Source organism: Arachis ipaensis, chromosome B9, assembly GCF_059453495.1.
Source record: "Arachis ipaensis isolate K30076 ecotype BB chromosome B9, ASM5945349v1, whole genome shotgun sequence".
In the NCBI taxonomy this organism is placed as follows: Eukaryota; Viridiplantae; Streptophyta; class Magnoliopsida; order Fabales; family Fabaceae; genus Arachis; species Arachis ipaensis.
The window spans coordinates 135,626,236-135,698,324 of NC_142444.1; the positions used below are offsets into that span (position 1 = coordinate 135,626,236).

General features: G+C 39.3%; 2 protein-coding genes and 2 non-coding genes across 4 annotated transcripts; 3 read left to right on the forward strand and 1 right to left on the reverse strand.

The window, feature by feature from the left end:
• Positions 1 to 8,508: 8,508 nt before the first annotated feature.
• LOC148546451 (small nucleolar RNA R71) lies at positions 8,509 to 8,616 on the forward strand. Its single transcript, XR_015902068.1, has one exon. It is a non-coding gene; the product is annotated as a small nucleolar RNA R71 (small nucleolar RNA).
• A 23,973-nt stretch (positions 8,617 to 32,589) lies between these two features.
• On the reverse strand, positions 32,590 to 32,697 carry LOC148546452 (small nucleolar RNA R71). Its single transcript, XR_015902138.1, has one exon. It is a non-coding gene; the product is annotated as a small nucleolar RNA R71 (small nucleolar RNA).
• A 6,463-nt stretch (positions 32,698 to 39,160) lies between these two features.
• Positions 39,161 to 42,536, forward strand: LOC107618249 (nuclear transcription factor Y subunit B-1). Its single transcript, XM_088499561.1, has 6 exons — positions 39,161 to 39,367; positions 39,507 to 39,766; positions 40,056 to 40,185; positions 40,787 to 40,867; positions 40,999 to 41,037; positions 42,268 to 42,536. The coding sequence occupies exons 2-6, from the start codon at positions 39,522 to 39,524 to the stop codon at positions 42,313 to 42,315; spliced, it is 543 nt and encodes a 180-aa protein (XP_088355687.1). The 5' UTR covers positions 39,161 to 39,367; positions 39,507 to 39,521; the 3' UTR covers positions 42,316 to 42,536.
• A 2,967-nt stretch (positions 42,537 to 45,503) lies between these two features.
• BIO2 (Radical SAM superfamily protein) lies at positions 45,504 to 48,698 on the forward strand. Its single transcript, XM_016320259.3, has 6 exons — positions 45,504 to 45,905; positions 46,338 to 46,517; positions 46,737 to 46,843; positions 47,075 to 47,280; positions 47,641 to 47,780; positions 48,132 to 48,698. The coding sequence occupies exons 1-6, from the start codon at positions 45,699 to 45,701 to the stop codon at positions 48,432 to 48,434; spliced, it is 1,143 nt and encodes a 380-aa protein (XP_016175745.1). The 5' UTR covers positions 45,504 to 45,698; the 3' UTR covers positions 48,435 to 48,698.
• Positions 48,699 to 72,089: the final 23,391 nt, after the last annotated feature.

Consider the following 72,089-nt stretch of genomic DNA (forward strand, 5'->3'; position numbering starts at 1 on the left):
ACTTTGAACCTTGGGGCATTTTGTCCCCTTTTTATTGTTTTTCTTTTTTTTCTTCCTTTTTCTTTTCTTTCTTTTTTTTTTCAAATTAAAATATACACAAGAACATCAATGCATATGGTTTACACATGATTAATAAATGAGTATGTACCCAATTCCCAAGATTTTCAACACAAATATAAAAACACACTTTTACCTCTACCCAATGTACTCAACTTTCCCAATATCAAGTAATGAACACTCTCACTAGCCTAAGCTAATCAAAGATTCAAACAAGGGACATTTATTGTTTTTCACTTAGGCTTGTAATGTGCTGACATTAAGAACAAATGGGTTAAGTATAGGCTCAAAATTGGCTAACAATGGAAGATAAAAGGTAGGCTATTTCGGTAAGTGAGCTATTTGAAACAATGGCCTCAATCATATAAATGCATGTATACACAAAGTAATGGACATAAAGAATCAAACAAATCAAAGATTACAATCATAGGAAGGGAATGATGCACACAAGAATGAAAGTAAGTGGTTATGTATGATGTAACCACACAATTAGGCTCAAATCTCACATGCTTGTGTTCTTAGCTCAAAACATGATCCACAATTGTATATAATTCAAGCAAGTTCTAAAAAAAAAATTTTTCTTCAATCAATTGGGGTGCCCTATAGATAAAATCCTTGGAAAATATCATGATTTTGACTAAACTTAATATATACATATGCAATGCAACCAAAAATCCTAAAAGACCTAAAAATGAAATGCAAAAGTGTTGGGATTAGAAACTTGTCACCCAAAAATGCCGAGCGGTCGGACGACCTCCCCACACTTAAAAGTTTGCACCGTCCTCGGTGCATCTAAAGATGAGCAAAGGGTGTACGCGCGACTTTTCTAGTTGCTACCTTCAGCTGGTAGGTCAACCGATGCTGCGTGTTCTTCTCCCGCTTCCGTTTTTGCTTATGATGATTCATCCTGAACATAGAAAACAGGAGATAATAAGACAAGTAAATGCACAAGCAAGGAAGCATGGATTGTTGGAATGAAGTAAATCACTAGAATTGAGTGAGTGAATTAGTGTGATATTAATGAAAAATAAGTGTGTGGGTCCTAACTTGCATGCGGTTTAGAACTCACACTCTAGTATTTAGAAACCATGTCACAATTATACAAAAGAAGACACACATTTCACTTATTCTAGTGTGCTTGAAATACTTCAAAGGACTTGTAGTTTAAGTCAACCACACTAGTAGTGAAGAGGCATGAAAGCATTCAAGCAATTAATCAAGCAATGGTGAAATTGGATAATGCATGGACATTGATTGATGTGTAGGTAGACTTAGTGAACAAAATGATATATGAAACTCACACAACAATCAATGACACAAATTGAAGTTGTTGCAACACCTAAGTGACATAGAGGTGAAACACATGGATGCTATGAAACTTAGAAAAAAGAAGACAGAAGTGGAAATCAATCACATAGCAAGCATGGCCCACAAAGCTTTACAAAGCTAAAAAATATATCATTAGGTAAGCTTTCAATCCAATTTCACAATTCTACAATCTCAATGCATGAAATAAGTGATATTAATAAGGGTAAACCATAAACAAGCATCACCTAAAAAATGCAATGATAATATATAATTTCCTAACAATAGATGATGAATGCATGGTGGCCAAAACATGCAATTCAAAGAGTTAGGAAGCTTAAAGGCAATGTGACATTCACTTGGTATTCACAAATGTTCAACATGAAAATTCAAAACCAAGTAATAAATTGCAACCTCAACAAAGGAATCCAACAATGACAATAACAACAATGATGTTAAACTAACATCCTATTAGTAATAAGCAGCAGTAAACAGTAAACAAGATTAGTAATTGCTGCACGAAATTGTGATCTCAGGCAACGGCGCCAGAAACTCTGTGCGCACGTCTTAATAAATTGTTTTTCATTCACAACTTCGATACAACTAACCAGCAAGTGCACTGGGTCGTCCAAGTAATAAACCTTACGTGAGTAAGGGTCGATCCCACGGAGATTGTTGGTATGAAGCAAGCTATGGTCACCTTGTAGATCTCAGTCAGGCGGATATAAAATAGTTATGGAGTTTTCGAAATTTAATAATAAAATAAGGATAGAAATACTTATGTAAATCATTGGTGAGAATTTCAGATAAGCGCATAGAGATGCTTTCGTTCCTCTGAACCTCTGCTTTCCTACTGTCTTCATCCAATCAATCTTACTCCTTTCCATGGCTGGCTTTATGTAAGGACATCACCATTGTCAATGGCTACTTTTTATCCTCTCTGGAAAATGGTCTGATGCGCTGTCACTGCATGGCTAATCGTTTGGAGGCATCACCCTTGTCAATGGCTGCATCCCATCCTCTTGTGAAAATGGTCCAAATGCTCTGTCACAGCATGGCTAATCATCTGAGGTTCTCGATCATACTGGAATAGGATTCACCCTCCTTTTGCGTCTGTCACTACACCCAGCACTCGCGAGTTTGAAGTTCGTCATAGTCATTCAATCCCAGAGTCCTACTCAGAATACCACAGACAAGGTTTAGACTTTTCGGACTCTCATGAATGCCGCCATCAATCTAGCTTATACCACGAAGATTCTGATTAAGAGATCTAAGAGATACTCATTCAATCTAAAGTAGAACGGAAGTGGTTGTCAGGCACGCGTTCATATGGAATGATGATGATTGTCACGTTCATCACATTCAGGTTGAAGTGCGAATGAACATCTTAGAAGCGGAACAAGTTGAATTGAATAGAAAAACAGTAGTACTTTGCATTAATCTTTGAGGAACAGCAGAGCTCCACACCTTAATCTATGGAGTGCAGAAACTCTACCGTTAAAAATACATAAGTGAATATAGGGTAAGCATGGCCGAGTGCCAGCCTCCCATGGAGGTCTAGGAACGAAACGTCCCAAGATGTCTAATACAATAGTAAACAGTCCTATTTATACTAAACTAGTTATTAGGGTTTACAGAAGTAAGTAATTGATGCATAAATCCACTTTCGGGGCCCACTTGGTGTGTGCTTGGGCTGAGCTTGAATGTTACACGTGCAGAGGCTCTTTCTGGAGTTGAACGCCAGGTTGTAACGTATTTCTAGCGTTCAACTCTGGTTTGTGACGTGTTTCTGGCGTTTAATTCCAGACGGCAGCGTAGAAATGGCGTTCAATGCCCTTTTACGTCCTCTAAACTCGGCCAAAGTATGGACTACTATATATTTCTGGAAAGCCCTGGATGTCTACTTTCCAACGCAATTAGAAGCGCGCCATTTTGAGTTTTGTAGCTCCAGAAAATCTACTTTGAGTGCAGGGAGGTCAAAATCCAACAGCATCAGCAGTCCTTCTTCAACCTCTGAATCTGATTTTTGCTCAAGTCCCTCAATTTCAGCCAGAAAATACCTGAAATCACAGAAAAACACACAAAGTCATAGTAAAGTCCAGAAATATGAATTTAACATAAAAACTAATGAAAACATCCCTAAAAGTAACCAGATTCTACTAAAAACAGTGCCAAAAAGCGTATAAATTATCCGCTCATCACAACACCAAACTTAAATTGTTACTTGTCCCCAAGCAACTGAAAATCAAATAGGATAAAAAGAAGAGAATATACTATAAATTCCAAACTATTAATGAAACATGTCTCCAATTAAATGAGTGGGACTTGTAGCTTTTTGCCTCTTGAATAGTTTTGGCATCTCACTTTATCCATTGAATTTCAGAATGATTGGCATCTATAGGAACTCAGAGTTCAGATAGTGTTATTGATTCTCCTAGTTCAGTATGATGATTATTGAACACATCTATTTTATGAGTCTTGGTCGTGGCCCTAAGCACTTTGTTTTCCAGTATTACCACCGGATACATAAATGCCACAGACACATAATTGGGTGAACCTTTTCAGATTGTGACTCAGCTTTACTAAAGTCCCCAATTAGAGGTGTCCAGGGTTCTTAAGCACACTCTTCTTTTACTTTGGACCTTGACTTTAACCGCTCAGTCTCAAGTTTTCACTTGACACCTTCACGCCACAAGCACATGGTTAGGGACAGCTTGGTTTAGCCGCTTAGGCCAGGATTTTATTCCTTTAGGCCCTCCTATCCACTGATGCTCAAAGCCTTGGGATCCTTTTTATTTACCCTTGCCTTTTGGTTTTAAGGGTTATTGGCTTTTTGCTCTTGCCTCTTGGTTTTAAGAGCTTTTGGCTTTTTCTGCTTGCTTTTTCTCTCTTTTTTTTCTATAATTTTTTTTTCGCCTATATTTTTTTTCTTTTTTTTTTCTGCAAGCTTTGTTCTTTGCTGCTTTTTCTTGCTTCAAGAATCATTTTTATAATTTTTCAGATTATCAAATAACATGTCTCCTTATCATCATTCTTTCAAGAGCCAACATATTTAACATTCTTAAACAACAACTTCAAAAGACATATGTACTGTTCAAGCATTCATTCAGAAAACAAGAAGCATTGTCACCACATCAATATAATTAAACTAAGTTCAAGGATAAATTCAAAACTCATGTACTTCTTGTTCTTTTGAATTAAAACATTTTTCATTTAAGAGATGTGATGGATTCATAGGACATTCATAACTTTAAGACAAAGTTACTAACTACTAATGATCATGTAATAAGACACAAACATGGATAATCACTTAACATAGAGAAAACGAAAAACAGAGAATGTAAGAACAAGGAATGAGTCCACCTTAGTGATGGTGGCGTTTCCTTCTTGAGGAACCAATGATGTCCTTGAACTCTTCTATGTCTCTTCCTTGTCTTTGTTGCTCCTCCCTCATTGCTTTTTGATCTTCTCTTATTTCATGAAGGATGATGGAGTGCTCTTGATGTTCCACCCTTAATTGTCCCATGTTGGAACTTAATTCTCCTAGGGAGGTGTTGATTTGCTCCCAATAGTTTTGTGGAGGAAAATGCATTTGAGGCATCTCCGGGATCTCATGGTGATGAGCTTCATGCGTCTCTTGAGATCCATGAATGGGCTCTCTTGCTTGCTCCATCCTTTTCTTAGTGATGGGCTTCTCTTCCTCAATGGGAATGTCTCCTTCTATGAAAGCTCCAGCTGAGTAACATAGATGGCAAATAAGATGAGGAAAAGCTAGCCTTGCCCCAGGAGAGGGCTTTTCGGCTATTTTGTAGAATTCAAGGGAGATGACTTCATGAACTTCTACTTCCTCTCCAATCATGATGCTATGAATCATGATGGCCCGATCCACAGTAACTTCAGATTGGTTGCTAGTGGGGATGATGGAGCGTTGGATGAACTCCAACCATCCTCTAGCCACAGGCTTGAGGTCCAGTCTTCTTAGTTGAACCGGCTTGTCTTTGGAGTCAATCTTCCATTGAGCTCCTTCCACACATATGTCCATGAGGACTTGGTCCAACTTTTGATTAAAGTTGACCCTTCTAGTGTAGGTGCGTGCATCTCCTTGCATCATAGGCAAGTTAAACGCCAACCTCACATTTTCCGGACTAAAATCTAAGTATTTCCCCCGAACCATTGTAATATAATTCTTTGGATTTGGGTTCTTACTTTGATCATGGTTCCTAGTGATCAATGCATTGGCATAGAACTCTTGAACCATTAGGATGCCGACTTGTTGGATGGGGTTTGTTAGAACTTCCCAACCTCTTCTTTGGATTTCATGTCAGATCTCCGGATACTCATTCTTCTTGAGCTTGAAAGGGACCTCGGAGATCACATTCTTCTTGGCCACAACATCATAGAATTGGTCTTGATGAGCTTTGGAGATGAATCTTTCCATCTCCCATGACTCGGAGGTGGAAGCTTTTGTCTTCCCTTTCCCTTTTCTAGAGGATTCTCTGGTCTTGGGTGCCATCAATGGTAATGGAAAAACAAAAAGCTTATGTTTTTACCACACCAAACTTAGAATATTACTCACCCTCAAGCAAGAGAAGAAAGAATAGATGAAGAAGAAGAAGAAAATATGGAGGAGAGGGGGAGGGGTGTATTCGGCCAAGAAGGGGAAGAGAGGGTTGTGTTGTGTGAAAATGAAGAAGAATGGAGGGCTTTATATAAGGAAGGGAGGGGGTTAAGGTTCGGCCATAAGGGTGGGTTTTGGGCGGGAAATTGATTTTGAATTTTGAAGGTAGGTGGGGTTTATGAGGTAGGTTTATAGGGAAGAGTGTTTGGATGTAAGTGGTGAAGTGGTTATAGGGAAGAGAGATTGAGGTGATTGGTGAAGAGTTTTAGGGAAGAGTGTTTATGGGATTGTGTGAAAGAGGGGTGAGAAGAAGTGAGTGGAGGTAGGTGGGGATCCTGTGGGGTCCACAGATCCTGAGGTGTTCAAGGATTTAAAACCTTGTACCAAATTAGGCATGCAAAATGCCCTTGCACACAACTCTGGGCGTTCAGCGCCAGATTGGTGCTTGTTCTGGGCGTTAAACGCCCATTTGTTGCCCATTTCTGGCGTTGAACGCCAGAACCATGCTTGTTCTGGGCGTTCAGCGCCAGCTCTTCTCCAGGGTGCAATTCTGGCGTTCAAATGCCTAGATGCTGCCCATTTTGGGCGTTCAGCGCCAGAACCATGCTCTGTTCTGGCGTTGAACGCCAGCCAGATGCTTCTTACTGGCGTTTAAACGCCAGTAAGGTCTTCCTCCAGGGTGTGATTTTTCTTCTGCTGTTTTTGATTCCGTTTTCAATTTTTATATTTATTTTGTGACTCCACATGATCATGAACCTAATAAAACATGAAAAAACAGAAAAAATAAAATTAGATAAATAAAAATTGGGTTGCCTCCCAACAAGCGCTTCTTTAATGTCAATAGCTTGACAGTGGGCTCTCATGGAGCCTCACAGATGTTTAGAGCATTGTTGAGACTTCCCAACACCAAACTTAGAGTTTGGTTGTGGCCTCCCAACACCAAACTTAGAGTTTGACTGTGGGGGCTCTGGTTGACTCTACAGAGGGAGAAGCTTACTGTGCCTCTTTTCCATGTTTACAGAAGGATAACCTTGAATTGTAAACACAAGGGAGTCCCTATTCAATTGAAGGACTAATTCACCTCTGTCAACATCAATCACAGCTCTTGCTGTGGCTAGGAAGGGTCTTCCAAGGATGATGAACTCATCCTCATCCTTCCCAGTATCTAGTACTATGAAATCAGCAGGGATGTAAAGGCCTTCGACCTTTACTAATACGTCCTCTACTTGTCCATAAGCCTGTTTTCTTGAATTGTCTGCCATCTCTAATGAGATTTTAGCAGCTTGCACCCTATAGATTCTCAGTTTCTCTATTACAGAGAGGGGCATGAGGTTTATCCCTGACCCAAGGTCACATAGAGCCTTCTCAAAGGTCATGGTGCCTATGGTACAAGGTATTAAGAACTTTCCAGGATCCTGTTTCTTCTGAGGCAATGTCAGTTGATCAAGATCACTTAGTTCATTGGTGAACAAGGGAGGTTCATCTTCCCAAGTCTCAATACCAAATAATTTGGCATTCAACTTCATGATTGCACCAAGGTACTTGGTAACTTGCTCTTCAATAACATCCTCATTCTCTTCAGAAGATGAATACTCGTCAAAGCTCATGAAGGGCATAAGGAGGTTCAATGGAATCTCTATGGTCTCTAGATGAGTCTCAGATTCCTTTGGTTCCTCAAAGGGAAACTCCTTATTGATCACTGGACGTCCCAGGAGGTCTTCCTCACTGGGATTTACGTCCTCCCCTTCCTCTCCAGGTTCGGCCGTGTTGACTATGTCAATGGCCTTGCACTCTCCTTTTGGATTTTCTTCTGTATTGCTTGGGAGAGTACTAGGAGGGATTTCAGTGATCCTTTTACTCAACTGGCTCACTTGTGCCTCCAAATTTCTAATGGAGGACCTTGTTTCATTCATGAAACTTACAGTGGCCTTAGATAGATCAGAGACTAAGTTTGCTAAATTAGAGGTATTTTGTTCAGAGTTCTCTGTCTGTTGCTGAGTGGATGATGGAAAAGGTTTACTATTGTTAAACCTATTTCTTCCACCATTATTAAAGCCTTGTTGAGGCTTTTGTTGATCCTTCCATGAGAGATTTGGGTGATTTCTCCATGAGGGGTTATAGGTGTTTCCATAAGGTTCACCCATGTAATTCACCTCTTCTATTGCAGGATTTTCAGGATCATAAGCTTCTTCTTCAGAAGATGCCTCTTGAGTACTATTGGATGCAGCTTGCATTCCATTCAGACTCTGAGAAATCATATTGACTTGCTGAGTCAATATTTTATTCTGAGCCAATGTGGCATTCAGAATATCAATTTCAAGAACTCCCTTCTTCATAGGCGTCCCATTACTCACAGGATTCCTCTCAGAAGTGTACATGAACTGGTTATTAGCAACCATGTCAATGAGTTCTTGAGCTTCTGCAGGCGTTTTCTTTAGGTGTATGGATCCACCTGCAGAAGTATCCAATGACATTTTAGCCAATTCAGATAGACCATCATAGAATATATCCAGGATGGTCCATTCTGAAAGCATGTCAGAAGGACACTTTTTGGTCAGTCCTTTGTATCTCTCCCAAGCTTCATAGAGGGATTCACCTTCTTTCTGTCTGAAGGTCTGAACATCCACTCTAAGCTTACTCAGCTTTTGAGGAGGAAAGAACTTGGCTAAGAAAGCCTTGACCAGCTTATCCCAAGAGTTCAGGCTATCCTTAGGTTGAGAGTCCAACCATATTCTAGCTCTGTCTCTCACAGCAAAAGGGAAAAGCATGAGCCTGTAGACTTCAGGATCTACTCCATTAGTCTTAATAGTATCACAGATCTGCAAGAATTCAGTTAAGAACTGAAAAGGATCTTCAGATGGAAGTCCATGAAACTTGCAGTTCTGCTGCATCAGAGAAACTAATTAAGGTTTCAGCTCAAAATTGTTTGCTCCAATGGCAGGAATGGAGATATTTCTTCCATGTAAATTGGAATTAGGTGCAGTAAAGTCACCGAGCATCCTCCTTGCATTATTATTATTTTCGGCTGCCATCTCCTCTTCTTGTTCGGAAATTTCTGAAAGGTGCTTGCTAGATTGTTGTAATTTAGCTTCTCTTAGTTTCCTCTTCAGAGTCCTTTCAGGTTCTGGATCTGCTTCAACAAGAATGTTCTTGTCCTTGCTCCTGCTCATATGAAAAAGAGGGACAGAAAAATAATAATAATAGGGGTCCTTTTTACCACAGTATAGAGGTCCCTGTGTGAGTAGAAGAAAAGAAGAAGAAAAAATTCGAACACAGATGGAAGAGGGGGTTCGAATTTGGGTGAGATGAAGTGTTAGTAGATGAATAAATAAAATAGAAGGAGATAAGAGAGAGAGAGAATTTTCGAAAATAATTTTTGAAAAAGAGTTAGTGATTTTCGAAAATAGTTTTTGAAAAAGGTTAGTAATTTTCGAGAATTAAAATCAAAAATTAAAATAATTAGTTAATTAAAAAGAAATTTTGAAAAAGAGGGAAGATATTTTCGAAAATTAGAGAGAGAGAGTTAGTTAGGTAGTTTTGAAAAGGATAAGAAACAAACAAAAAGTTAGTTAGTTAGTTGAAACAAATTTGAAAATCAATTTTGAAAAGATAAGAAGATAAGAAGTTAGAAAGGATATTTTAAAATCAAATTTTGAAAAAGATAAGATAAAGAGATATTTTTGAAAAGATATGATTGAAATTAGTTTTGAAAAAGATTTGATTTTTAAAATCACAATTAATGACTTGATTCACAAGAAATCACAAGATATGATTCTAGAGCTCAAAGTTTGAATCTTTCTTAACAAGCAAGTAACAAACTTGAAATTTTTGAATCAAAACATTAATTGATGATGTTATTTTCGAAAATTAGGAGATAAAGATAAGAAAAAGATTTTTGAAAAATATTTTTAAAATTTTCGAAAATAAATAAGAAAAATGAGAAAGATTTGATTTTTGAAAAAGATTTTGAAAAAGATAAGATTTTTAAATTGAAAATTTGATTTGACTCATAAAAACAACTAGATTTTAAAAAATTTTGAAAAAGTCAACTCAAATTTTCGAAATTTATGAGTGAAAAAGGGAAAGATATTTTTTTTTATTTTTGAATTTTTAATGATGAGAGGGAAAAACATGAAAAAGACTCAATGCATGAAAATTTTGGATCAAAATGCATGCAAGAATGCTATGAATGTCAAGATGAACACCAAGAACACTTTGAATGTCAAGATGAACATCAAGAACTTATTTTTGAAAAATTTTTAATGCAAAGAAAACATGCAAGACACCAAACTTAAAAATTTTTCATGTATAGACATTATGAATGCAAGAATGCATATGAAAAACAAGAAAAGACACAAAACATGAAAACATCAAGATCAAATAAGAAGACTTACCAAGAACAACTTGAAGATCATGAAGAACACTATGAATGCATGAATTTTTCGAAAAATGCAAGATGAGTATCCAATTGACACCAAACTTTCAACTTGACTCAAGACTCAAACAAGAAACATGAAATATTTTTTATTTTTATGATTTTATGATTTTTTTGGATTTTTTCGAAAATTATTTGAAAAATAAAAATAAGGATTCCAAAATTTTTAATATGAATTCCAGGAATCTTGTAATCTTAGTCTAAAGCTCCAATCTGAGGGTTAGACATGGTTTAATAGCCAGTCAAGCTTTAGAAGATATTTATACTTTCCATGTATAGAGCAACTAAGTGTGTGAGAATCAACAAGCTCTTGTGATGATAAGTTGAAACCCCAGTCCAAAAGATTAGACATGGCTTACAGTCAGCCAGGATTCAACAAATCATCATGAAACACTAGAATTTATTCTTAAAAATTCTGAAGAAAAATATATTTTTGAAAAGATTTATATTTTTTTTGAAAACAGATGAGAAGTTTTTGAAAGGTTTTTAAAAAATTTTTTGAAAATAAAACAAAAAGAAAATTACCTAATCTGAGCAACAAGATGAACCGTCAGTTGTCCAAACTCGAACAATCCCCGGCAACGGCGCCAAAAACTTAGTGCACGAAATTGTGATCTCAGGCAACGGCGCCAGAAACTCTGTGCGCACGTCTTAATAAATTGTTTTTCATTCACAACTTCGATACAACTAACCAGCAAGTGCACTGGGTCGTCCAAGTAATAAACCTTACGTGAGTAAGGGTCGATCCCACGGAGATTGTTGGTATGAAGCAAGCTATGGTCACCTTGTAGATCTCAGTCAGGCGGATATAAAATAGTTATGGAGTTTTCGAAATTTAATAATAAAATAAGGATAGAAATACTTATGTAAATCATTGGTGAGAATTTCAGATAAGCGCATAGAGATGCTTTCGTTCCTCTGAACCTCTGCTTTCCTGCTGTCTTCATCCAATCAATCTTACTCCTTTCCATGGCTGGCTTTATGTAAGGACATCATCGTTGTCAATGGCTACTTTTTATCCTCTCTGGAAAATGGTCCGATGCGCTGTCACTGCATGGCTAATCGTCTGGAGGCATCACCCTTGTCAATGGCTGCATCCCATCCTCTTGTGAAAATGGTCCAAATGCTCTGTCACAGCACGGCTAATCATCTGAGGTTCTCGATCATACTGGAATAGGATTCACCCTCCTTTTGCGTCTGTCACTACGCCCAGCACTCGCGAGTTTGAAGTTCGTCACAGTCATTCAATCCCAGAGTCCTACTCGGAATACCACAGACAAGGTTTAGACTTTCCGGACTCTCATGAATGCCGCCATCAATCTAGCTTATACCACGAATATTCTGATTAAGAGATCCAAGAGATACTCATTCAATCTAAAGTAGAACGGAAGTGGTTGTCAGGCACGCGTTCATAGGGAATGATGATGATTGTCACGTTCATCACATTCAGGTTGAAGTGTGAATGAACATCTTAGAAGCGGAACAAGTTGAATTGAATAGAAAAACAGTAGTACTTTGCATTAATCTTTGAGGAACAGCAGAGCTCCACACCTTAATCTATGGAGTGCAGAAACTCTACCGTTGAAAATACATAAGTGAATATAGGGTAAACATGGCCGAGTGGCCAGCCTCCCATGGAGGTCTAGGAACGAAACATCCCAAGATGTCTAATACAATAGTAAACAGTCCTATTTATACTAAACTAGTTACTAGGGTTTACAGAAGTAAGTAATTGATGCATAAATCCACTTCCGGGGCCCACTTGGTGTGTGCTTGGGCTGAGCTTGAATGTTACACATGCAGAGGCTCTTTCTGGAGTTGAACGCCAGGTTGTAACGTATTTCTGGCGTTCAACTCTGGTTTGTGACGTGTTTCTAGCGTTTAACTCCAGACAGCAGCGTAGAAATGGCGTTCAACGCCCTTTTACGTCGTCTAAACGCGGCCAAAGTATGGACTATTATATATTGCTGGAAAGCCCTGGATGTCTACTTTCCAACGCAATTGGAAGCGCTCTATTTTAAGTTTTGTAGCTCCAGAAAATCCACTTTGAGTGCAGGGAGGTCAGAATCCAATAGCATCAGCAGTCCTTCTTCAACCTCTGAATCTGATTTTTGCTCAAGTCCCTCAATTTCAGCCATAAAATACCTGAAATCACAGAAAAACACACAAACTCATAGTAAAGTCTAGAAATGTGAATTTAACATAAAAACTAATGAAAACATCCCTAAAAGTAACCAGATTCTACTAAAAACATACTAAAAACAGTGCTAAAAAGCGTATAAATTATCCGCTCATCAGTAATCCAACACTTATAACGAAAAACAAAAATTAAACTAACTAACTAACTAAAAGAAGTGGTTATGGATGGTGTTTGGTAGTGTTGGGTGATGATTGAGGGGTGGAAAGAGAAGAGAAGAAGGAAAGAAATGGAAAGAAGAGAAGAAAAGAAGGTGGGTGAAACATGGCAATCCACGCGTGCGCGTCATGTGCGCGTAAGCGTGGATTGATGAAATGGAAGTGACACGTACGCACGGCTAACGCGTACGCGTGCATGACAAAGCAGAGAGTCAACGCGTACGCGCAAGGTACACTTGCGCATGCCTTGGGGCACAAAGTTGGCACACTTCAGGCATAACTCTTGGGTGAATGTATAGGAAGTGGAAAAATTCAATCCACGCATACACGTACATGACGCGTACGCGTACATGACGCGTGCGCGTGGATGGTCGAAATTTCTTGATGCACGCGTATGCGTAGAGTGCGCGTGTGCGTGGGTGGTGCTCTATTTTTTTCAAAAATTTTTCTATGTTTTTGCACCAAACCAAGCATTCCAAACCTCCAAACAACTACCAAAACACCACAAAACCTTATTTAACACACTAAACTACCAAACAAACTTAACAAATCAATCAAAACATGAAATTAAACCTATTTTACCAATATGTACAAAAGAGAAAAATGAAATGATATTATCATGGTGGAGGTGTCTCCCACCTAGCACTTTTGTTTATTGTCCTTAAGTTGGACTTATGGAGAGTTATCCATCAAGGTGGCTTGTGCTTGAATCCATCCTTGAACATCCACCAATGCTTGGACTTCCATTACGCTTCATCATTCAAAGTTAATAACTCCAAGCCTTGATGAAGTTCTTCACAAACCATGGGCTCCCAAAGTTGATCTTCCTTGTGCGATCCGGGATCCCACACTTTGTTTTCACATCCGTCCTTGAGTTGATCATAGTGATTTCCTCCGAGTGGCAAGAGAGATGAATTCTCATGGAAGCACCAAACTATCCTCCTAGACCCATTCAATTGAGCACTACACCAATCTATGCTCCTCAATTTTGAGCTTCCAACCATAATGAGCCTAGACTTACAACACCAACCACTAAACATCCTCCTCTTATGCTTAATTCCACAAAGCGCCCTAAGTTGGCCATCCGTCTCAAGCAAACCATATTCAAGTGGGATAATAAAGCTAAGAGTTAGAAGTTTTACCACTCAAATGAAGGATTAGATGACAACCTAGGTGGAGGAGTTTCTAATGATTTTAACAAGGCACGCTCTACTCCCATCCATCCTCTCCTTGAGGCTTCCACCACTTGGCAAGGTTCTTCAAGCTTTACCTCTTGCCAAGCTTCCTCAAGTTCACATTCTTCTTCACCAATGTCCTCTAGCACATCCCCATCAATCAAATCATACATAGGAGGTTGAGTAAAATCTACCTCATCATCAATTTCAAGTATAATGGGAAAGGATTCCTCAAATTCAAAAGGATCATATGTTGATGCGGAGTCATCATAAATAGGAGGGCCTATTGATTGGAACACTTCTTCCAAATCTTCGATCACATTGTGTCTTGGAGGTTGTGCACTCTCCTCCTCAACATCAACTTCGAACTCCATGGAAGAAGGCTCTTCAATTTGTGATTCCTCTATGTACTCAACATATCCTAAGGCTCCAACCACTACTTCCTCTTGTTCAATAATCTTTACCTCCTCCTCTTGTTGCATTTCTTGCTTTAACTCTTCTTCCTCACCATGGAGCTTCAAGTTCACTCCCTCACTAGGCTCCTTGATTATTTCTCCACATTCAACAATGGGGGTACTTATGGTGCATGAGCTTAGGTGGGATGTTAGGTGACTCACGACTTCTACCATACTAGCTATCCTTGCTCTTAGCTCCTTAAACTTATTTTCATCCTCCTCTTGTCGCCTTAAGATGCGAGATTCAAGGTCTCTCAATTCTAACATGAAGGCTTCATCGGGAGGTGATGGTGGAAGAGAGGGTTCATTCTTTGAGGGAAGATTGTTGTAATTGGAAGGTGGTTCGTATTGGTGGAATTCTTGAGGTGGTATGTGTGGAATTTGTAATTCTTGGAAGTATTGGTATTGGGATGGTGATGGTTCTAGATGTGGTTCATATGGTGGTTGGTATGATGGGTATGGTTATGGTCATATGGAGTTAAATTATGGTGTGAGGCATGTGAGTATGGTGTAGGGCTATATTGTGGAGTGGGATCATATGCATATGATGATTGTGGTTGACAACCACAATGAGGGTCATCACACACATTAGATTGATACGCATTAGGATCAGGATTATACCCATAAGAGTTCGGAGGAGGTTCTTGCCAAGAAGGTTGTCCATAAGCTTGGAGTTCCTCCCATTCTCGATTTCTAAATCCTTGATGTATATCCTCATTGGAGCTTCCATTTTCTACAACATAGTTTGAACTACACTCGCCAAAAGGATGAGAATTCATAGTGAAAGAGGAAATAAAAACAAGTATTAATAAGAAACAAATAAAAAAATCCTAAACTAGCAAAAACTAACAAACAAACCAAAATTCAAGCTATTCACAATATATACAATAGCCAATAACATAGCACCATTGCGTCCCCGGCAACGGCGCCATTAATTTGGTGTGTCAAGGATTTACACCGGTTCGGAATTCTACAAAATATTTACGTTGTTAGTATAGTCTAAACCGATAGTCAATCCTCGAATCAAATTAAATTTATGGTTTTGTCACAAAGAACAAACCCCAAATAAGAATTAACCGAAGTATTTAAACTCCGGGTCGTCTCCCTAGGAAGCAATAAAGTGGTTAGTTATTGGCTATAAGGGGTTTAGGGTTTAGGGTTTAGGGTTTAGGGTTTAGGGTTTAGGGTTTAGGGTTACCCAATGACTCAAGTTTACCCAATTCCCTTAGCTTAGACCGAGTCAACAAAACTACTCAAAAACTAAAGAGAACATTTCATCAAACACATAGAGTGCAATAGAAGTAAACATCATAAATTGCAAGAATAGTAAAATCTACCAACTACTAATTGCAAAGAAAGTAAGATCACAATTTAATTCATCAATAAAAGAAACATCAACATCAAATTGCATAAAATGTAAACTAAATCCAACATGAGTTCATCATCACAAAAGAGAGCAAAATGAGAAATTAACTTTACAACTAAGAAGATCAAGATGTAGAAATGAGAAATTATAAAGAAAACAAGATGAGATCAAGGAATTAAACATGGATCTATGACAATTTAACCTAATCCTAACCTAATTCTAGAGAGAAGAAGGAGCTTCTCTCTCTAGAAAACTAACTAAAGGCTCATCTTGGCTAAACTAATTGCTCCCCCTTGCTTGGACTTCAATTCTACATGAAATACACTCAGAAACAAGTTGGATTTGGGCCTGGGCAGCTCAGAAATCGCCCCCAGCGTTTTGCCTTTAAGTGGGTCACGTGAGAATATCGGCGCGTACACGCCATGTGCGTGTGTGCGTCGATTTGGCCGATTCTTCATCCGCGCGGACACGTCATATACGCGTGCGCGCCTTGTACGCGTGCGCGTCCTTATGTGAAATCACTTCGGCGCTTGCGCGCTTTGTACGCGTGCGCGTCCTTTGATGTATTCCGAATCTTTGTTTCTTCATGCATTCTCCACTTTGTATGCTTTTCTCCTATTTTCTTCCATCTAATACTTGCCTTATGAACCTGAAATCACTTAGCAAACACATCAAGGCATCGAATGAAATTAAAGTGAATCAAAATCACCAATTTAAGGGCCTAAAAAGCAAGTTTTTACACTTAAGCACAAATCACGGGAGAATTACAAAACCATGCTATTTTATTGAATAAATGTGGAAAAAAGATGGTAAAATCCCCTAAAATAAGCACAAGATAAATCACAAAATCAGGGTTTATCACCCTTGAAGGGGGTTTGTAAGATTGGTGGTTTTGAAAGAGTTTCTTTAATAATTGTGAATGCTTGTTCGCAGTCATCAGTCCATTCGAAAGCTTTTTTCTCTTTTAAAGTTTGGAAAAAACATAAGGACTTAGAAGCCAGGCAAGGTAAAAATCTAGAGAGTGCAGCAAGTTTCTCTGTTAACCATTGTACTTCTTTGATGGTTTGTGGGCTTGTCATATCTAAAATAGCTCGACATTTTTCTGGATTCGCCTCGATACCTCGGCTAGTGAGCATGAAGCCGAGGAATTTGCCGCTCTGGATGCCAAATGCGCATTTCTCGGGATTTAACCGCATGTTGTATTTTCTTAGTTGACCGAAGATTTCTGCAAGGTCATCAAGGTGATTGTTGCTAAACTTTGTCTCGGCGACCATATCATCAACGTAGACCTCAATGTTCCTGCCGATTTGTTTGGTGAAGACTTTGTCCATTAGACGTTGATATGTTGCACATGCATTCTTAAGGCCAAATGGCATGACTTTATAACAATAGTTTCCATATTCAGTAATAAAGGTTGTCTTATTTTGATCGGATGGATGCATTTGGATCTGGTTATAGCCAGAATATGCATCCATAAAGCTAAGTTTTTCATAACCAGAGGCATTATCAACTAAGCAATCAATAAAGGGCAAAGGATAGGAATCTTTGGGGGCATGCTTTGTTGAGATCGGTGAAATCAACACACATGCGCCATTTACCGTTATGTTTTTTCACCATGATGACATTTGTCAGCCATGTTGTGAATTTGATTTCTTGGATGAAGTCGGCGTTGATGAGCTTCTTGGTTTCTTTTAGGGAAGCTTGGTTGCGGTCATGGCCGATGTTTCTCTTTTTCTGTACTACAGGTCGGACAGATGGATCTAGTGCCAGCTTGTGGGATATGATGGATGGATCGATACCTGGCATATCAGCTGGAGTCCAAGCAAACAGGTCGGCATTTTGTTGTAAAAATGCTCGAAATGAGGATTTCTCTTCTGAGGATAATGTGGAGCCGACGTAAGTGAATTTTTCCGAGCTTTCTGTGAAATAGATTTCATGCAGGCCTTCTGTTAGGGTCGGTCTTTCAAGGGTTCCTGCTCTTAGATCATGATTGGCTAGAGCTGGTAGGTTGTCCATGCTGCCGATGTTGTGAACATAGGCTTTTGTGTTTGAGTTAGGTCTTTTAAAACTTTTGTTGTAGCATTCCCTGGCTTCTCGAGAATCACTGTGAATGGTTGCGATTGTGTTATCCTGCAAAGGAAACTTAACACAGATGAATTGTAGAGACTATGGTGCCGAACCTATTTAAAAAAGGTCGGCCAAGTATTAAATTGTATGGATTAAAGCAATCACAACTAAGTATTGAATGTCTGAGGCTTTTGATGAAGGAAACTCACCGAGTGTGGTTTGTAACCACACAGAGCCCATAACCGGGACTCTCTCACCTGAGAAACCAACCAGGTCTCCAGTGGAAGGTTGGAGGATGTTGCTGCTCAGTTTCATCTTCTGGAATGTGGAGTAGAAGAGGACATGGGCACTGCTCCCAAAGTCCAGTAAAACCTTTTTGACTAGTAGATCTCCGAGCTACAGGGAAATCACGACTAGGTCGTCTAGATTAGCTACATTGTTGTTATGGTCGGCTATCTGGAATGTTATCTATGGAAAGTGTGGTAGTATGTGCTGTTGAGTTTGATCGACTTCGATGAAAAGCATAGCTTGGTTAGATCGCTTTCTTGCTGAGCTTGTGGCTCCTCCACTTGCAAAACCTCCGAAAATACAGTTAATGATACGTCTTAGTTGGTCGGGATGGTTGTTATTCGGTCGGTCTTTATCTCGGCCATGTTGTGTCGTCGAGCTTTGGTCACCAGAGGGGGGTGCTCGTCACTGTATGTGGCCGCCGATATACTTGTCCAGGTGACCTTGCTGAGCTAATCGCTCCAGAAGGTCTTTGGTGATGACACACTCGCCGGTGGTGTGTCCGTGCTTTTGGTGGAAAGAGCAGTATTTTGATCTGTCCGCGCTTTTTGAATCTGGGTAGCTGCCGGCTTTTCTTGGCGGTTTGATCAACTTTGAATTCAAGATCTCCTTGATGATGTCGTCGCACTTGGTGTTGAATTGAGTGTAGGATTCATATCGCGGAGTTGGTTTGAAGTTCTTCTTGTTGTCTCGTGTTTTGTCGTCGTCTCTGTAGTGTGGTTTTTCTGTCTTCCGAGCTTGTCGGAGTTCCTTGATGTCGATTTGACCTTTAGCCTTCTCACGGAACTCGGCCATAGTTTTACGTTTGGCCACAGCAATGGTTTCCTGGAATTTCCCTAGTCGAAGTTCGCTTTTTATTGCGTGCAGTTCCACCTCGGGGTGGAGGTTGGGTATACTCATGGCTATCTTTGTGAAGCGCGTCATATAGTCCATAAGGCTTTCGTACTGGCCTTGCTTGATTGTATTCAGGTAATCGGAGTCGTGTAGGTAGATGGCCGATCCAGCAAAGTGCTCCTCAAAGGGCTTTGATAGGTCTCGAAAGCGAGAAATAGAACCTGCAGGCAAAGAACAAAACAAATCAAGTGCAGGACCGTCTAAGTAAGATGGAAAGCAATGACATAAAACTTTATCAGATGCACTATTTACTATCATTATGGAGGTAAACTTTTTGATGTATTTCTTCGGATCACCTAACCCATCATAGGGAGTTAGGGTGGTCGGCAGAGTGAACCTCCTGGGTAACACGAAATTCATCACCTCGGCCGTGAATGGCCCAGGGGAGCTTTCTTGATTGTCGTCCTCGTTGTCTGGCCAACCTTCCTCATTATGCTCGGGTTGCTCCTCTTCGTGCTGAGCAGTTTCAGAGACGTGTGTCGGCCCTGACTGATGCTCGGCTTCTTCTATCTGTTCTTGACGATCGTTGTTGTTTTCGATTCGGGTGTTGTTCAAGTTAGCAATTTGATTTGCCATTCTTTAGTTCTCTTCGGCCATGCGCTGGTTGGCTTGCCGTAACTCGGTCACCATCTGAAGGAGTTCGGATGGTGTGGGTGGAAGCTGTTCTTGTATGGATATATGGAAGGGATTATATTCTCGGCCCCACGGTGGACGCCAGTTGTTCTTGTATGGATACCTGAAGGGAGAGCTCGGTCCCGGGGAATCGACGCCGAACTGTTATCTTCGGTGCCGACCTTCGAGTTTCTGTGGAAGTCCGAGCTATTCTCCGAGGAGATGTCTGATTGCGCAGAGCGTGAGTAAGGAACAAGGGGGGAGTGTACCTGCAAAGGCACTCTGAAACTTAAGTCAGTATTGAGAATTCAATGTCTCTATAAGATAGAATACTATACCTTTATAGGTGAAGTAAGGTCGGTTACATCTTTGTTGGTCTTCGGAATTGAAGAGCAATGATTAGGCTTTTATGGATCATCCCGTTACTTCGGACGTTTCAGGATAAAATCCGATGGGTCTGGTTGTAACGTAAGTTACCGATTAATGACGTTGATTGCCGATTAATAACGTAACGCCGAACTATGATGCATTCTACTGAGTTATGACTACTCATAATGCCGAGTTATGACTTGATATTTGTAACGGTCGGATCAAGATTGATTTTTTATTTAAATATAAAAATAAAATAAATGAAAAACAGTGTTTTTTTAGAAAAAAACACCTCATACAAATTCTATTAAATTCTACCTGTCAAAGTGTGCCGATCTACTTTTTCCTACTCGCTACTTTCCAGCGTGTATATATATATATATATATATATATATATTGTTCGGTTGGTCGGTTACCGGATGGTTCGGGTTTGGACTTCTGGGAAGTGGTAGGGGCTCGCCAGGTCGTGGACTGCCGGGCTGGTGTATGCGAGGTCCCGAGTACTTCGTGTTAAAAAGGGGGGTGTTCACCTGCAAAGACACTCCGACGCTCTTGTCAGTAAATGTGCAGGCGAAAAGGGATGATGTGATATGTGACGTACCTTGGGGGAAGGGTAAATCCTTCCCCTTATATATTGTGTCAGGGGTGGGCCCTGCAAGGACAGGCCCACTTTCTCTGGGACGTTCTCCCACAGCCGTGAATGAGCTGTCTGGGACGCGTGTCCGGGTTGGTTGCGGGGCGCCTCACCCGTGACCGTCCGGGTCGGGTGGCGCTCGGGTCGGGCCAACCCGTGGAGGATTTGGGCCAGGCCGTAACAGTGTCCCCACGCGCCAGTGATAGTCGTGGGAGCTATCAGTGGCGTGTTACTTCGCGTTTCATTCATCATCGTTAGGTCGGCCGCTCGTGGAAGGGACATGCCCCCTGCGCGCATGTCTCTTGGTTGCTAAGGCAACCGTTTGTCACCTCGTTCCTCGCGCTGAGCATTAAATGCTCATAATGGGTTGCAAAACCCCGTGTGTAAATACTATTTTGCCCCCAAGTCTTTTGCGCTTTCTGAGTGGTAGTTTTAAATAGTTTACCTCCCACTTTTTTTTTTCTTTTTACGCTCCTGTTTCTTCCATTTCCTTGTTATCTCCCTCTTCTTCCCTCAGAAATTCTAGAGCGTTGTTGCAGTTTCTTCGAACATCTTCCTCTCATCCTTCCAGGTTTCGTAACAAATTCAGGTAATCCTCGGACTTCTCTCTTTTCTGCTATGTTATTGTGTGTTTGCTGTTTGTATTTACTTGTTCTTGCTGTCTTGTTTGGAATTTGTTGCTATATGATCTTTTGATGCTAGGTAGGCATGTTAGGGGAAGGGTACCATTCCAGAGTAGGTTTTTAGGTGGCTTTCGGGATAGGTGTAGCTTTGGCCATGCTCGATCTTAATTGTTGAATAGGATAAACGTAGTTTTTGGGTTTTTCCGGGCTCCCGACCTCATAGACTAATGGAGTGGTACCCCCACTGTAGGTATGCCTCGCATCGTCTTCCGGGCTTCCACCTCCGAGGCGAACTATGACCCCTACGCCTGGGTGACTTCAGACGTAAAGGACTCGTCGAACCAGATGGATCTGGAGGATTTGATGGAGTTCCGGCAAGCCGGGTATCTATGCGGGGGGACAGATGAGGAGACCAATTACGAGACCTTCGTCCCTGCGCCCAACGAGCAATTGTACGAGATTAATTTCCGTTCTCCCCGGGTCGCCAACTGGATTTGGTTTTACAAAGCCATGTTCACCCAGGTCGGCGTCCGCTTGCCGTTCTCCGATTTTCAGATGTCTCTCCTTAATCGGATATCCGTGTCGCCGTCGCAACTCCATCCGAACAGCTGGGCTTCTATCCGCTGTTTCGAGATGGTTTGTGAATATCTCGAGCTGCCGGCGTCAGTGGATGTCTTCCTCTTCTTTTTCAACCTTACCAACCCCTCCAAAAAAGGAAAGCGAGGAAAGGGTTTCTGTCTTTCCGGTCTACCCAAGGCCGGAGGATATTTGGCCTGTTCGATGACTTTTATCATGGGTTCAAGGACAAATTCTTCAAAGTACGCCCTGTTAAAGGTCGCCATCCCTTTTGGTTATCGTTAGAGGGGGAACGCCTCATCCCGACTTATTAGAGTTTTGGGGCGGGGTCTAATTCTTTCATCAAGGTGACCTACAAGGGAATGTCCCCTGTAAATAAAAGGATTGCCGATGTGTTGTTTGCTATTTTTGGAAAGAACCCCGTGAACCCCCACCTCCTCATGGGTGAACGGGAGTCTGTCAGGAATTATATTTGTGAGCTGTTCTGCCTTTGTGTTTTTGCATTGTTCGTTGTTTGGTTTGTTCTTTCCGACTTCACGACTAACGTATTTGTTTTTCTATTGCAGTGGAGATGTCTGCCTCGGTGACTGGACTCGAAAATTTAGTCAAGACCTTCTTGGAGGACAGTGATGACGAGAAGGTCGACGAGAAGGACGCCGGGAAATCGGATGGCCCTTCTGGGGAGAAGGGGAATCAGGCTGTGCCCTCTCCCCAAGACACCACAATGTTCGAAAAGAATCCGGCCGAGGTGCAGGCTTCCCCCATTCCCGAAGAGGCTGCCGTTGGCGGGCACTTGTCTTCTACCCACCAAGACTATGATGATGTGGAACTTGTTCATACTCTTAAGAAGCGGAGGGCATCTGCCAGCCCGGAAGGAACTCTCACCATTATGGAACGAAATTTTGATGCTACGAAATTCATCGACTCCCAGCTGATCCCTGGCACGGAGGACCACTTCCATGGTACCGATTTGGCAGGTCAGGCGAGGTGGATGTATCGTACTCTGCTCCGCGAGGCTGTGATAGCTCGGAAAGTCGAGTTCGAGTTGTCGGGGATGCAGGCGCTTCGAAGAAGACTTGAATCCTCTGCCCAGGCCAATAACGACTTCAAAGTTCAAGTTGAGTCGCTCCGGGGGCAGCTGTCCGAGGTAGGGGAGAAGCTCAAGGCTGCCGAGGAGAAGGCGGCATCTACCGAGGAGAAATTGAAGACTTCCGATGAGTCGGTGGCCCGTTTAGCCGAGCGGGAGATGTCCTTGGAGAGCCAGCTGAACGCCGCTTAAGGTCGGGTGGCGGCCTTAGAGAAGGAGTGCAACCAGGCCGTTTCGTCGGCTAAGGCTGCCAAAGTCGAGGTCGAAGAGCTTAAGAGGAAGCACAAGGCGACCAAGGAGCAAGGGAAGAACGCAATCTTCATGACTGAGGATGCTCTGAAGGCTCAAGTGAAAGTTGTGGCCCCTGACTTTGATACGTCGGCTATCGGGGTCTTCAAAATGATCCAAGACGGCAAGATTGTTGACATGCCTCGGAAATGATTTCTTGTAACTTTGGTTTGGTGTGGATTTGTTGAACACTTCGTTGTGACTTTTTAACTTTATGCTTAATTGGTCGCTTGGTCGACTTATCATTATTATCGTTTATCTTGCTTGGTGTTTTGTTTTCGTTACCGTCTTTTCGGGGTGGACCTATTGCTTGTGTCCGTTTCGCCGTTTGTGTTGGTAACCCGATTGAAACCATTGTGGTTTTATTTTTGAAACCGTTGTGGTCTTATTATCGCGGCCGTTCGATATGGCTAGGGTTCCATTGGCTTCCCGGGGTTATCAATCCCGGGTTGCCGTTTACGAGCACGATCTTGTGGGGTACGCGTTGGAAGATAATAGATGGAAGAATTTGGACAAGTAAGAATTAGTCGTTAGCTAGACAAGTTCATGAACACAGTAGGCATTTGATAAAAGTAAACAATTGGGAATTAATATTTGATTAAAGTGAACCTCTACCCAGCTTATCAGGCCGCTTGGTCGGTGCACCCAAGCTACGAATAGAACCTCCTCAGGTTACCTGCGTTCCATGTTCTTGGGATTTCTCTGCCGTCGAGTCTTTCCAGCTTGTAGGCGCCTTTGCCGAGCACTTCTTTGATTCTGTAGGGACCTTTCCAATTTGCCGCCAGTTTTCCTTCTCCTGGGGTCGGTAGACCGACGTCGTTGCGTCGTAGGACGAGGTCTCTTTCCTTAAAATCCCTCCTGAGGACTTTAGTGTTGTAGCGCAGAGCTATTCTTTGTTTTAGTGCTGTTTCTGACAAGTGGGCCATCTCTCTAGTCTCTTCCACCAGGTCCTTTTCCACCGCTTCGTCTACTCCTGCGAGAAGTAACCGTGGACTCGGTTCGCCAATTTCCACGGGTATCACTGCGTCGACCCCGTACGTTAGGCGAAAGGGGGTTTCCCCGGTGGAGCTTTGCTCGGTTGTCCGGTAGGACCAGAGGACCGAAGCGAGCTCGTCGGCCCATACGCCTTTCTTGTTGTCTAAGCGCTTCTTGAGGCCTAGTAGGATGACTTTGTTTGCGGACTCCACTTGTCCGTTCGTCTGGGGATGTTCTACTGAGGAAAACTTTTGTTTTATCCCCAAGCCGGTGAGGAATTTCGTGAACTTATTGTTAGTGAACTGCGTCCTATTATCCGAAATGACGACCTCCGGGATACCGAAACGGGTTATCACCTGTCTCCACATGAACTTCCTATAATTGGATGAGGATATGCTGGCTAGTGATTCAGCCTCTATCCATTTGGTGTAGTAGTCGATGGCGACTATGAGATATTTAACTTGTCCCGGGCCAACCGGAAAAGGCCCTAAGAGGTCGACTCCCCATTGAGCGAAAGGTCGTGTGGACGTCAGTAGGCTCAGCTCGGAAGCCAGCGCTTTATGGAAGTTGGCGTTTTCTTGACACTTTACGCATTTTCTGACAAATTCTTTGGAGTCTCTCATCATTGATGGCCAGTAATATCCAGCTCGGATGAGCTTCCTTGCTAGGGCTTTGCCCCCGATGTGGTGGCCGCAGCATCCCTCGTGGACTTCTCTAAGTACATAGTTCGTCTGGTCGGGGTGTAAGCACTTCAATAGGGGTTGGCTGAGCCCCTTTCTGAACAGTTGTCCTTGTATGATTGCATATTTGGCAGCCTCCTTTCTCAACGTTTTGGTCGCTTTCTCATCATCAGGCAGCTTGCCATGTTCCAGGAAGTTTGTGATGGGGTCCAGCCAGGAGGGGCTTGACTCCGTCAAATGGAGGGCAACCGTCGGTTCCTTCACCATGCCTTGGATGAGAGACCGGTTGCCAGCTCCCGGCTTCGTGCTTGCTAATTTAGATAGGAGGTCTGCCCGTATGTTCCTTTCTCTTGGAACGTGTTGGACCGTGACCTCTTGGAACTGCCTGGTCAATTCTCTAACCTTTTCCAAATACTTTTGCAGGAGGGGGTCCCTGGCTTGATAGCTTCCGTTTACTTGCAAGGTGACGACCTGTGAATCGCTGCACACTTCCAGCCTTGTTACCCCGACTTCTCGGGCTAGGGTTAGTCCACCTAAGAGGGCTTCGTATTCCGCTTGGTTGTTCGACACCGGAAATTTGAACTTGGTCGATTGCTCGTAAATGACTCCCGCCGGGCTCTCTAAGATGACCCCAGCTCCCCCGGACGTCTGGTTGGAGGCCCCGTCTACGTGGAGCCTCCACCGTGTGCCCGTTTCCTCGTGGGGGTCACCCGTTACCTCTACCAAGAAATCTGCCATCACCTGCGCCTTGATTGCATGTCGGGGTTCATACTGCAAGTCGTATTGGGAGAGCTCGATGGCCCAAGGCCATCATCCTTCCAGCCAAATCAGGTTTTTGGACTTGGCGAATTGCTTGGTCCGTTCTCACGACTACGCGATGGCCCTGGATGTACTGCCTCAACCTTCGAGAGGAGGTTAGGAGTGTCAGCGCCAGCTTTTCCAGTTTGCTGTACCTCAGCTCTGCTCCTTGTAGAGCTCTGCTTATGAATTAAATCGGTTGCTGAGTCTTCCCTTATTCTCAAACGAGCACTGCTGCAAGGGCTTCCTCTGTTACTGCCAGGTAGAGGTAGAGTGGCTCTCCGTCCTTGGACTTCCCGAGCACCGGAGGTGCTGCTAGGATCTCCTTGAAGTGGTTGAATGCTTCCTCACATGCTGGGGTCCATTCGAATGCTATCCCCTTTTTCATCAGATTGAAGAAGGGCAGAGCTTTTGCTGCCGATGCGCCGAGGAAACGGGATAATGCCGTCAGCCTTCCTGCCCATCGTTGAACATCTTTGATACAACCCGGGCTCTTCATCTGGAGAATTGCTTGGCACTTCTCAGGGTTGGCTTCTATTCCTCTTTGGGTGATCATGAACCCTAAGAACTTCCCAGCCTCCATGGCAAAGGCGCATTTGAGCGGGTTGAGCCTCATGCCGTATTGCCGGAGGGACGCGAACACGCCCCCCAGGTCGTTTAGGAGATCGTCGGGCCGTGTGGTTTTCACGAGGATGTCGTCCACGTAGACTTCTACTGTCTTGCCTATGAGCTCGTTGAATATCTTGTTCATCAGTCTCTGGTACGTGACGCTAGCGTTTTTTAGACCAAATGGCATTACCTTGTAGCAGTAGATCCCTTCCGGCGTTATGAACGCTATTTTGTCCTCGTCGGGTCGGTGCATCGGTATCTGATTGTATCCAGAGTAGGCGTCCATGAAGCTCAGATATCGGTACCCCGCCGCCGCGTCGACGAGCGCGTCAATGTTGGGAAGGGGATAGCAGTCCTTGGGACATGCCTTGTTGAGGTCGGAATAGTCTACACACATTTTTCACCTCCCATTGTGTTTTTTCACCAAGACCACGTTCGATAGCCAAGTCGAGTAGTCCAGTTCTCGGATGAACCCTGCTTCAAGGAGGCTGGCCGTCTACCTGGCCACCTCCTCTGCCCTTTCCTGCGACATCTTCCTCCTCCTCTGGGCCACTGGCTTAGCCTCTGGCTTGATGGCCAGATAGTGTGACATGAGCTGGGGGTCTATCCCTGGCATGTCGGCTGGCGTCCAAGCAAAGAGGTCAGCATTCGCTCTGATCATCTCCATCAAAGGTTCCTTTAGTTCATGGGGGAGATTTCTATTTATGAATGTGAACTTCTCCTCCCCATCACCGACCCTAAACTTTTCCAAGTCCCCCTCTGGCTCGGGCCTGGGCTTGTCGTCTATTCTGGCATCCAGGTCGGCAAGGAAAACCCCTGATGCTTCTTTGGACTTTTTCCTGAGAGAGAGACTGGCGTGGTCGCAAGCGACTGCCGTTTCCAACTCCCCTCTGATGGATCCTACGGATCCGTCATCAGTAATAAACTTCATTACGAGCAGCTTCGTACTAATCACTGCCCCAAGGTCGTTGATGGTTTTTCTCCCCAGGATGATGTTGTAGGCTGTGGAGTCTCGCAAGACTACAAAATCGGCCATTACTGTCCTTCGCCTCTGTCCTTGTCCCATGGAGGTCGGGAGGGAGATGATCCCATTCGGCTTGATGAAGTGGTCATCCAACCCTACCACACCGTGCTGGTGGATCGCTAGGTCGGCATCACGCAGTCCCAAGGCATCAAAAACGTTGCGAAACATGATGTTTGAGTCCGCCCCTGTATCCACTAGGATCCGTTTGACGAGGCTGGTTCCAACTCTGGCCGTGATGACCATGGGGGGATTTTCTGGTACCTCATCGAACCATTGGTCCTCAGGGCCGAAGGAGATGGATGGGAGTCCCCGGGAACTTCTCGCGGGTGAGGAGGAGACAGCCAGGACTTTGGCGTCTTTCTTCTGTGCCGATCTCGACCTCGGGGCGGAATTCCTCGCTGTTACCACGTTCACCACTGTGAGACCGTGGTCGTCCCCCTCTGGTTCTTGGCGTCGTCTTGTCGCCCGGGGCCTGTCCTCGCCCTCGTGATCGCGATTCCGTTTCCTCGGCTCCCTTATGAGGTGGGAGAACTCGGCAAACTTTCCATCCCTGATTGCTTGCTCCAGGGCATCCTTCAGGTCAAAACAGTCTTGGGTCTTGTACCTGTATCCCTTGTGATATTCGCAGTAAAGGCTTTTGTTTCCCCCTGTTCTGTCCTTCAGAGGTCGGGGTCTCGACAGTATCCCCTTCTCGGCTATCTGTTGATAAACCTCCGTGATTGGTGCCGTGAGGGGGTGTAGTTGGTGAATTTCCCTACTCGGGGAAATGGCTTTGGCGTCTTACTTGGACCGTCGTCCCTGGCGTGTTCCTTTTCTCTTTCTCCACCCTCGTAGTGGCGGGCTTGGTTGTAGGGGGGTTGCCGTTTGTTGGCAGCCACGACCCGGCTGACTTCTTCATCGTTAATATACTCCTTAGCGACGCATTGGATCTCCTGCATTGTCCATACTGACTTTGTGGTAAGGTGCTTTCTGAAGTCCTCGTTCAGGAGCCCGTTCGTCAAGCACAAGCTCGCCACCTAGTCCGTCAACCCGTCGATTTCCAAGCATTCATCGTTGAAGTGATCTAGGTACTTCCTGGTCAGCTCCCCGGCTCTCTGGGTCACCCCCCAGCAAATTGATCGGGTGCTTGGTGATGAGCGGATAATTTATACACTTTTTGGCATTATTTTTAGTATGTTTTTAGTAGAATCTAGTTACTTTTAGGGATGTTTTTAATAGATTTTATGTTAAATTCACATTTCTGGACTTTACTATGAGTTTGTGTGATTTTCTGTGATTTCAGGTATTTTCTGGCTGAAATTGAGGGACCTGAGCAAAAATCAGATTCAGAGGTTGAAGAAGGACTGCTGATGCTGTTGGATTCTGACCTCCCTGCACTCAAAGTGGATTTTCTGGAGCTACAGAACTCAACATGGCGCGCTTCCAATTGTGTTGGAAAGTAGACATCCAGGGCTTTCCAGCAATATATAATAGTCCATACTTTGCTCAAGTTTAGATGACGCAAACTGGCGTTCAACGCCAGCTCTCTGCCCAATTCTGGAGTTCAGCGCCAGAAATGGATCAAAAACCAGAGTTGAACGCCAGAAATGGATCCAAACCTGGCGTTCAACTCCACAAATGGCCTCTGCACGTGGAAAGTTAAAGCTCAGCCCAAGTACACACCAAGTGGGCCCCGGAAGTGGATTTATGCATCAATTACTTATTTCTGTAAACCCTAGTGACTAGTTTATTATAAATAGGACCTTTTTACTATTGTATTAGACATCTTGGGACGCCTGGTTCTTAGATCAGAGGGGCTGGCCATTCGGCCATGCCTGGACCTTTCACTTATGTATTTTTAACGGTAGAGTTTCTACACTCCATAGATAAAGGTGTAGAGCTCTGCTGTTCCTCAAAGATTAATGCAAAGTACTACTGTTTTCTATTCAATTCATCTTATTTCGCTTCTAAGATATTCATTCGTACTTCAATTTGAATGTGATGAACGTGACAATCATCATCATTCCCTATGAATGCGTGTCTGACAACCACTTCCGTTCTACCTTCGACTGAATGAGTATCTCTTAGATCTCCTAACCAGAATCTTCGTGGTGTAAGCTAGAATGATGGCGGCATTCAAGAGAATTCGGAAAGTCTAAACCTTGTCTGTGGTATTCCGAGTAGGATTCAATGAATGAATGACTGTGACGAGCTCCTAACTCGCGATTGCAGGGCGTTAGTGACAGACGCAAAAGGATAGTAAATCTTATTCCAGCATGATCGAGAACCGACAGATGAATAGCCGTGCCGTGACAGGGTGCGTTGACCATTTTCACTGAGAGGATAAGATGAAGCCATTGACAAAGGTGATGCCTCCAGACGATTAGCCGTGCCGTGACAGGGCATTGGATCATTTTCCCGAGAGATGACCGAAAGTAGCCGTTGACAATGGTGATGTATCACATAAAGCCAGCCATGGAAAGGAGTAAGACTGATTGGATGAAGATAGCAGGAAAGCAGAGGCTCAGAGGAACGAAAGCACCTCCATTCGCTTATCTGAAATTCTTACTAATGAATTACATAAGTATTTCTATCCCTATTCTATTAATTATTATTCGAAAACACCATTATCAATTTATATTTGCCTAACTGAGATTTGCAAGGTGACCATAGCTTGCTTCATACCAACAATCTCCGTGGGATTCGACCCTTACTCACGTAAGGTATTACTTGGACGACCCAGTGCACTTGCTGGTTAGTTACACGGAGTTGTGAACCATGGTCTTGGCATCATGTTTTTGGCGCCATTACCAGGGAAAGAAAGAGCAATGAATTTTACATAATTAAAGTGTAATCACGATTCCGCGTACCAAGTTTTTGGCGCCGTTGCCGGGGATTGTTCGAGTATGGACAACTGACGGTTCATCTTGTTGCTCAGATTAGGTAATTTTCTTTTTTGTTTTGTTTTCAAAAATTTTTCAAAAATCTTTCAAAACTTTTTCTTTTGTTTTCGAAAAAAAATGTTTTCAAAAATATTATTTTTCTTCAGAATTTTTAAGAATGAATTCTAGTGTTTCATGAAGCATGTTGAAGCTTATCTGGCTGTAAAGCCATACCCAAACTGCTTTGGGATTGGTCTTCAACTAATCACCTCAATAGAGTCATGCCCAATTCTTCTCGATAGGGCATGTTAGGCTTGTCATGTCTGAATTACACTCATATTTTTATTAAAGCTTGGCTGGCTATTAAGCCATGCCTGACCCTTTGATTGGAGCTTTAAGACTAACATGGCAAGATTCTTGGAATTCATATTAAAAATTTTGGAATCCTTATTTTTATTTTTCACAATAATTTTCGAAAAAAAAATTAAAAGAAAATACAAAAAAATCATAAAATCATAAAAATCAAAAATATTTTGTGTTTCTTGGTTGAGTCTTGAGTCATGTTATAAGTTTGGTGTCAATTGCATGTGCATCTTGCATTTTTTCGAAAATTCATGCATTCATAGTGTTCTTCATGATCTTCAAGTTGTTCTTGGTAAGTCTTCTTGTTTGATCTTTGCATTTGCATGTTTTGTGTCTTTTCTTGTTTTTCATATGCATTCTTGAATTCTTAGTGTCTAAGCATTAAAGAATTCTAAGTTTGGTGTCTTGCATGTTTTCTTTGCATTAAAAATTTTTCAAAAATATGTTCTTGATGTTCATCATGATATTCACGGTGTTCTTGGTGTTCATCTTGACATTCATAGCATTCTTGCATACATTCATAGTTTTGATCCATAACTTTCATGCATTGCATCATTTTTCTTGTTTTTCTCTCTCATCATAAAAATTCAAAAATCAAAAAAATATCTTTCCCTTTTTCTCTCTTAAAATTTCGAAAATTAGATTTGACTTTTTCAAAAATTTTTAAAATCTAGTTGTTCTTATAAGTCAAATCAAATTTTCAATTTAAAAATCTCATCTTTTTCAAAAATCTTTTTCAAAAATCAAATCTTTTTCATTTTTCTTAGTTATTTTCGAAAATTCTAAAAATATTTTTCAAAAATATTTTTCTTATTTTTGTACCAAATTTTCGAAAATAACAATAGCAATTAATGTTTTGATTCAAAAATTTCAAGTTTGTTACTTGCTTGTTAAGAAAGATTCAAACTTTAAGTTCTAGAATCATATCTTGTGATTTCTTGTGAATAAAGTCATTAATTGTGATTTTAAAAATTCAAATCTTTTTCAAAAACTAATTTCTATCATATCTTTTCAAAAATATCTTCTTGTCTTATCTTTTTCAAAATTTGATTTCAAAATATCTTCTCTAACTTCCCAACTTCTTATCTTTTCAAATTTGTTTCAACTAACTAACTAACTTTTTGTTTGTTTCTTAACTTTTTCAAAACTACCTAACTAACTCTCTCTCTCTCTAATTTTCGAAAATATCTTCCCTCTTTTTCAAAAATTTCTTTTTTATTAACTAATTATTTTTATTTTTGATTTTAAAAAAAAATTTTCAAAAAAAATACTAACCTTTTTCAAAAACTATTTTCGAAAATCACTAACTCTTTTTCAAAAATTGTTTTCGAAAATTCACTTCCCCCTCTCATCTTCTTCTATTTGTTTATTGATATACTAACATCTTTCCTTCAACTCTCCAAAAATCCGAACCCCCTCTCTCTCTGAGTTCAGATTTTCTTCCCTTCTTTTCTTCTACTAACACAAGGATCCCTATACTGTGGTATAAAGGATCCATATTATTATTACTATTTTTTTTTCTGTGCCCTCTTCTTTGTCATATGAGCAGGAGCAAGGACAAGAACATTCTTGTTAAAACAGATCCAGAACCTGAAAGGACTCTGAAGAAAAAATTAAGAGAAGCTAAAATACAACAATCCAGAGATAACCTTTCAGAAATTTTCGAACAGGAAGAGGAGATGGCAGCCGAAAATAATAATAATGTAAGGAAGATGCTTGGTGACTTTACTGCACCTAATTCCAATTTACATGGAAGAAGCATCTCCATTCCTGCCATTGGAGCAAACAACTTTGAGCTGAAACCTCAATTAGTTTCTCTGATGCAGCAGAAATGCAAGTTTTATGGACTTCCATCTGAAGATCCTTTTCAGTTCTTAACTGAATTCTTGCAGATACGTGATACTGTTAAGACTAATGGAGTAGATCCTGAAGTCTACAGGCTCATGCTTTTCCCTTTTGCTGTAAGAGACAGAGCTAGAATCTGGTTGGACTCTCAACCTAAAGATAGCCTGAACTCTTGGGATAAGCTGGTCACGGCTTTCTTAGCCAAGTACTTTCCTCCTCAAAAGCTGAGCAAGCTTAGAGCTGATGTTCAAACTTTCAAACAGAAAGAAGGTGAATCCCTCTATGAAGCTTGGGAAAGATACAAACAGTTGACCAAAAAGTGTCCTTCTGACATGCTTTCAGAATGGACCATCCTGGATATATTCTATGATGGTTTATCTGAGCTATCAAAGATGTCACTGGACACTTCTGCAGGTGGATCCATTCACCTAAAGAAAACGCCTGCAGAAGCTCAAGAACTCATTGACATGGGTGCTAATAACCAGTTCATGTACACTTCTGAAAGGAATCCTGTGAGTAATGGGACGCCTATGAAGAAGGGAGTTCTTGAAGTTGATACTCTGAGTGCCATATTGGCTCAGAATAAAATATTGACTCAGCAAGTCAATATGATTTCTCAGAGTCTGCATGGAATGCAAGCTGCATCCAACAGTACTCAAGAGGCTTCTTATGCAGAAGAAGCTTATGATCCTGAGAACCCTGCAATAGCAGAGGTAAATTACTTAGGTGAACCTTATGGAAACACCTATAACTCATCATGGAGAAATCATCCAAATTTCTCATGGAAGGATCAAAAGCCTCAACAAGGCTTTAATAATGGTGGAAGAAACAGGTTTAGCAATAGCAAGCCTTTTCCATCATCCACTCAGCAACAGACAGAGAACTCTGAACAAAATACTTCTAATTTAGCAAATTTAGTCTCTGATCTATCTAAGGCCACTGTAAGTTTCATGAATGAAACAAGGTCTTCCATTAGAAATCTGGAAGCACAAGTGGGCCAGCTGAGTAAAAGGATCACTGAAATCCCTCCTAGTACTTTCCCAAGCAATACAGAAGAGAATCCAAAAGGAGAGTGCAAGGCCATTGACATAAGCATCATGGCCGAACCTGTGAGGAGAGGAGAGGACGTGAATCCCAAGGAGGAAGACCTCCTGGGACGTCCAGTGGTCAATAAGGAGCTTCCCTCTGAGGAACCAAAGGACTCTGAGGCTCATCTAGAGACCATAGAGATTCCATTGAACCTCCTTATGCCCTTCATGAGCTCTGATGAGTATTCCTCTTCTGAAGAGAATGAGGATGTTACTGAAGAGCAAACTGCCAAGTTTTTTGGTGCAATCATGAAGCTAAATGCCAAATTATTTGGCATTGATACTTGGGTAGTTAAACCTCCCTTGTTCATCAATGAACTAAGTGATCTGGATCAACTGACATTGCCTCAGAAGAGACAGGATCCTGGAAAGTTCATAATACCCTGTACCATAGGCACCATGATCTTTAAGGCTCTGTGTGACCTTGGTTCAGGAATAAACCTCATGCCCCTCTCTGTAATAGAGAAACTGGGAATCTATGGGGTGCAAGCTGCTAAAATCTCATTAGAGATGGCAGACAAATTCAAGAAAACAGGCATATGGACAAGTAGAGGACGTGTTAGTAAAGGTTGATGGCCTTTACATCCCTACTGATTTCATAGTCTTGGATACTAGAAAGGAAGAGGATGAATCCATCATCCTAGGAAGACCTTTCCTAGCCACAGCAAAAGCTGTGATTGATGTGGACAGAGGAGAACTAGTCCTTCAATTGAATGAGGACAACCTTGTGTTTACAACTTAAGGATCTCTCTCTGCAACCATGGAGAGGAAGCATGAAAAGCTTCTCTCACTACAGAGTCAACCAGAGCCCCCACAATCAAACTCTAAGTTTGGTGTTGGGAGGCCATGTCCAAACTCTAAGTTTGGTGTTGAACTCCCATATCCAAACTCTAAGTTTGGTGTTGAGGAGTCTCAACAAAGCTCTGCACATCTGTGAGGCTCCATGAGAGCCCACTGTCAAGCTATTGACATTAAAGAAGCGCTTGTTGGGAGGCAACCCAATTTTTATTTATCTAACTATATTTTTCTTAGTTATATGTCTTTATAGGTCCATGATCATGTGGAGTCACAAAATCAATAGAAAAATTGAAAACGGAATCAAAAACAGCAGAAGAAAAATCACACCCTAGAGGAGCATCTGTCTGGCGTTCAGTGCCAGAACAGAGCATGGTTCTGGCGCTGAACGCCCAAAATGGGCATCTTATGGGCGCTGAATGCCAGAACAAGCATGGTTCTGGCATTCAACGCCAGAAATGGCTAGTAAATGGGCACCAACCTGGCGCTGAACGCCCAGAGTTGTGTGCAAGGGCATTTTACATGCCTAAATTGGTGCAGGGATGTAAATGCCTTGACACCTCAGGATCTGTGGACCCCACAGGATCATCTCAGGATCTGTGGACCCCACAGGATCCCCACCTACCTCATCATCTCTCTTTCCATTCATGATCATCCCTTCTGTTTTCCATTTACCACTCACATCCATACACCCACTACCTTCAAAATTCAACATATCTCTCCCACCCAATCCCACCCATATGGCCGAATACACGCATCCATCCATCTCCTCCATATCTTCTTCTTCTTCTTCTATTCTTTCTTCTTTTGCTCGAGGGCGAGCAACATTCTAAGTTTGGTGTGGTAAAAGCATAGCTTTTTTGTTTTTTTTTCATAACCATTGATGGCACCTAAGGCCAGAGAAACCTCTAGAAAGAGGAAAGGGAAAATAAAAGCTTCCATCAAGGGTCTATAGCTCAGTGGTAGAACATTTGACTGCAAATCAAGAGATCCCTGAGATACCTCAGGGAATACATTTTCTTCCAAACAATTATTGGAAGCAACTAAGGGTGGAACATCAAGAGCACTCCATCATGCTTCATGAAATAAGAGAAGATCAAAAAGCAATAAGGGAGGAGCAACAAAGACAAGGAAGAGACATAGAAGAGCTCAAGGACATCATTGGTTCCTCAAGAAGGAAACGCCACCATCACTAAGGTGGATTCATTCCTTGTTCTTATTTCTTCTGTTTTTTGTTTTCTATGTTATGTGCTTATCTATGTTTGTGTCTTCATTACATGATCATTAGTAGTTAGTAACTATGTCTTAAAGTTATGAATGTCCTATGAATCCATCACCTCTCTTAAATGAAAAATGTTTTAAATCAAAAGAACAAGAAGTACATGAGTTTTGAATTTATCCTTGAACTTAGCTTAATTATATTGATGTGGTGACAATGCTTCTTGTTTTCTGAATGTATGCTTGAACAGTGCATATGTCTTTTGAAGTTGTTGTTTAAGAATGTTAAATATGTTGGCTCTTGAAAGAATGATGACTAGGAGACATGTTATTTGATAATCTGAAAAATCATAAAAATGATTCTTGAAGCAAGAAAAAGCAGCAAAGAACAAAGCTTGCAGAAAAAAAATAGGCGAAAAAAAATAATAGAAAGAAAAGCAAGCAGAAAAAGCCAAAAGCTCTTAAAACCAAGAGGCAAGAGCAAAAAGCCAATAACCCTTAAAACCAAAAGGCAAGGGCAATAAAAAGGATCCCAAGGCTTTGAGCATCAGTGGATAGGAGGGCCTAAAGGAATAAAATCCTGGTCTAAGCGGCTAAACCAAGCTGTCCCTAACCATGTGCTTGTGGCGTGTAGGTGTCAAGTGAAAACTTGAGACTGAGCGGTTAAAGTCAAGGTCCAAAGCAAAAAAAGAGTGTGCTTAAGAACCCTGGACACCTCTAATTAGGGACTTTAGCAAAGCTGAGTCACAATCTGAAAAGGTTCACCCAATTATGTGTCTGTGGCATTTATGTATCCGGTGGTAATACTGGAAAACAAAGTGCTTAGGGCCACGGCCAAGACTCATAAAATAGCTGTGTTCAAGAATCATCATACTGAACTAGGAGAATCAATAACACTATTTGAACTCTGAGTTCCTATAGATGCCAATCATTCTGAACTTCAATGGATAAAGCGAGATGCCAAAACTATTCAAGAGGCAAAAAGCTACAAGTCCCGCTCATCTGATTGGAGCTATGTTTCATTGATAGTTTGGAATTTATAGTATATTCTATTCTTTTTATCCTATTTTGATTTTCAGTTGCTTGGGGACAAGCAACAATTTAAGTTTGGTGTTGTGATGAGCGGATAATTTATACGCTTTTTGGCATTGTTTTTAGTAGAATCTAGTTACTTTTAGGGATGTTTTTAATAGATTTTATGTTAAATTCACATTTCTGGACTTTACTATGAGTTTGTGTGATTTTCTATGATTTCAGGTATTTTCTGGCTGAAATTGAGGGACCTGAGCAAAAATCAGATTCAGAGGTTGAAGAAGGACTGCTGATGCTGTTGGATTCTGACCTCCCTGCAGTCAAAGTGGATTTTCTGGAGCTACAGAACTCAAAATGGCGCGCTTCCAATTGTGTTGGAAAGTAGACATCCAGGGATTTCCAGAAATATATAATAGTCCATACTTTGCCCAAGTTTAGATGACGCAAACTGGCGTTTAACGCCAGCTCTCTGCCCAATTCTGGAGTTCAGCGCCAGAAATGGATCAAAAACCAGAGTTGAACGCCAGAAATGGATCCAAACCTGGCGTTCAACTCCACAAATGGCCTCTGCACGTGGAAAGTTAAAGCTCAGCCCAAGTACACACCAAGTGGGCCCTGGAAGTGGATTTATGCATCAATTACTTATTTCTGTAAACCCTAGTGACTAGTTTATTATAAATAGGACCTTTTTACTATTGTATTAGACATCTTGGGACGCCTGGTTCTTAGATCAGAGGGGCTGGCCATTCGGCCATGCCTGGACTTTTCACTTATGTATTTTTAACGGTAGAGTTTCTACACTCCATAGATAAAGGTGTAGAGCTCTGCTGTTCCTCAAAGATTAATGCAAAGTACTACTGTTTTCTATTCAATTCATCTTATTTCGCTTCTAAGATATTCATTCGTACTTCAATCTGAATGTGATGAACGTGACAATCATCATCATTCCCTATGAACACGTGTCTGACAACCACTTCCGTTCTACCTTCGACTGAATGAGTATCTCTTAGATCTCCTAACCAGAATCTTCGTGGTGTAAGCTAGAATGATGGCGGCATTCAAGAGAATCCGGAAAGTCTAAACCTTGTCTGTGGTATTCCGAGTAGGATTCAATGAATGAATGACTGTGACGAGCTCCTAACTCGCGATTGCAGGGCGTTAGTGACAGACGCAAAAGGATAGTAAATCCTATTCCAGCATGATCGAGAACCGACAGATGAATAGCGGTGCCATGACAGGGTGCGTTGACCATTTTCACTGAGAGGATAAGATGAAGCCATTGACAAAGGTGATGCCTCCAGACGATTAGCCGTGCCGTGACAGGGCATTGGATCATTTTCCCGATAGATGACCGAAAGTAGCCGTTGACAATGGTGATGTATCACATAAAGCCAGCCATGGAAAGGAGTAAGACTGATTGGATGAAGATAGCAGGAAAGCAGAGGCTCAGAGGAACGAAAGCACCTCCATTCGCTTATCTGAAATTCTTACCAATGAATTACATAAGTATTTCTATCCCTATTCTATTAATTATTATTTGAAAACACCATTATCAATTTATATCTGCCTAACTGAGATTTGCAAGGTGACCATAGCTTGCTTCATACCAACAATCTCCGTGGGATTCGACCCTTACTCACGTAAGGTATTACTTGGACGACCCAGTGCACTTGCTGGTTAGTTACACGGAGTTGTGAACCATGGTCTTGGCATCATGTTTTTGGCGCCATTACCAGGGAAAGAAAGAGCAATGAATTTTACATAATTAAAGTGGTAGGGGCTCGCCAGGTCGTGGACTGTCGGGCTGGTGTATGTGAGGTCCTGAGTACTTCGTGTCAAAAAGAGGGGTGTCACCTGCAAAGACACTCCGACGCTCTTGTCAGTAAATGTGCAGGCGAAAAGGGATGATGTGATATGTGACGTACCTTGGGGGAAGGGTAAATCCTTCCCCTTATATATTGTGTCAGGGGTGGGCCCTACAAGGACAGGCCCACTTTCTCTGGGACGTTCTCCCACAGCCGTAAATGAGCTGTCTGGGACGCGTGTCCGGGTTGGTTGCGGGGCGCCTCACCTGTGACCGTCTGGGTCGGGTGGTGCTCGGGTCGGGCCAACCCGTGAAGAATTTGGGCCAGGCCGTAACACACACACACACACATATATATTTATATATATCAACTATGGCGCATGTATACTAAAATTAATTATTAATATAAAATATATATTAAAAATAAATTAAATTATATATACATAAATACATTAATAATTAATTTTAATATAAAAAATATTTTATATATAAAGAGAATTATATTTTTTAATTATATTTAATTATTTGTTAAAGTATAATTTTTTATTTTATTTTATTTAACAAAATAAAAAAATATATTAAAAATATTGAATAGTTAAAGATTAAGAAAAAAAATTAAGATATATATATTAATTTTGATAGACTAGTCAACGAGTTATAGTTTAAATAACATAATTTTTTTATATTTATCTAGGAGGTTGTGAGTTCGAGTCTCTTTATTTTCGATAAAAAAAATTGATAGACTAATTTACAGTATAAAACATTTTACATAGTTATACGATTATATCCATTTTTTTAGACTATTTTATATAGTGCATCAAAATTAAAAATTTATATATATATAATCATAGAAAACAAATGAACGGCGGGGATTGTGAGAAAAGCCAAAATCAAAACCCTTCTTAGGTTATTCTGGAATCTCCTTCGATTGCCCTCACAAATTGCCAGTTGCCACCAATCACCTCTCACAATTTCTTCGCCCGCCAAATACAAAACCTCTCCCTCTCACTCGCTCACTCTCACAAAGGTCACCCATTCAACTACATCAACCAAGTCAAGTTCTAATTTCTGGTTGTTCTAGGCGTTTCATTCTACAATCACCAAATACATATATTTATCAACAGCATTGCATTGATTTTGCATTTGCATTTTGTAATTTGAATTTTTTTTTGTGTTATTTGTTTTTTTTTTTTTTTTTTCAATTGGATAGGATTTTTAATTGGCAATGGCGGATGCACCGACGAGTCCAGCGAACGGGAGCCATGAGAGTGGAGGAGAGCAGAGCCCGCAGGAGTCTTCTTCCGGCGGCCTATGTGGTGCAGGAGCAAGGGAGCAGGACAGGTTCCTCCCTATCGCCAACATCAGCAGGATCATGAAAAAGGGGCTCCCTGCCAATGGCAAGATCGCCAAGGACGCCAAGGACACAATGCAGGAATGCGTTTCGGAATTCATCAGCTTCATCACCAGCGAGTGAGCACTACACTGTTACTACTACCAACTGATTATTGCATGATTGTTTCTTGCTTTCAATTTTCTTTTTGCGAAATGTCTAATGAGTATCACATGAACAATTGTTTTTCTTTGATGGTTGTTAAGGGGTAGGAGGATAAGTTGTGTTTATCTAGATTAAGCTTATTTTGAGTCCATTGTAGCTTATGCTTAAATACTAGCTTACACATTATTGTATGTTAAAATTGTGTTTTGTTAACATTGCTAAGTTTGTTTATGTTAATTGGAGTCTGGTTATTTGGGTGTTTAGGGCATGTGAGAAGTGCCAGAAAGAGAAGAGGAAGACCATTAATGGAGATGATTTGTTATGGGCGATGGCCACTTTAGGATTTGAAGACTACATAGAACCTCTTAAAGTGTACCTAGCAAGATTCAGAGAGGTATTTTTAGTGACATTTTATTCTCCTGTCTCTATTTTCCTTTATTCTCCTGACTACATAGATAATAGGGTGATAATTTATTGTGATTGCTAAGTACAACAGCTTTTCCCTATAAATGTTTTAACAAATTGCTAATGACTACTCATGCTAGTTTCACTAATAAGTAATAACTGCTTTCACGTCATACTGTTTGTGGTTTTCTGTCTTACTAGTATTTACATCCAGCATTTCTCCATACTTCATGTATATTTGTTAGAACTGAGATTTTGTCTCTTCTAAAGCCTAAAACCCAACTGAGAAATATGAATTTTATGCTTCCTAGTTTTCACTTTCCATTTCCTTCTCCATACAAGTCTTTGGTTGGATGGGAGCATGGGGCTTTTGGGGGGGGGGGGGGGGTTCCTATTCAATGAATGTGTGTGTTAAACTTTTCTGACTGTTTCTTTTCTCTCTTATTTGATTGGTGATGTTCAAACATGGCTGATTATCGCAGTTGGAGGTAAGTTAATTACACCCCCTGTTTAGTTGTATTGCTTTATGTTTACCTCAAACCATTTTACCAATGGAACTGCCATTTTCTGTTGAACAATGATTCTTACAGGGTGACACCAAAGGATCTGCTAGAACTGGCGATGGATCTGTTAGACGAGATCAAGTTGGTCTAGCGGGTCAAAATACTCAGGTTAATATTTCAATTGCATAACCCTTATGGAGTTCTACTTTATGTTTCAGAATTGTTATTCTGGTAAATAAGGTTTAGTTCAATATTTAATCTGTATTGGTTTCTGTGTTGTTGGCTTATGTATTTTGCAGCTTGTTCATCAGGGTTCACTGAATTATATTAGTTCCCAGGTAAAGCTCGCCCTCCCTGTCTCTCCCAAGTCTTGAAGACATGCTTAATCAATTTTTAACCCTTTAATTCTTATCTTCTGTGAACTCTGAAGCAATGGTAAGAGGATTGGAGGAGTTAGTATTCAATATATAACCATTCACATGCCTTTTACTTAAAAGAGTAAAATTTTAATAGAGAGGGTTCATGACTACTATTATGCCTCTTATTATGCTACAGTTTTCTAAAAGAACTCTTCTACCATCTAGCCATTGTGGTCCCAGGACTTAGATTTTGAAGCCTAGATTTTACTTCCAATTGGAATCCTCCTTGAGCACAAACCTCTTTAAACCTTAGGATGACCAATTGACCAGAAAACTAAGGTGGAGATGCCTCTAGGCTTAGTTTACATTTCCAAAATACTTTCTTATGCATAAGCTGGTCAGGATCAAAGTGTGGACAAAGCACAAAATTCCGCTCAAGGTCCACCTAAACCTTAAGAGTTATGTAATTATATGTTTGTTGTATATTATTAGAAGCTCATAGGTATATTGTTTAGACCTACAATTACGAATAGGAACAGCTTGTATAGTTTTTACTTTTTTACGTCCACAAGTATACTTCTTTAGACAGATAGATATAGTTTATTTAGGAATCAGTGTTATGTTTAGAAGCGATGTTGAAACAAGACTTCAACAATTTTATTTCAGTTTAGACTAACATTAGCTATGCCATTTGTACTTGTATCAATAGTACAATGTATAACTATTTTTTATTGCTGTAAAATAGAAAACCCAGTTTTGCAGAGCCTGTTTTGTGGAATTTGTGACTTTAGTCTAGACCTGTTTTTGTGGAAATTATTTGAGCTCTTTCAAGGTGCTAATGCACTATGATGGAATACAAAGTAAAATGGAGTATGGAAAATGAAAAATGAGCATTACGATTATAGGAATTTGTATCATATTTGCGTGGAGTCATGGATTCATTATATAAGCTTGATTATCTGGTTCATTCAAAGTAATAAGATTCAATTGAGTGAGGTCGTTTTATTTATAATTAAATTACTTTCTGTATACGCACTTTGGTTTATAAGCCTGTTTTAGGATTTGTTCTAAGTTATTTTGTTCTATCTCTTCTTAACTCATTTCCTCACTTTTCCAAGTGTCCTATCCCCTCCGTTCTATGGTTTAATGTAAAGATCATATCTTCCATGTGACTAATGAAACATTGTTGGAATCTGCTGGGATTTGCAGGTGCAGCAACAACATTTGGTTATTCCTTCAATGCAAAGCCATGAATAGATGCTTCAACGAATCTCAAATTTTCACTTGAATGCTTGTGCACATGATGGCATGGACGGAAATAATAATTTCATGGTTGTAAATTTAGGTTCTTGTTTAGGGTAAAAAGGCACGGGCTTCAGAATTTTGTTTAAAAAATTAAATGTTTAAAACTGTTAATTTTATAAAATCAATGTACTCATTATTTTTAAAACATGACAAGCAAAACCTTTTTTTTATTATTATCTTGAGCAAAAGATATATATATATATATATATATATATATTCTAATATTATCGGTTTGAAAGATTGCATACATCTATCTCTTTTGTTGAGATATTTAAATATCATATTTGTTTTAGAGAACGGAGGGTTCGATTTTTGTATCCACAAATTGAAAGGACCAATTTTTGTACTTCTCATAAATCGAAAGATCCGATTTCGATGCCATATTTGGAAATAATATCTCGAACAATTCATAATCCAAAAAAAATATTATTCTCAACCCAAGAAAAAATAAAAAAAGTGCTATATAAAATCACTCTGACCACAATATGATAGTTTATAAATAACTTAAATTCCAGCCAACATCATAAGTTGGGAGAACTAATTTTGGTTGAAAGAAAAAACAACTTTCAAATAGTACTACACAAGGAATTATCAAACTGTCATACAAAACATGGTGAAAAATTCTAAAGAACCAATTATCCCAATTCCAATATATTAGAATAATTGTGGCTAATTTTTTTTGATATTGCAGGACTGTGAGTTGTGCTTGGTTATGATGTATACATGTGTTAGACACAAGTATGGGACAGGGAGAAATCGGACCGTCTGAGTTCTTTGTTAAAAAATTCTTTTCAGAAACATAAAAGCGAATAATTGTCCGAGCATTTCCTATGCAGAAGCAATCTTTATTAAAGGAATTCTTTTCAGAAACATAAAAGAATGATTGCTTCTCTAAGCAAAAGCAAGGACTAATTGCTTACCCGAGGCATTACTGAATCATCTCCTACCTTCTAGGTTTAATCACCCTAGTTTTCCCTTCTACTCCTTATTTCTTAACTCTCATATTTTACTAATTAACCAATAAAGCATGGTGCTTTACAATCCTCATAAGCCTGATGGAACAATTATTGACGAAAATAATTATATTTAGTCCAAAAGTAAAGTTCGCAAAAGCTTCATTGCTAATTCATAATATAATACATGATATATGTTCCAAATCCAATTGGTATTTTCCTTAAACTCCTATCTCAACCATCCAACATCATGTCACAATTTCAACTAGGCTCATTTCTTGTACAAAGACTTTACTACTCAACTAGACTTTTCAACTAGGCTGAATCCATTTGAATTATGTAACACAAAAACCATTAATTACTTGTATATAGGTCAAGTATAAGTCCTATTCAACTCATTGAGTATGACTATCGACTCTGAAACAGACGAGAAAACAAAGAAAATAGCTAAAAAATCTTGATATTGAGAAAAAAAGTTGAGAATATAATAAACGATGTATTATCTTCACTTATAATCAGAAGGTTGAGTCAAATAGGCGGTACTTGAAGGACTTTTGTCTATTGCTACCTCTGTTGTGTCTTGGTCTAATGTGAGATTCAATAGCAAGAAAAAAGAGATGAATTTACCCTGTCATTCATCTCTTTCAATGTTATGCTTGCAGCCTCCTCTGTGGTGTACTCAACTAATGCATAACCTTTGGACTTTGTTGAAATTTTATCCATAATAAGTTTAACTGTCAAGCTGTGACCAGTTTGCTTTAGCCTTATGATACTAAACAATGATAAGCAAAGTAAACAATCTAGAGCTACCTTCTATAAGATCACCAAAGCCCTTAAATGATGCATCTAAGGTATTGAAGAGACAAAACTAAAAATAAAAATAATAAATTGTCGAGTGGTATCATCTTTCAAGAAACAAAAATGCTCTAGTTAAAGCTATAGCTATTCTCCCTCGATAAAACTTTCATTATTTCATAAAAATAATAAAATAACATTATTTTGTTTGTCTAATGCTTCATGGAAACAATTAGTATTTTCTAAAGAAAGGTACTTCTAATTACTAGCTCTTGACAAAGTAATTCTCATAAATTTTCTAGTGAAAAAATCAGCATGTGAACATCGTATGGACAAGGCAAACAATCATGGTGCAAGTACCTGTATCAAAAAGTCTTTTTTGTTCTTAGGGGAGCTGCCTGATTTGCTTTGGAGGAGTTTTTCACATTCAAACTGTTTTTTAAGTCATTACCTAAGAATTATTGGTAGTAGAAAATCAAAGAAGAAAAAAGAATTCTATATTTGAACACAACCTGATACTATTAACCTAAACTAGAAATTTTACAACTCAGTATGTTGTTTTTTATTTAAAAGTATAAGGCCTATGCATAAGTCACACTAAGATAGAGTACATGGTGTATAAGTTTAGCATAGGAACGATGAACTCTAACATAGAAGTGAAAATTAGAGAAAACATGATACCACAGGTTTTGTTATTGTTGTTGTTATATACATATAACGTACCTGTACACTTCAAGTTTTGTATATTGTTAATCTAAAAAGTAAAAATACAACCTCATTAAATACAGCAGGTAACACCTATGATTTTTCTTTGCATTCAGAAGAATTTTCAATGCAATCAAGATCCAAGTATTATCCTATTAAGTGAGCTAAGAGCCTAAGCCCAAAGAACTTTAAATGTATATAAAAGAAAACTAACATAAAATTATTGCAAAAGATGGCTAACCTTCATAATCCTTAATATCTGACTCGAAATTGTTATATGTTTGAACTGCATACTTGGACCACAGTAAGAATTTCACTTAACTTGGGAATTTATACTTCAACACAAAATGACAGAATTTTAAGTAGAACAGTGCTAACCAGAAAGCTCCAATGCGCAATCATAATCGAGTTCACAACAAAAGGCAAAGTTGTTTTTCTAGGAAACATGATATATGCAGATCTGAGCATCCTTCTCACTTTACAGGGCAGATATTATTGTCATCTAATTTCATATAAAAATTCAATTTATTTTTATTATTTTATTCAAAAATTTAAAAAATATATATATAATAATAAAAAAAATATAATTATAAAAAATTAACAAAAATAAAAAAAATAAAAAATAAATCATCTCTCGTTAGTATTTTTGTATCTTTATAAAATACTAATTTAATATCTCTAAAGTCTGAACACAATATCTCTGTTCTATTAAATACGATTTTGTGTTTAAATCTCCCTTTCTCAATTTCCCTTCTCTATAAACAAAAGCAGCCGCAATCTGCATACTGAAAGCACTTTCAAGGAAGTGATTTAGCCTCAATCTCTCATATTACTCTCATCTAGTTTCAACTTTCTCTCTTTTCTCAGCTGAATTCAAAAATCATGTTTCTGGTGAGACCCATTTTCAGAAGAACTCATCATCTTACACCCTCCATTGGGGTTCTGCAATCTTGTCATGGCTACAGTTCTTCCTCAGATGCTGCCATTCAAGCCGAGAGGACCATCAAAGAAGGCCCCAGAAACGATTGGACCCTAACCGAAGTCAAATCCATCTATGATTCACCCATTCTCGATCTTCTCTTCCATGGGGTAACTATTATAAAGTTTATTTCTCTTTATGGCTTTAATGGGGTCATGCAAAACTTGATTTTGAAGTGCTTGAGGGAAATCCCATCAAGAAAAGTTTTTATTGGAAACTAGTAGGTATTTTGCATTTATAATTATTAACAGATTTTAACAGAAATTTGTTTAAAAAATAATTGTTTTTTAATTTGGAACTCCATAATGCATAATTATACAATTGACAATAAAATATTGCACCCAATAACATGCCAAAAGCTTAGAACGTTAGCATAAATACTTTTAACATAAACCCAAGTTTATTTCTGTATTTTGAAGTGCCTAAGCAAAACCCATCAAGGAAAGTTTATTATTGTGGAATAGCAGCATAATCAAAATTTGGTTTAATTTACTGAAGCTCAGTGTTTGGTGTGTGTGTGTGTGTGTGTGGTGATTTATCAGGCTCAAGTTCACAGGCATGCTCAAAACTTTAGGGAAGTACAGCAGTGCACTCTACTCTCTATTAAGACAGGAGGGTGTAGTGAAGATTGTTCCTATTGTCCTCAATCCTCTAGGTATAACACAGGACTCAAGTCCCAAAGACTTATGAACAAAGATGCTGTTATTGAGGCTGCCAAGAAGGTAAAACTTGTAATTCTGATGCTATCTATGATTACGGGTATTCTACTTCATATTAGCCTGCAACATTGTGATGCCATTATTCGTCTTTATAAAGCTCCATTGATCTGATATTAGTTAACATGACATGGAGAAGTGTTCGATGTTCATTTGGAACCCAGAACATTTATTAGTTAAAAAGTATCATGTTTCTGAGTAACATGGAAGTTCATTATCCTGTAGGCAAAAGAGGCCGGGAGCACTCGCTTCTGTATGGGTGCGGCATGGAGGGACACTATAGGAAGGAAGACCAACTTCAACCAGATCCTTGAATATGTAAAAGAAATAAGGTAATACAATACTATCATCTGAAAAATATACTATAAGTTTGGTCTATCAGATTTCAAATGAAATGCGCTTAACTTATAGGGGTGCGTGATTCGTGGAATGTTTTCACATTTTTGGGAATTTACATTGAAAAAATATTCTAATATAAGATTTCTAATGTAAAATTCCTGTGAAAACATTGACCACACGCCCTATCAGGTAAATGTAGATAACATTTGAGCTCTTTATTGTAGGGATATGGGGATGGAGGTGTGTTGCACCCTTGGCATGCTGGAGAAACAGCAAGCTGTTGAACTCAAGCAGGCAGGTCTCACAGCCTATAATCACAATCTTGATACTTCAAGGGAATATTATCCAAACATCATTACAACAAGGACATATGATGAGCGCCTAAAAACCCTTGAATTTGTTCGTGATGCAGGGATTAATGTTTGTTCTGGTAATCATGTTAACATTAAACACAATGGAACTTATTTGCAATTTGCTTTAACTTTATAATCAAATTTTCCCAGATGGATGTGATATAGCTTTTCGATTTCTTTCATATGTAGAATAGGCACATATACTGCAAGAAGTTTATCCATTCTAATTTTTTCTATGTGCTAAGGATCATAATATAAAGATCTTATTCATTTTGAACTTTTCTTTTTTACTCTTAGTTCTAGGATAAACAGTATTATTAAGTTATTTTGAACATTAGACATTATATTGAAGTAAGCTCCTTACAAGTGACTAACAATTAAAGGACTTACTTCTGAATAGTCTTACTGACCAATCGAGAATTGTTTACGCTTGACAGGAGGAATTATTGGGCTTGGAGAAGCAGAGGAGGACCGCGTAGGTTTGTTACATACATTGTCGACACTCCCCTCTCATCCAGAGAGTGTTCCTATTAATGCACTTGTTGCTGTAAAGGGAACCCCTCTCGAGGATCAGAAGGTTAGTTAATCTTACTGGTCGATTTGCGAAACGAGTAATGCTAGGGAGCCAACTTTTTTTAGTCAATATCAGCCAACTTTTTAAAAATTATTTTATTTATCTTAAATTTTAGACCCTATATCATAAATTTTTACTCTAGACTGTAAATTATAAAGCCTAAAACAAAGTTTGGCTAATGTTGACTAACTAAAAGTTGGTTCTAGTTACTTTTTCTATTTACTAGTTCTCATCAAACTTGTATTGGCAATGATAATACAAGTGGTTGATGCTTGCCGTTAAGCCATGTTGGGATTGTTGGCAACATCAAGGCTGCCTAAAACTAGATACTGACATTTCTATGCTATTTTTCAGCCTGTTGAAATATGGGAGATGATTCGAATGATAGCCACAGCGCGAATCATAATGCCTAAAGCAATGGTCAGGTTATCAGCCGGTAGAGTTCGGTTCTCCATGCCTGAGCAGGCACTATGTTTTCTTGCTGGTGCAAATTCTATCTTCACCGGCGAAAAGCTCCTCACCACTCCCAACAATGATTTCGATGCCGATCAACTCATGTTTAAACTTCTGGGACTGCTCCCAAAAGCGCCAAACTTAGATACGAATGAAACCAGTGATGCAGAGAATTACAAGGAAGCTGCTGCTTCTTCTAGTTGAGTTGATCAACAATTGTCTAACGTCTGTGGTCCTTCAACTTCTTCAACTGGCAGTTGATCCACATTTTCTCTCTTTTCTCCTCTCCCTTGGATAACTTAAAGGTGCATTGAATATTAGGCGTCATGGAATTTGCCTATTCTATGGCTTGAAAACTTAAGACTATCAAACAATTAGATATTTTAAGTTGAAAACATTTTTATTTTTCTATTTATTTTCAATATTTTATAAAAAAATAAATTATTAAAAAAATCTTATTTTTTGTTTTCACATTCTATTTTCTCTTTTATTCACAAAAATTTGAAAATGAAAAATATTAAAAATGAAAACTGAAAATGAAATTGCAATTCAAATGCGCGCTAATTTTTTTCTAGGGTTTTTGAAAAACCTAAAATTTATAAATCCTGTTGTGAAATAAATAAATAAGGAAGAGGTAACATATATAAAATAAAAAGTATAATTATATAACTTTAATAGTAATATTCACCACAATTATTATCACAATATAATTAATATATTTACTAATATTGTAGTAAAGAATATAATAGAGAGAATAGTATAAGAGAGTGAAGAATGTTTTATTACTATCAGTTGTGTGTATGTTACGAGAGGATTTTTCCTCTATTTATAGATACAAAAATTCAAACATTCAACTTTCATTAATCATTCAACTTTCATTAATTCTCAATTTGTATTGAGAAGTTAAGCTTTGAAAAGCTCAGCCGCCCACATTAATAGACATCCATTGTTATCATAACATTTCCCCTTGGATGTCTATTTAAGAATATACCTCATTAAAATCTTACTAAAGGAAAACCTTGTGGGAAAAAACCTTAGTGAAGGAAAACGAGTACAATATCCTTTGTGATGGGGACTGTCTCATTAAAAACCTTGTCAAGAAAAATCCAATGTGAAAAAACCTGACCAAGGAAAAAAGAGTACAGTTTCCCCCTCTTGTCGACATCATTTAATATATCAAAATTCGCGCATCCCAATCTCATGCACCAATCTTTCAAATGAGGATTTTGGGAGTGAATTTGTGAATAAATCTGCCAGGTTGTCACTTGAGCGGATTTGTTGGATATCAATTGTCCCTTGATTTTGAAAATCACGAGTGAAGAAGAATTTGGGAGAAATATGCTTTGTTCTATCGCCTTTGATATATCCACCCTTAAGTTGAGCAATGCATGCTGTATTATCTTCAAACAGGACAGTTAGAGCTATCTTATGATCAATTAGTACACATGATGACATAATATATTGGATCAAACTCCTGAGCTAAAACACTCGCGACTTGCTTCATGTATCGCTAGTATTTCAGCATGATTAGAGGAGGTTGCTGCTATCGTCTGTTTCGTAGACTTCCATGATATAGCTGTACCACCATACGTGAACAAGTATCCTGTTTGAGATCTCCCTTTGTGTGGATCAGACAAGTATCCAGCATTTGCATATCCAATTAGTTGTGATTTGGATCCATAGGGATAAAATAATCCCATATCAACCGTTCCATGAAGATATCGAAAGATTTGTTTGATTCCACTCCAATGTCTTCTGGTTAGAGAGGAACTATATCTTGCTAGTAAATTCACAGCAAATGATATATCGGGTTGTGTATTATTGGCAAGATACATTAGCGCTCCAATGGCACTAAGATATGGTACTTTAGGACCAAAGATATCTTCATTTTCTTCTTTAGGACGGAATTGATCCTTTTCCACATCTAAAGATCTTACGATCATTGGGGTACTCAAGGGATGTGACTTATCTATATAAAATCTTTTCAATATCTTTTCTGTGTATGTTGTTTGATGAATAAAGATCTCATTTTTTATATGCTCGATCTGCAGGCCGAGACAAAATTTCGTCCTTCCAAGGTCTTTCATCTCAAACTCTTCTTTTAGAGTTTTTATCATTGTTGGAATCTCTTCAAAAGTCCCAATGATATTTAAATCATCAATGTACACAACAATTATAATGAATCCAGATGCAGATTTTTTTATGAAAACACACAGACAGATATCATCATTCTTAAATCTATTTTTGGCCAGATACTCAATAAGACGATTATACCACATTCGTCCAGATTGCTTTAGACCATATAAAGATCTTTGCAATTTGACTGAGTATAACCCCTGTGAATATTCATTGGATGGTTTAGATATCTTTAGTTCTTCAGGGACTTTCATATAGATATCCCGATCTAATGAGCCGTATAAATAGGCTGTTACCACATCCATTAAATGCATATGCAGTTTATGATATGCAGATAAACTGAACAAATAACGCAATGTTATCGCATCCACTACAGGGGAATACGTTTCTTCATAATCTATACCAGGCCTCTGTGAAAAATCTTGTGCTATAAGTTGAGCTTTGTAGCGCACAACTTCATTTCTCTCATTTCATTTTCTCACAAATATCCATTGGTATCCAACAGGTTTTACATCTTCTGGTGTACGGACTACAGGTTCAAAGACTTCACGTTTGCAAGTGAGTCTAACTTAGCCTTCATGGCTTCTTTCCATTTTGGCCAATCATTCCTTTGTCGACATTTTTCGACTGATCTTGGCTCAAGATCCTTACTTTCATGCATGATATTTAATGCCACATTATATGCAAATATTTCATTGACAATTGTCTTATTTCGGTCCCATTTTTCTCCTGTAAAGACATAATTTATCGAGATCTCGTCATTTTCACAACTCTTAGGTACCTGAACATCTTCTAGCATTAAAACTATATCAGAATTTTGGACAACTGCAGGTGTCTTTACTATGTCTTTTTCAACAGCAATCGTATTTACCTCTTTTCTTTTTCGAGGATTTTTGTCTTTGGAACTGACAGGCTTGCCACGCTTCTGGCATGAATTTGCTTCAGTGGCTATTTGTCCAACTGGGACATCAATTCGAATTGGGGCATTTTCCGCTGGTATATAAGATTTGGTTATCCTCTTTGTATCGAAAAATGTATTAGGCAATTCATTTGCTATTCTTTGCAAATGTATAATCTTTTGAACTTCTAGTTCACATTGCCCTGATCGAGGATCTAAATGCATCAACGATGATGCATTCCAATTAAGTTCCTTTCTAGGAAGCTTATTCACTCCCCTTAATGTTGGAAATTTTGATTCATCAAAATGACAATCCATAAATCGGGCTTTAAATACATCCCCAGTTTGTATCTCAAGATACCTTACTATAGAAGGAGAATCATATCCAACACATATCCCCAATTTTCTTTGGGGTCCTATTTTGGTGCGATTAGGTGGTGCAATGGGAACATATATCGCACATCCGAATATTCTTAAATGGGAAACATTTGGCTGCTGGCCAAAAGCTAATTGTATAAGAGAGAACTGATGGTAACTCGTTGGTCTCAAACGAATAAGTACTGCAGCATGTAAAATAGCATTCCCAAACCGAGGTTGGGAGATTTGTTCTCATAAGCAAGGGTCTAGCAAATAATTAGAGGTGTTTAATAAGTGATTCTGCTAACCCATTTTGTGCGTGAACATAAGCTACTGGATATTCAACACTTATTCCATTAGCCATACAATAAGCATCAAAGGCTTGGGAAGTAAATTCACCAACATTATCAAGATGAATTGCTTTGATTGGATTTTCTGGAAATTGTGATTTTAATCGAATAATTTGAGCCAGTAATTTTGCAAACGCTAGGTTGTGAGAAGACAATAAGCACACATGTGACCATCTCAAAGATGCATCTATCAGGACCATAAAATATCTAAAAGATCCACATGGTGGATGAATAGGTTCACATATATCGCCTTGAATCCTTTCTAGGAATTCAGGGGACTCAAATCCAATCTTTACTGGTGATGGCCTTAAAATTAACTTCCCTTGAGAACATGCAGCACAATAAAATTCACTAGATTTAAGAATCTTCTGGTTCTTTAGTGAATGTTCATGGGAGTTTTCAATAATTCTCCGCATCATGGTTGTTCCCGGATGACCCAATCGATCGTGCCAAGTTATGAATTCATTTGGGCTAGTAAACTTCTGGTTTACAATGGCATGTGATTCAATTGCACTAATCTTGGTATAATATAACCCAGATGAAAGTGAGGGCAACTTTTCTAATATAACCTTTTTATTTGAATCATGAGTTGTGATACATAAGTACTCATGACTTCCCTCATTCATAGTCTCAATATGATATCCATTTCGGCGAATATCTTTAAAGTTCAACAAGTTTCTTAGGGACTTAGTAGACAATAGTGCATTATTTATTATAAAATTTGTTCCTCTGGAAAACAAAATTATAGCTCTTCCGAAGCCTTCAATCACATTGCCTGAGCCAAAAATAGTATTAACATATTCTTCTTTTGGCATAAGATGGGTAAAATATATATCACTTTTGAGAATGGTGTGCGAACTTGCACTATCCGCAAGGCATACATCTTCATTATATATCCTTCCCATTTTCTTCAAAGACAAATAATAATAAAATGAGTAGTATGCACAGTTAAATTGAATACTTGATCGAAATTATTTTTTTAAGAAACACTGTACATAAAAATAATGTCATATACTAAAATTTTATTTTAAAACTTGACACATTTAATGATTTCAAAATTCATAAACATTAATATTTTATTATTTATATACATCATATTTGAAACTCAAATACATAGAAAATAAAACTTAACAATAAGTTCTTTACATTATTTATTTACATGGATACTTAACAATTTCACATATTAAACTATTTCATCATTGATCAAATGACCAATATTTCCTTCAGGATCCTCAAAGAAATCAGATACATCATAATGAGTGGTGGAATTTTCAGCAACATCATTTGAAACAAAATTCGTTTCCTTTCCTTTGTCGTCTTTTTTCAAAGATGCTTGATAAAGATCGACTAGGTGCCTTGGGGTACGACAGGTACGCGACCAATGGTCCTTTCCACCACAATGGAAACACTTATCCTCTGTTGATTTATTTTGCCCAATATTTCTTTCTTTATCCCACTTCTGGTGAGATCCTCTCTTTTGAACATAATTCCTTTTCCTTCCATAATTTTTCTTGTTATTAAAACCTTGCCATTTACCTCTTCTGGGGTAATGATTTGCCGCGTTTACTTCCAGAAATGGGGCGGCGCCAGCTGGGCGTGCTTCATGATTCTTTAAGAGCAACTCGTTGTTGCATTCAGCAACAAGAAGGCAAGAAATTAACTCAGAATATTTTTTAAATCCTTTTTCTCGATAATACTGCTGCAGGAGCACATTCAAGGCATGGAAGGTCGAGAAAGTTTTCTCTAACATATCATTATCAGATATCTTTTCCCCACATAATTTTATTCATGAGGTGATTCAAAACATTGCCGAATTATATTCATTTATGGATTTAAAATCCTGTAGACGCAAGTGCGTCCATTCATATCGGGCTTGAGGAAGTATCACCATTTTTTGACGATTGTACCTTTCTTCAAGGTCTTTCTAAAGATTTGTAGGATCTTTTAATGTGAGATATTCATTTTTCAATCCTTCGTCAAGATGACGACGAAGAAAAATCATGGCTTTGGCTTTATCCTTCTGGGATGCATTATTTTCAGCCTTAATGGTATCTCCAAGATCCATTGAATCAAGATGAATTTCAGCATCTAGTATCCATGATAAATAGTTATTTCTAGATATATCAAGAGCATTGAATTCAAGATGAGAGAGCTTCGACATAATACAAATTTGTTACCTGAGTCTTGCTAAAAATTTGATCAGAGTCTCGTGCTGATAACGTGTTGTGGAATAAATAAATAAGGAAGAGGTAACAAATATAAAATAAAAAGTATAATTATATAACTCTAATAGTAATATTCACCACAATTATTATCACAATATAATTAATATATTTACTAATATTATAGTAAAGAATATAAGAGAGAGAGAATAGTATAAGAGAGTAAATAATGTTTTATTACTATCAGTTGTGTGTATGTTACGAGAGGATTTGCCCTCTATTTATAGATACAAAAATTCAAACATTCAACCTTCATTAATTCTCAATTTATATTGAGCAGTTAAGCTTTGAAAAGCTCAGCCGCCCACATTAATAGACATCCATTGTTATCATAACAAATCCAAAATATTATTTTGTTAACTAGGTGGTTTATCAATCAACATTGTTTTTTGTCAATAACATTGTTTTTGGATGTAGATTTTATACAGTAGTATTTGATGAGTATTTTGGTGGAAATTCCACCAAAACACACAAATCTAACCGGCAAGTGTACCGGGTCGCATCAAGTAATAATAACTCACATGAGTGAGGTCGATCCCACAGGGATTGAAGGATTGAGCAATTTTAGTTTAGTGGTTGATTTAGTCAAGCGAATCAAGTATTGGTTGAGTGTTTGTGATTAACAGAAACTAAATTACTTTGAATGTAAAAGGGAAAGGGAAAATTGCAACAAACTATAGAGCAGGAAAATAAAGAAACTGAATCTTAAAGAGCATGTAAAATAAAGTGCAGAATCTTAACTTGCAAGGAATATAAATGACTGAAGCTTAAAGTGCAAGAAATGTAAATTGCTTGAATTGTAAAAGGGATTGGGGTGTGGACTTGCAGGAATTAAACAAGAAACAAGTAAATGGCATTAAACATAAAAGAGAAAATTGAAGTGCAGTGAAGTAGATCTTAACAGAAAAGTAAAATGACTTGAGAATTTAAAGAACTAGAAAGCAGTGCTTAAGTTGCAGCAAATTAAAAGGGGTTGAGATCTCAGGAGTGGAAGAGACTAGATAACAAGTCTAGATCTCAAATCCTTCCTTGATCCAACAAGAGCAATTGCAAAAGAAGTAAAGAAAAGTAAATTGCAGAAGCAAAGTAGATGAAGAAGCAGTAAACAGAAATTCAAATTCAATTATGCAGAAAGAAAATAAACAAGGGATCTCAAGGTGAGATTGAAACAGAATTTCTTCAATTCTCCACCCAAGATCCAAAGCAAGAAAAGTAAAGAGTGCTTCCAGCAAGGAACCAAGAAGAAGAGAGATCAATTCTCCTTCCAAGTTCTCTGAAATCTAAACTCAAAAACAAAAGCTCAAAAATGAAAAATGAAAGTTCAAAGAAAAATTCCAAATAAAAATTCAGCTCCCTAATTACATCAAACTAACTCCTATTTATACACTTTCTATTCTTGGATATTGGAATTTGGATGGGCTTTTGATTTGGTGAAGATTTGAATTAAATTGGACTTTTGGTTGAATTTTCAGCCCATGGGTAATATGCTTCCAGGGGAGTGCTCAGCTCACAAAGTGAGCTGAGCTTCGACACTTAGTGTGGGGAAGCATTGATAGCGTGCTGCTGTCTTGGGGTGCATCAGGGGAGAGCTCAGCTCACTTTGTGAGCTGAGCATTGGTGCCTTAGTGCCAATTTGTTGTGCTGCCCCTTGGACCGTGTCATGCGCTCCACTCCTTTCCTGGCCGTGTCAAGATGTGCCCCCATGCATCAAGAAGTAGCGCTCAGCATCACTTTGTGAGCTGAGCTTTGGTGTATCCAAGGAAGGGTCCTTGGTTCGAAACCCATGGGAAGCATGCGCTACCCCTTTTCTTGGTTGCCTTGCTTCCTTGCTTCCTCAAGGTGTGGGGTTCGAAGCTTGGGGAGTGCATTTGGCCAATTTTTGCTTATTTTCCATGAGAGTAGCGCCTCCACCCTTTCCCCTTGGTCATGGGTTCAAGTCTTGGAGCATGCATTTGGAAATCATTTTTCTTGAATTTCTCCTCTAGCGCTCTCGATAATGCTCACTTTGTGAGCTGAGCTTGGTTCCTCATTTCCTTATTTCTTGGCCTTGTGTTGTGCTCAGCTCACAAAGTGAGCTGAGCTTTGTGCCTTGGTCCCTTGGAATTGAGTGTAGCGCTCTCTTAGTGCTTGGTGCTCTTGGAATGAGTTCCATGGTTTGTTGCACTACACTTTCTTCTTTGATGGCCACACTTTCTATTCCTTGAACCACGCTCCTTAGGTCACGCTTTTCTTCTTTTCTTCTTTTCTTCACCTACAATTAATCAAAACAACCAATCAAAGTATCACCAAATTCACAAGGTTTACAAATCATCAAACTGCAATTAAATTTGGCCTAAACCTCATGATTTAGCATCAATTATATGGTGGTTGTTTGATTCAAAGAAGTTATGCATTTTCATTCCAAATTGCTTTCTTAGGATGCAAGAAAGTGCATAAAACCAAATGAAAGTAAAGAAAAAGACTATTAAAAAGGGTATATGATGACTTGTCATCACAACACCAAACTTAAAACTTGCTTGTCCCCAAGCAAGCATCAAACATAAGAGAAGATAGAATGAGATAGATAAGTGTATATGTTCTTATTAGGCAGATAGTTGAACTTGGTCTATGGGGCTTTATGCAGATCAAAAGTAGCTCATTTATTACTTGCTGTCAAAACAAACAATGTTCCTTTAAGAGTTCACTAAGATTGCTGCCATGAATCCTCACTTCTTGTTCATTCCCTTGTTAGTTTTTCCTCTTTCTTTTGCATTACAGAGCTTATTTCTTATTGAAGACTTGGTGTCAAATGTTGCAGTGACCTTTGGCCTTATTTTACTCAACATTTCTTCACCACAGACACATGGCTCACTTTTTCCTCCTAGGATCATTGATGCCCAGCATCTCTTTGGATCACTAAATGTTTTGTAGCTAGGTTGCTCTTTATTGTGGACTTTCAGTTGGCAATCCCAAATCAGTTGATCTAAGTTGCCAAGTTTTAAAATACTCCTTAGAACTTACTTGTCCAAGCAGATCCTAGTACACAAACACCACAGGCATATGTCCTAGGGTCCAAGCTATTGGTGTCTAGCCTTATTGTTTGTTTCTTTGCCACTTTCTTTGGCTTTTTCTTCTTTCTCTTTTCTCTGTTTTGATTTATTTTCAAGGGACTTTCAATAATTGAGAGGTCACAGCATCAAACTAGCTTAGGCTTTAAGTAACAAGTCATTTTGCAACATTTATTCTATGAGCTATCACTTAAATCAAACACATATACCACCACTAACTTTTATTCTCACTTCTGCAACATTGAACAATTACTTTTCTAAATCAAACATCTCTCTTTTATTCAAACAGCAAGGGAAACAAAACAAAGTATTCGAGTTGATGGATGATGACAATTATTATGCAGATAGTTTTCAAGCAAAATTTAAGCAGATAGCTTTCTTCAACATGTACTTCCACTTGCAACTACATGATCATTCCAGCCAGACATAAAGGACTCTCTGAATTAAATCATTACACAACAACAAGGATCAAGTATAAATACAACCTGTTGGGTTGCAGCTTTTCATTCTTCCTTCTGTTTGTTCCTTGTAAGTCATAATGCAGATGTTCCCTGATTTGTTGGCTATTTTCCTGCATACTCCTCGAATGTTGCTTGCTTTTCAACTCCTTTAGGTATTCAGCTAATCTGCAAGACTTATTTGTGGGCTCTTGAACTTACTTTGGTGTGTGAACACCAAACTTAGTACCTTGCCAATGTATTAGATTAACCATGTGTGATAGTTTCTTTTTCTCTTTCACAAGTGATAGAACTGGAAACTAAGAAATGCAGTAGAATAGCTAACTAGTTCATCTAGTATGCTTGAAGCCTATATTATGCAGAAAGTGAGAATGTGCTTTTAAGTAGACTTTGGTGGAACACCAAACTTAGAATCCTTCATTCTCCCTTAGATTGTGTTGGTGTGCAACACCAAACTTAGCTTCTTGCATTATAGATGAAGTTAATTAACCTTTTTATTAAAATAACTATGGAAAGAAAATTACCTCAGGTTGGGTTGCCTCCCAACAAGCGCTCTTTTATTGTCACTAGCTTGACATTCTTCATCCTCTGATTATGGAAGTTGAAGTCTCAGTTGCCTTTGGTTTCCTCCTTTTACCGTAGGCTTCTCCTTGTTTTCCATAACTGTCTTCCCTTTCAACTCAGCAGCTTTTTCATTGTTCTTCGAGTCATCTTCAGTGGCTCTTAGGGATATATTTCCTTCTCTCTCACCCAATTTAGCAGGGTTTTGAACCATTTGTTCCATGTACCTTTCAATTCTCTTGAGATATGCCTCTTGGTTTTTTCTTATGTCCTCCTGCTCTATTAATGTCATTTCTTGGATTTTCATAAACCTTTCCATCATCATTTCTAGAACATAGAGTTTTTGAAAGTTTAGGATTGGTTGTGACTGTGTAAATTGTGGTGATTGATGGAAGTCATTTTGGGCAGGTGGTGGGGTAGGATAAGGTTGGAGGTGTGTATATTGGGGTGGTGTGTAGTGATTTTTGTTGGTATGGTGATGTTTTTGCAGGTTTGGGAAGTTGGGGTTATTATAGTTGAAGTCCCTTTGTTCCTGATACTGAGATTCTCTCATTCTTAAATAAGAATGTGGTTTCCATGGTGGAAATTGTGTATTCACTGTGGCTGAATGTAGAGAATCAATTTGTCTGGCTATTGATTCCAATTGCTGCTGTGTTTGCTGGTGTAGCTGCTTGTTTTGATCCATGATTGCTCTCACTCCTTCAAAATTCATTACTCCCTTTTCTGAAATTGTATTCCGTGGCGTCTCAAATGAGTGTTGGTTATTGGCTCTTTTGTCACTGAACTCTGCAGTTCCTTGGATGGTTGCTGTTGCCTTGAGTAGGCCATCTGAGAAGTAATCTACTGCTTTTCTTGTTTCGGAGGTTAATCCTTCATAGAATGCTCGAAAATCTACCTTGTCATTTGATTTCTTGTATCTCTCCCATGCTTTGAACAGTGGTTCTTCCTCTCTTTGTATGAATGGATGTACTCCTTCTTTCATCTTGATGTTTTGTTGGGGTGAGGAAAATTTGGCTAGAAACTTGGCAACCAATTCATCCCAACTAGTTATACTTCCTTGAGGAAAGGTTTCAAGCCATTGTGCCGCTTCATCCTTCAGTGAGAAGGGAAATAACATGAGCTTAATGGTGTCATGGTCTACACCATTGAGATTGATAGCCCCACATGTTTTCAGAAAAATGGATAGGTGCTGTTTAGAGTCCTCCAAGGGATTTCCACCATAGGAACAATTGTTCTCTATTAATGTAATGAGTTGTGGCTTCATGTTGTGATGTTCTTCTTTCTCAGAAATTTCTTCTTCCCTGTGACATATAAATCAATCAATAGAAAACACAGTGATTCTCTTGAAAAATTGGATGTAGCCGGTTGAGACAAAACTTCAAACAGTTAGTAGGTTAGTCAAAAATTAAAGAAAAAGTGCTTGATCTAGATCACCACCTCACTTAATCATTGTCAATCTATTTCAATCCCCGGCAACGGCGCCAAAAACTTGATGAGTATTTTGGTGGAAATTCCACCAAAACACACAAATCTAACCGGCAAGTGTACCGGGTCGCATCAAGTAATAATAACTCACATGAGTGAGGTCGATCCCACAGGGATTGAAGGATTGAGCAATTTTAGTTTAGTGGTTGATTTAGTCAAGCGAATCAAGTATTGGTTGAGTGTTTGTGATTAACAGAAACTAAATTACTTTGAATGTAAAAGGGAAAGGGAAAATTGCAACAAACTATAGAGCAGGAAAATAAAGAAACTGAATCTTAAAGAGCATGTAAAATAAAGTGCAGAATCTTAACTTGCAAGGAATATAAATGACTGAAGCTTAAAGTGCAAGAAATGTAAATTGCTTGAATTGTAAAAGGGATTGGGGTGTGGACTTGCAGGAATTAAACAAGAAACAAGTAAATGGCATTAAACATAAAAGAGAAAATTGAAGTGCAGTGAAGTAGATCTTAACAGAAAAGTAAAATGACTTGAGAATTTAAAGAACTAGAAAGCAGTGCTTAAGTTGCAGCAAATTAAAAGGGGTTGAGATCTCAGGAGTGGAAGAGACTAGATAACAAGTCTAGATCTCAAATCCTTCCTTGATCCAACAAGAGCAATTGCAAAAGAAGTAAAGAAAAGTAAATTGCAGAAGCAAAGTAGATGAAGAAGCAGTAAACAGAAATTCAAATTCAATTATGCAGAAAGAAAATAAACAAGGGATCTCAAGGTGAGATTGAAACAGAATTTCTTCAATTCTCCACCCAAGATCCAAAGCAAGAAAAGTAAAGAGTGCTTCCAGCAAGGAACCAAGAAGAAGAGAGATCAATTCTCCTTCCAAGTTCTCTGAAATCTAAACTCAAAAACAAAAGCTCAAAAATGAAAAATGAAAGTTCAAAGAAAAATTCCAAATAAAAATTCAGCTCCCTAATTACATCAAACTAACTCCTATTTATACACTTTCTATTCTTGGATATTGGAATTTGGATGGGCTTTTGATTTGGTGAAGATTTGAATTAAATTGGACTTTTGGTTGAATTTTCAGCCCATGGGTAATATGCTTCCAGGGGAGTGCTCAGCTCACAAAGTGAGCTGAGCTTCGACACTTAGTGTGGGGAAGCATTGATAGCGTGCTGCTGTCTTGGGGTGCATCAGGGGAGAGCTCAGCTCACTTTGTGAGCTGAGCATTGGTGCCTTAGTGCCAATTTGTTGTGCTGCCCCTTGGACCGTGTCATGCGCTCCACTCCTTTCCTGGCCGTGTCAAGATGTGCCCCCATGCATCAAGAAGTAGCGCTCAGCTCACTTTGTGAGCTGAGCTTTGGTGTATCCAAGGAAGGGTCCTTGGTTCGAAACCCATGGGAAGCATGCGCTACCCCTTTTCTTGGTTGCCTTGCTTCCTTGCTTCCTCAAGGTGTGGGGTTCGAAGCTTGGGGAGTGCATTTGGCCAATTTTTGCTTATTTTCCATGAGAGTAGCGCCTCCACCCTTTCCCCTTGGTCATGGGTTCAAGTCTTGGAGCATGCATTTGGAAATCATTTTTCTTGAATTTCTCCTCTAGCGCTCTCGATAATGCTCACTTTGTGAGCTGAGCTTGGTTCCTCATTTCCTTATTTCTTGGCCTTGTGTTGTGCTCAGCTCACAAAGTGAGCTGAGCTTTGTGCCTTGGTCCCTTGGAATTGAGTGTAGCGCTCTCTTAGTGCTTGGTGCTCTTGGAATGAGTTCCATGGTTTGTTGCACTACACTTTCTTCTTTGATGGCCACACTTTCTATTCCTTGAACCACGCTCCTTAGGTCACGCTTTTCTTCTTTTCTTCTTTTCTTCACCTACAATTAATCAAAACAACCAATCAAAGTATCACCAAATTCACAAGGTTTACAAATCATCAAACTGCAATTAAATTTGGCCTAAACCTCATGATTTAGCATCAATTATATGGTGGTTGTTTGATTCAAAGAAGTTATGCATTTTCATTCCAAATTGCTTTCTTAGGATGCAAGAAAGTGCATAAAACCAAATGAAAGTAAAGAAAAAGACTATTAAAAAGGGTATATGATGACTTGTCATCAGTATTATACCACAAAAATAATGTAATCCTTCTTTTGCGTGATCAACCTTTCTCAACGTAAACCTTTCCGTATAACGTAATCCAAATACCTTCTTCTTCTTCTTCTTCTTCTATGTTCGCGTTCTTCTTCTTGTTCTTCTTCTTCTTCCTGTTCTCCTTCTTCTTCTTCAACCTAATTAAATTCGTTGTTCTCCTCTATTCGCATTTTTCTTCTCTGCATTATGGATCTGGATTTACTTCAACGTAATTAGCTTCGTCGTTCATCTTTTTCTTCGTTTTCTTCTTCGATCTGCACTTCTGAATTAAAACAATGAATGAATCAACTTCAAATCAGTTGGATGAGTGCGATTTGGATAATTCTTCCGAAACGTATCAATTTGATGAGGTTTGGATTATTGAATTTTGAATCTAATTCAATGAAATAAAATTGCTAATTTTATTTGAAGTGAATTGAATGGAATGAGGTGATCTATATCTGAATTGAATTGATAATATGTAACTGTGAATAACTGTGAGTGTGAGTAACTATGAGTAACTGTGAGTAACTTTTCGGTTCGGTAAGTACTAAAGAGTTGATTCACCATGTGCCTGTGTTCGGTTCGGTATGCAGAAAGGAGTAAAAAAAATTAGACGAATATATTCTGTTTTGTTCCCTAAGCACTATATAATTCTTTCACCGTAATTAACATTTCCGTTCACCATAATTAAAATTTTGGTTCACCGTGCAGACCAGCTGTTTTGTGGATGAAAATTTTGTCTCAAAGGTGGGAATGATTTTTAAGACATTAGAAGAAGCTGGAAAGTTCTACAAACATTATTACAAACTTGCCAGTTTTTCTACAAAAATAAGGAACACGATTCGAGACAGAGACAAGATTAAGAATCAACTAATTGTATGCACCAGAGAGGGGAGGTCGAAATCCAAGATATCTCCAACTTTGAAGACAAACCCTTCAGCTGGGTTAAATTGTCCGGCCAGAATTTACATACACATAATGAAGGATGTTGGTCTTTGGACAATTTCCAAAGTTGTTTTGAATCAATCACATCCTTGTTGTCCAGACCAGGCTGAGATGATCAAATAACACAGGGAGCTTAGCATGTTTGTGCGTCTCAACATCGAAACCCACGAGGAAGCTAGAATCAGACCGAGCAAAACTTACCAATTATTTGTGATAGCAGCTGGCAGCCACCGTGAACTAAGTTTTATTGAAAAGAATGTGAGGAATTACATCACAAGGGAAGTACGGAATATTTTCGAAGAAGACGATGCCAAAGAATTTGGGAAGTACCTAGTAAGAATGAAAGAGAAGAACCAAAATTTCTTCTTTTAGCTCAACCTTGAAGGCGATTACTGCATTAAACATGCATTTTGGGCTGATGCAAGAAGCATGGCTACATTTGATTATTTCGGAGACGTGGTTTCATTTGATACCACCTATAACACAAATAGGTATTCGGTTCATTCATATATGTTTTTGATGTTCAGTGCGTGTATATATTTCGGTTCACCACCGTCTGCTTGTTTTTTAAGCAGGTACAATTTGGTTTTAGGTTCTTTTGTGGGCGTGAATCACCACAGCCAGTCGACACTTCTTGGATGCGCGCTAATGAAAAATGACGACATCCAATCATTCAAATGGCTATTTAAGTGTTGGCTACGTTACATGGGAGGGAAGGCACCAAAAGGTATTCTTACCAATCAATGCGCATCGATTCAAAGGGCAATTGAGCTGTGCATGCCAACAACAATTCACCACTGGTGCATCTGGCACATTATGAAGAAGATCCCAAGCAAATTAAATGGCTACAAGGGACACAACAAAATTGAATAAGAGATGAGCCATGTTGTTTGGAACTCGTACACAAAAGAAGCATTTAACAGAAATTGGATCGATTTCCTCAGAAAGTATGGCTTCGGAGGCAACAAGTGGCTTTTAGGTAATTGAGATTTCAATTTGAATTATTTTCATGCTCATATCTTTTTTTCCCAAAGCATGCACTGTTTTTGGTTCACCACACCTTATGGGTTCGGTTTGGTTTGCAGAGCTGTACGAGGATCGGCATATATGGATTCCAATTTACTTGGATCACCACTTTTGGGCCGGGATGAGAAGCACACAAAGGAGCGAGAGCATGCATTTATTTTTCAACAAGTTCATCACACGGAATAGGTCACTGAGACAATTCGTGAAGCAATACGACAATTGCCTAGCAAGCAGAGAGAGAATTCGATGCTGCAGATTTTCACACTATGATACCGTGCGCAACAAAATCAGCAATAGAGGCACAATTTCAACATGTTTATACCCATGAGAAGTTCAAGGAAGTTCAAGCTCAATTCAGATGTAAAGTGAACTGTATCACAAGATCAATGCATTCCACCCTAGGTTTCACAATATATGAAGTCATAGAGTAGGTTTCCAACTCCACATTCAACAAGTTTGTCATCACCTACGACGCAGTATCACTAGATGTAAAGTGCCATTGCTTGCTGTTTGATTCTAGGGGCATATTGTAACACCCTAATTAGCCTAAGCCTTACCTCGCATCGTAAAGCAAAGGTTAATCAAAGGTTATGACAGTTCTAAGCTCATACGTATAATATATAGAAGAATAATATAATATCTAGAAGCCCGATGAAGGATATAGTTCAAAATCATAGATTTGAAAAGCGCAAAACGTACTAACAAAGCTAATATCTTAAGGCTTAAGAAACAGATAAGATACAACAAAATATAAGTATATAATATCATAGGAAACTAGCCTCGACTCGCAGAGTTTAAGCCGGCTAGCCATACCCAAGTATATAGAATCATATAGAAAATTGACAGTTTAAAAAAACATCTTATACAAGTTTTTCTCTCATAATACAAGCCTCTAGGCTAAACAAAATACAAAAGAGAGATGTATGGATAAAACAAAAAGACTCCAAAAGAATCCAAGATCCTCCGCTCCTGTCACCATCCAAAGCAACTCACCGAGGTGGGTTGCGACTTGCATCTGAAAAATACAACAAAGATATGGTATGAGAACCGGAGGTTCTCAGTATGGTAAGAGTGCCTAGCGATGTAGGATATAAGACCCCGGGACGCCAAAAGCAATCTTAAGCTCCATATCCATCACAAGATTCAAGCTTAAAGCATTCTAAAACAAGTAAGCATAATATAAACTTTATCATAAGTAAACCGGGTGATCTATCTTAAGGGATTTCTATTCTAACCAAACACCGCTGCCCCACAGCCTTCACCAACCTATTCTCCATGCGATCCCATCGCCATCGCCTTCCGAACCTCCTCAATCCCAGTAGAAAACACAGGTAATATACAATGCAAGTAAAACACAAGTAGACGCATATAAGGCAATTAATTCAGATAGCAAATAAGCATGTTATTTAATTAGGCAAGCCATTACAATTAAATAAGGCATACAAACAGATAGAAAATGCATATGATGAATGCCTGTCCTACTGGCTATGATATCACATTGACGGTTCAACTTCCAACCCGACACATCTCCATGGAGACGTCGCCCTTCGGATTTCTCATATGGGAACCCCCGAGATATAGTGCCCAGATCACTGTTCAGGTACCGACGCCTGCTCGCCTATAGATCCGAAGGGATGCGAGCGGGATACTCTTACCTCAGACCTCACATCTCAACGCAAGTTGGACGAACCACCGCCCTTACGCCGCTGCCGCTACCTCGACAAGCGGGATCCAACCGCCGTCCCTGCCGGGCGCATTGCGTCTCATATTCTCAGTAAAAATAATATTTTAGTGATTTTCAGAAAACATTTTCAGTGTACATGGATCCATCGTCTCAATCCGAGTCCTCGACTCATCTTAACCACTGTCCATTCATAACTTAGTTTCCAGTGTCAAAAGTTTATCCTTCTTTATCTCATACGTCAATCATTCTCTCCCAATCATCAAATCATTCTCAGCATGCCAGAAACCTAGGCCTCCATTTTCTAAGTTATCATAAAACCATGTATTAGTATTCCTAAGTTATATCCCATGCCCTAATAATCAAAACTAGGCCCAAAAGTCTTAAAATGGTATTTAAGAAGCTTGCAACCTTGTTGGGAAGGTAGAATAGTTGAAAACAATTAAAATTTTGAGAAACAGGACGTGTGCAGCCACACAAGAGTCTGTGCGTGCGCACACTCCTGAGAGTTTTAAAACGCGTGCGTATGCACATGTGTCAATTTTTATAAGGATCTGTGCACTCGCACAACCTGTGCCAGCGCCCCCAATAGACTGACCTTCCCGACGTGTGCGTCCGCACAGACCTGTGCGTCCGCACAGGTTGAAGTTTTTCATTAGATGTGTGCACGCACAAGCTGTGCTGGCACTACGAACAGAATGCACTTCCCTGCCTGTGCGTGCGCACAGATGTGTGCGTCCGCACAGGTTGAAATATTTTCAGGGTGTGTGTCCGCACGAGTGTGTGCGCTCGCACACATTAGAAATCATCAAATTCTGCAAAGATTTTTAACACCAACTTTGAAGGATCATAACTTTCTCTACAAAATTCCAATTTTTACAAATTTTATATCGATTTAAAGAGTTTTCAAGATCTTCAATTCTAAACAAATTTCAATCAATTTCGAAAATCGAGGCAAAAGTTATGATCGAGCAAAGTTCACCAAAAATTCCATTTTACCAAAAGTTCACAATTTACCAAATTACTCATTTTCACAACTCAACCCAACCAATACCAAATAGAACCATTCCAAAACTCCATTTCTCATCAACACCTACACTTCATGACATTTTGCACCATTCTTTCCACATTTTTCTTCACATATTATTCTCAACCTCAATATCACATATATCACATTTCACAATCAACATTATATCACTATCAATTTTTCTCATCAACTCAACCATGATTCATATTAAGGATCAACAATATTCTTTCATCCAATCCATCATATCTCAACTTCATTATTCAATCACAACAACAACATTAATTCATTATACATTATCAACCCAAATAATCATCAACAACATATAAATTTCCAACCCTATCCTATAGGTCACTAGCCTAAGTGTCCACGAATATTATATACTACATAGAGAAAACTGAAACCATACCTTGGCCCGATTCTCTTTATGCACCAAAACTTCAATTTAGCCCAAACAAGCTCCAAATCACAAACCAAGCTTTCACATCCACTCCACTAAGCACAAATAAGTTCCAAGAGCTCCCAAAGCCACAATAATCAAACTATATACATACAATTCACCTCAAATCAACCTAGGGTTCCAATTAAACATAAATTCACAAGAGTTTAGTGGCTCTTACCTTCTCCAACAAATTTACTAGCAAGAATCCAAGGCTAAGCAAGGATTAGAGCAAACCTAAACAACAATAATCATAAAAACTCATTTAATAAAAAATCCTATATACCTGAAATTTTGAGGAGAGAAACTGAGAGGGATTCGAGCTTTCCTTACCAGTTTCTTACATGAAATTTGTAGAGCTCTTCACAAGAAATGCGTAGCCGCAAACGGTGCGGCAATCAGAGCTCTCTAGCTTAAGATATGAGCTTTGATGATGAATAGTGCTCAATCTCTTCTCCACTCCTGCTTTCAATTTCTGATTGTGTGTGCTTGTTAGTGTGTTGTGATGCTAGTTGGTTCATTAACTGAGCCTTTTATATGTTGGACTTGGGCCCAACTTGGGCTGGGTCCAACCCATTAGCATTTTTAGCCCGTTTGGCCCAACTTCGGGCCAAACCTTTAAAATTATCGCCCAGTTTTCTATTTCTAACATTTTTCTAATGTTTTTTCCGGTTTTCACTTTTTCTCATGCGATACCGGGCAGACTTGAACCGGTTCAACCGGTTCAACTGCCGGTTCGTAGTTTTTTGCGGTTTTTTTTGCAGAAAGCACATTTTCTGACTCAGAAAGACCCACTGAGTCCGAAAATCACCTTTAAATCCTTAAATTCTCTCTCTAACTTTTTAGAATCTAATTTGGGTAATTAATCACTTAATTAACCGGTTGATTAGTTGCGGTTCTTACATTCTCCCCACCAAATAAGAAATTTTGCCCTCAAAATTTGAATTACTTGAGGAAAGCTCGGGATAATCCTTTCACATCTCAGACTCCAATTCCCAAGTGTGCTCTTCTACTCCTGCTCGCTCCCAAGCAACTTTAACTAATGGATCATCCTTTCCTCGCAGCTTCTTCACATTAGTGTCATCGATCCTTACTAGCGTTACTTAGAAAGTCAAGTTCTCTTCCAACTCGACCGATTCAGGCTCCAACACATGAGCTGCATCCGGCGTGTACTTACAGAGTTGTGACACGTAGAATACGTCATGCAAGTTAGATAGATGAGGTGGCAAAGCGACTTGATACGCCACCGGCCCGAATCTCTTCAGAATCTCAAACGGTCCTATGTATCTTGGGTTCAACTTCTTGTTCTTGGTTGCTTTTCCAATCCCATTTGTCGGTGTAACCCTAAAGAATACGTGTTCTCCTACTTCAAACTCTAACGGTTTCCTTCTCTGATCTGCATAACTCTTTTGTCGACTCTGAGCAGTCAAAATCCTTTCTCGTATTCTCTTAATCTTCTTAGTAGTCTCTGATACCACATTTGGACCCAAAACACTTGCTTCACTAGATTCTACCAACAAAGTAGAGACTGGCACTTCCATCCATACAAAGCCTCATATGAAGCCATCCCAATGCTCGCATGAAAACTGTTGTTATATGCAAACTCCACTAACGGCATGTAACGATCCCAACTCCCAGGTTGATCTAACACACATGCTCTTAGCATATCTTCCAACGTCTGAATAGTCCTTTCCGACTGTCCATCAATTTGCGGATGATATGCGGTGCTAAGACATAGCGTCGTACCGAAAGCCCTTTGGAAAGCTCCCCAAAACCTTGAGGTGAATCGTGGATCACGGTCCGATACTATGCTTGATGGCACACCATGCAACCTTACTATCTCCTTGATGTACAATCTCGCCAACTCATCCATAGAACAGTTTACTCGGATAGGTAGAAAATGAGCAGATTTGGTTAAGCGGTCTACAACCACCCAAATCGCATCAAATCCCGACCTAGTCCTCGGTAAACTGGTCATAAAATCCATCGCAATTCCTTCCCACTTCCACTGAGGAATTTCAAGTGGTTGTAGCATTCCTGATGATTTCTGATGCTCTATCTCCACTTTCTGACAAGAAATACTTGGATACTACGGTTGCTACATCACCTTTCATCCCCGGCCACCAGAACATCTTCTTTAAGTCATAATACATCTTCGTGCTTTCGGGATGAATAGAAAACCCACTGTTGTGAGCTTCTGACAATAAATCTTGTCTCAAACTCCCAACATCTGGTATGCAAATCCTTCCTTTGTACCTCCAAAACCCTTCATCATCCTTAGTGAATTTTTCGCGCCTCTTATCACCAACTGGCTGAAACAATTGTTGAAGCTTTTGCTCATCTTGCTGAGCCCTTTGTATTTCTGATTTAAATGTGCTTGAGATTTGTAGCTGGTTCAAACAAGCTCTCCCGGCAACTTCACCAATAACCAGCTTAAGATCCACAAACTTATCTACTAGCTCCTCTTCCTTAATCCTCATCCAAGCAATTGTTAGAGATTTCCGACTCAAAGCATCTGCTACTACGTTCGCCTTTCTAGGATGATAACTCAACTCAAAATCATAATCTTTAAGCAATTCCATCCACCTTCTCTGGCGCATATTTAGTTCTTTTTTATCAAAGATATACTTGAGACTCTTATGATCAGAAAAGACGCTAAACCTTACTCCGTACAAGTGGTGTCTCCAAATCTTCAATGCAAACACAATCGCCGCTAATTCCAAGTCATGAGTGGGGTAATTCACCTCATGCGGTCTCAGCTGACGCGATGTGTAAGCCCCCACATTTCAATGTTGCATCAACACGCAACCCAAACCTTTCAGTGACGCATCACAATATACTTCAAACGGCTCATGCAGTTCCGGTAAGATTAAAATAGGTGTTGAAGTTAATCTCTACTTTAAAGTCTGAAAACTCTCTTCGCACTCTGATAAACCATTATTTTATGACTTATATTATGTTTAATTGAGTGGTTTTATCAAGTCTTTACCCACTTATTCATATGATTAGCATGATATTACAATTCCTTCCCAAAATTGTTCCATGGTTGAAAAATTGCTTCCTAGAGATCTTTTAATTATGTATTTTAATTCTCCTTTATACCATTCGATATTGTGATTCGTGTGTTAAGTATTTCAGGCTTCATAGGGCAGGAATGGCTAAGAGAATGGAGAGGAAGCTTGCAAAAATGGAAGGAACACAAGAAACTAAGGATATGATCAGCGAACACTGACGCGAGCGCGTGCCTCATGCAAACGCACGGAATGGAGTCTGCACGAATGACGCGAGCGCGTGCCTCATGCGAACGTGCGGAATGACGTCTGCACGAATGACGCGAATGCGTGCACGATGCGAACGCGTGATAAGGAAAATAGCGGAATGACGTAAACGCGTGGACGACGCGTACGCGTGACCTGGGCGATCTGCAGAAATAACAGAATACACTGGGGATAATTTCGGGCCGCGTTTTAACCCAGTTTTCGGTCCAGAAACACAGATTAAAGCCAGGGAACATGAAGAGACTCAGGAGGCATCCATACACATTGACATACATTGATATTAGGATTACTTTTAGTTTTTAGATCTGAATCTAGATTCGCTTTACATTGATAGTTTATGCTTTTGCTTTGGATTTTGAATGTTGAAGAGTCATCGCCTCCGTAGAAGTTATTACTTTAGTTTGTTTCCTTATTCCTTTACTCTTTCCGTTATTCGTTGACCCTATTCAGATAAGTATGTTGCATTTTGAATTTATTAATATATAGAGTTACCTTTACTTTTAATTAATTATTAATTCTCTATTTTATTTTATTTTATTTATTATGTCTTCTTATATTTGTATGAGTATTATATCCATGTCAATGGAGTAGTTTTTTCTACTTGACATGGGGGTTGATTAAGAGGAGACACTTGAGTTGGAATGCTCAAGTGCTTAGTTAAATTGGATGTTATTGGCTAATTCTGTATCTACTAATGCTAGATCTTCCCAAGGGAGAGGACTAGGAATTGCGGATAAGAGTTAGCTCAATCACTTGACTTTCCTTTATTTAGTAAGGGTTAACTAAGTGAAAATAACAACCTCTTTATACTACACTTGAGAAGATTCCAACAAGGATAGAACTTCCAATTAATCAATTCCCCCGTCAAGGCTTTTTATTTAGAATATCAATAATTATTCTTAGTTTATTTTTATTGCCTTAATTTACAATTATTTTAATTACTAATTATCCAACTCAAACTTTCTAAAAAATTTCTGATTAATGAATTAGCACTCTTTCCTGCAACTCGTTGGGAGACGACCTGGGATTCATACTCCCAGTATTTTTAATTCTAATTTTTGTGACAACCCTTTTTAAATTGATAAGCGGATTTTAGCTGGTTAAGAACTGTACTTGCAACGCATTTCATTTATTAATTTCTTAACTGGTCAATATCATGCAACCATCAATTTTTGGCGCCGTTGTCGGGGAGTTGCAATAGTGTGCTAGATTATTAATTAGTGTACATATTTTTATTTATTTGCATATTTTATTTTTATTTTGTTACCATGAGCTATATATTTTTCTCCTTGAATGACGCGTTCACTGCCTGATCCGAGCTTAGCCGCTTTTGATCCTGAAATTGAAAGAACTCTTTCATGTATTAGGCGAGCTCGACGTCGGTTAGCCTCTGAGGGTGGTGAAGTGATTGTTATCAATTCACCAGTCTCATCTGAGGGCGAATCTGAACAGCCATCTGAGAGCAAAACAAGCTCCTTTACTACTAATTCAGTTGATTCTCGTGCAGATAGAATGGCAGAACCTAGGAGGATTACTCTCCAGGAAGCTGGAGCCCCAGATTTTACACTGCAGCCTTATCAAGTGCATCACCCAACTCTGGCTGCAGATTTTGAACTGAAGACTGCACTAATCAACTTGATGTCTAAGTTTCATGGCTTACCTGCTCAAGATCCTATTAAGCATCTAAGGGATTTCCAGACAGCTTGTTCTACTGTTAGGCGTAATGGTGCAGATGAAACTTCTATTCTGTTAACTGCCTTCCCATTTTCTCTTGAGGGAAAGGCGAGGGAGTGGTACTACTCCCAACCTGAAGCAACTGTTACCAACTGGGATACGCTCAGGAGAGAATTTTTGGAAAAATATTTTCCAGCTG

Excerpts from the sequence above, each read along its gene's own strand:
- LOC107618249 (XM_088499561.1), top strand. The coding sequence starts at position 39,522 with ATGGCGGATGCACCGACGAGTCCAGCGAACGGGAGCCATGAGAGTGGA. Across the intron at positions 40,186-40,786 it reads ACCTAGCAAGATTCAGAGAG|GGTGACACCAAAGGATCTGC; the intron begins GTATTTTTAGTG and ends TGATTCTTACAG. Across the intron at positions 41,038-42,267 it reads TGAATTATATTAGTTCCCAG|GTGCAGCAACAACATTTGGT; the intron begins GTAAAGCTCGCC and ends TGGGATTTGCAG.
- BIO2 (XM_016320259.3), top strand. The coding sequence starts at position 45,699 with ATGTTTCTGGTGAGACCCATTTTCAGAAGAACTCATCATCTTACACCC. Across the intron at positions 45,906-46,337 it reads TCGATCTTCTCTTCCATGGG|GCTCAAGTTCACAGGCATGC; the intron begins GTAACTATTATA and ends GTGATTTATCAG. Across the intron at positions 47,781-48,131 it reads CCCCTCTCGAGGATCAGAAG|CCTGTTGAAATATGGGAGAT; the intron begins GTTAGTTAATCT and ends GCTATTTTTCAG.